Source organism: Triturus cristatus, chromosome 4_2 (assembly GCF_964204655.1).
Source record: "Triturus cristatus chromosome 4_2, aTriCri1.1, whole genome shotgun sequence".
NCBI lineage: Eukaryota > Metazoa > Chordata > Amphibia > Caudata > Salamandridae > Triturus > Triturus cristatus.
Genome location: NC_140586.1, coordinates 744,223,730 through 744,295,818, shown reverse-complemented (window position 1 = coordinate 744,295,818; position 72,089 = coordinate 744,223,730).

The following is a 72,089-nucleotide window of genomic DNA, read 5'->3' as shown; positions in this document are numbered from 1 at the left end:
GAGTCTTGACCTCCTCCTCATTTAGTTGCCTAGATATCTCTGCCTTGTGGTATCTGGCTGCGGTTAACACACACAGCTTGACCACAATATTACGCAATAGGCTGGGACACTGATCACTGCTATGTCACATGCCCCGGCTTGACACATACAAAGTGAGACCTGACTGAGGGATACCGCTACAGCTCTTCCCCATCTGTTTTTTGGGAAGCCAGTACACGCATATTTGGATACCCCAACGCATGTTCAGCACTACACATGCTACATATGGGGTCTGCAGGAAGGAAGGGTCCAGCAAAGCACTAATAAAACGAAGCAGACAGGAGGTGCGGTGCTGCCTCGAAAAACTGTAATGGAACTGCATCATCTGAAGTGGCTCAGCTGCGAGCACCCAGCTTGATGCACCATGGGACATCTATGCTCAACTAATCTAAACACTCCTACGAGTGGCATCATGACACCTAACACATCGGATGGAGATGTCTCGAGACCTGGGACTCTGGGCTTATCGGCGGCAATGGAAAGCAAGTTCAACGCTCTTCTGGCTGCTATAGAAAACTCCAGGACCTACTTAGATTCCAGGATTGATAGTGTTGCCACAAACCTGATGTTGCTTACAGCAGATCACCGCAAGCTTGCGGATAAGATGATGTGACGGAGTAGATAGTTAAAGATCTACAACCCACAGCCTGGAACATGGACTATTCACTGAAGTTGCGGTCAGATCGTTGGAGCAGAGAGCCAAGGATGCTGAGGGAAGATCCAGGAGCAATACTGTCCATGTAGTGGGGCTACCAGAGGAAACAGAAGGCCGAGACACCACTGCATACGTAGAGGGCTGGATACAAGACCTACTACCTCTGCAGACTCTCTCTCAGTACTTTACCATTGAGCATGCACACTGGGTTCAAACACCCCGACCCCACCTAGCTCTCATCCCAGACCCATGGTATTCAAGGTGCTGCGCTTCATTGACAGAGAAGCCATATTGCGCGAGGCCAATAAGCTACCAGAGGTGATGGTGAGGAATTTGCATGTTATGTTTTCAAATTGTATCTCCGCGGTCCAACGACAGCGCAGCACATTTGCCGATGTAAAAGCAGGCTCCAAGAATTAACCAGAAATATGCGCTACTATACCCAGCCAGGCTCCATGGTCGCAGATAGGGTCACACACTTCTTTGACTCTCCGGAAAAGGGAAGAGACATTGTGATGGTTGGAGACCTATGGCTCCATGCTATTCGCCAGTCACGGATAGACGCTGGTGCAGCTGCGGCAGCTGAACATAACCGATGCCACAGACGCTGTCCGAAAACATGACAGACCCCGGCACCTAAGGCTGCACCTGACTTGGAGCAGATGATCGTAGAGCGCTGCCCAGCACTGGAACATGCAGCTACACTTGCAAAGATTTACAGCACTTGAGTCCTGATATGGAGTCGCTTCACTCCTCCAGTGATAACTCTACTACTATATGGCCTCCCAAGCAGGACTCAGTGCCTCCTGCGGAGAGGACTTTGCCGACATTGACGACATCATTTGACACACCACCATTGCATTTGGTCTCTGGTCTCTCTGCCTATGAAGGACGCACTCCAGCCTCTGTGGTTGCCGTCCGAACTGTTAAGTTCATGGTAAATATGTTCCCCTTTTATTTTCTCAACATCAACTTTGCGGGCCTATATCCGCCTCTGAAGCACCATTTCAAACTGAATTTAAACAGATATGCTGGCAACAGTTGTTGATTATATACTTGAGGGGTTTCTATACATGTTGCTCCTCTCTGTTTTCTCCCCCCCTTGTACCAACACACTAGTTGGTGGACGCACGTCTTTTCAGCCCTGGTTTGGGCAGCCACCCGGTTGGTGTTCTGCTCTTTTGGTATTCAAGGTTTTCTTTTTCATTGACCTGTTCTGTCATTTAAGGTTACATACCAAATATGGCTCCACCTCAATCTCACAGGAGTGCAGTCCCTGTCAGATTCTCTCATGCATGTATACATGCTGGTCTCTGGTGATACCTCCAAAGTCCTTTTCCTCACAGGCAACTAAATGGCAAATTTTAAAATACTGACATGGAATTTGCAAGGCATCCACAACTCTACATGCCACATTGCTATCTACGCTTATCTAAATGGCCACCTGGTGCATATTGAATAATTGCGGTAGTCCCATTTGACATGCTGAGAAGACTAAACTCCAACATCGGTGGCGTGGGTAGATCCGCCACTGATTTCTCCTCTTATACACGTGGGGTGCTTGTGTGGGTCAGACTGGGAGTCTCGTTTACTGCAGAGGAGGTGGAAATAGATCCGAGGGTAAATATGCCCTTGGGTAGGGTAGGCTGGATGATAGGCGAGTATTGATTGGTAGCCTTTATGCTCCTAACACATTTCTAACAGCATACCTCAATACTCTCTCTGGGGTCCTCTCAAGATGGAGTGGGATACCGTGGTTACTGGGTGGTGATTTCAACAGTGTACTTGGCGTCAACTTAGACATTCGTTTCCCCCACTGCCCCACACCACTGCCTCTTAAAATGCTAGAACACTTACAGGCTGGCTAGGCAACTGGAGACTCATGGATATTTGGCATATGTGGAATGCTACAAATAAGGTATATTCCTTTTACTCTGCACCGCATGCTCTGTATGTTAGAATTGACAGGCTAGTGGGTACGCCCAATACTGCACAACACGTCACACGCATTGATTATATGGGCCACACTCCCTCAGACCATACCCGTCAATTAGCATGGACCGCAGTCAACCCCCGATCCCAACTTGGCGACTGGCATTGAAGGGCCCTCCTCTCCGCTCATCGGTGAGCACAGCCATTACAGGTTATTTTGACACTAACAATACAACTATGGGAACACGCTTCCTGGAGTGGGATGCATTTAAAGCTACGCTGTGGGGAATATGCCTAGGTTTGCACTGGAATATCCACAATTTGCTAGATGCCGACCGGACATGTATTGAGACGAAATTGCTGCGGTTGGAAACTGCGGCAACGGATAACCCTACTAGGAGCCAGAGGCACACGCAGAGCGCGCAGCACTCTTAGAGAGGCTGCGTTGTCACAATTAAGCAGTCCACTCAGCCAAAACTCATGCGGTGGCAGACAGAATGGGTTCTATTCTAACCTGGATGATCCATCACAATCGCCCTGTTGGACACATCAGAGGACTGCACTCACTAATGGTTCTCTTCTCTACTCACTGAGTGACATTCATGAAGAATTGACTCACCACTACTTATCTCTCTATTGCTTACTAATACTTGCGGCCCTGGAGGACATCACCTCCTTCATAACTGCTGTGACACTAACCAAGCACACACCAGAACAGGAGCAGGAGCTAGACGAGCCCAATTTACCATTTGGAATAAGTGAAGCGAAACACGCACTAGCCACAGGAAAAACTTAGGGCCCAAGCGACTTGCCTGCAGAGTTCTCTAAGGCCTATGCTCCGTTTTTGGTGCCCCGCCAACAAGCTATAAATGCTGAGGCATTAGAAACTTCCTGCTTCCTGGCTTCCTTGCGCGAAGCGCTCTTGATTTCACTGCCAAAGCCTGGTAGAGATCCGGAAGCTCTAAGCTCACATAGGCTGCTAGCCCTTCTTAACATGGATTATAAAATGTTGGCAAAAGGACTTGCAACAGGCTCTCCCTGCTGACACAAGCGTTAATACACCCAGACCAAAATGGGTTTGTTCCGACCCGCACCACCTCCCTTAATTTGAGATGTTTATTTCGTATACTGATATGCCTCAACTGCTTGGCCTTGCTCTGGGTGTTGGATCTGGAACAAGATTTTGACTCGCTACAGTGGCCTTACCTGCTGAGGGTGTTACCTCACTACGGCCTCGGAGACCAGTTTCTCAGATATGTCTGGCTTCCCTACACACTACCACTGGCTAGGGTGAAGAAGGATCCCTCATATCTGAACCCATTCACATAGGGCGCGGTACCAGGCAGGGATGTCCTCTTTCACTACTGTTTTTTTTCCTAGCCGTAGAAACCCTGGCAGCTCACCTTCGTGCTTGCGCGCTCGAATGGCCATCCCGTTAGCTGACGATACACATGCTGTCCTTTTATATGCAGACGATCTGCTCATATATTTAAGAGATGTCACCACTGTTCCTGCAGCTGTTGTGCACATACTTTGACAATGCGCCGTCTCACTGGATTGTGGGTCAATTGGAAAAAATCCTGCTCCTTCACATTCAATTCCTCTACAGCTGACCCATGCCTTACTATTGACAGAAGTTCACTTACCTCGCAGCCCAGCATGTTCCGTTAATTGGGGGTGTAAATACACCATACCCCACTGGACCTGTTTGATGGCAATTTGGGGCATGTGGTCACATCATTGCGGGCCCAGATGGTCTTATAGAGAATGTCCCTGTAACGGTGATGGGGCAAGTGGTATTACTCAAGATGGTGTCACTCCCCCGTCTCCTACATTATTTTGAGAACTTGCTCGAGTGATGTGGGAATTCATCTGGAAAAAATCTAGATGTCGTGTGGCACTAGCAAAGTTATTTCAGCTGATAGATTGTGGCGGACTTGCAGTGCCCAACTTTGAACACTACTATCTAGTGGTAGAACTGCAATGGGTGGCACGATGGCTTGCTGCTTCGCAACTGCCAGACATAGCTACGCTACTACCAGCCTGGAGCCAATCTGATTTATGACATCTTTTTCACTCTTTTGCCTGGTCTCCACTGCTACAACGTATACTAGTACAGGTTGCCTATTGTTGTTATAAGCGGAGCCTCTATATTATATGTCACACTTACCCCTATGCCCCCGCGCTAGCAATACTCGGCACGCCACGGAGTAACAGATTCACCACCAGAGCAGAACTAACAGACTGGGATGCCACTGGCATCCAGTCAGTGGGCGAGCTCTGAGATGGCACACTCTTACCATATGAGGATGGACTTCCTCCTGGACAGTTTTTGCTACATGCTTTCCTCATACGGGCACTGAGCCACAGCTGGGGAGAGATAACTAATGAATTGTTTATACACCTAACCATACAGTACCTATATATTTTAGGATGAGGTAAACACTTAATCCATTGGTTGGTGGAATTACTGTGCACCATTACAGCACTATCCCTCACGTAACTGCGTAGCAAATGAGAGGCAGACCTGGGCTGTCTCTATACTGATAAGGAATGGGATCCTATGTTGGAAGGCCCTGTCACTGTACCTCGGAATGCCAGGTTCCGTTTGATTCAACTGTATATCACACATAGGGCCTAACCGACTCCGAGAAAATCAATCAGTATTCCGGACGCGCTGATGCCGTTTGCCCCCGCTGTCATCAAACAAACGCTGATAACCTGCACATGCTATGGGCCTGTCCCCGGCTAAAACACTATTGGCAAGCTGTAACGGGTCATTTGTTATAATGCAGGGAAAGGGTTCTCGTGCTCACATGGGAGGTATTTATTTTAGAGAGATACCGCAGGGGTAAGAAACACAGAGATACAGCAGGGGTCAGAAACACAAAGTAACATCTCGATTAATTGACCTAGAGCTAATCTTGGCCAAACGCCTAATTACCCACAGATGGAAATCTCCTGATCCCTCCCATGCTGCGGCCTGGCTGCACTCATTTATAAATTGGGCACAAGCAAAGAGCACAGCTCTACATAGGGAGGACAATCTGGGTCTCAGAAAACACAATATTGCCACACATTGGGATGCTTTAATGGCCAACTCACATACTGAAATGCTCTCTGTCCCATTGGCTCACGACTGCAATAATGATGAAGATAACGTAGTAGGAGATAGGGACCGTGGTGAGCCTCCTGATATCGAGGACCTAATTTCACACATTATTCTTAGTTGTACTAAACCATCCATTGATGCTTAAGAACACTGGTAGTAGCCACCGCTATGGGAGCCTATACTGACCTATACGAGCACGCATAATGCACGTAGCATCAGAGAGTTATGACTGGCCACTTGGAACAAGATCTTTTCTGTGTATGTTGTACTATGTTGATTTGCAGTAAACATTGCTTAGATCTGTAATCAAAACTCATTGAAGCGTGAAACATTTGCCAATGTTCACTAATGGCAATTATTGCATACATACTAGCATTGTACTATTATACTCTGCCTCATGATAATGCGGGTAGCTTTATGTACATAGATATGATTTGCAATGTTGTATAATTGATGCTAACGCTGTATGTACCATAAATGTGCTTACTAGTATTTAAAAAACAATAAAACAGATTTAAACAAAAAGAAAATGAAGGCGTGGAACTGCTGCACCATTTATGGGTCCCAACCAGACTTGGTTATTGAATTAGATGCCAGTGGAGTGGGCAGCCGGCATGATGTGGTGAATTCTTCACAGGAGGAAAATGGTCAGAACAAGAGAGCTCTCTGCCCATCAGTTGTTTGGAGTTGATGGCTGGCTCAAAAATGTTGGACAAAGGAACTAATACAATTCAATGTCTTCCTTAAGATTGACAAATGTGGGGGGCGTGGCTTGCAGCCGTAGAAAATGGCCACAGCCTAGGGAGGCTCCGAGGAACCCTCCCAGTAAATCCGAATGTTAATCCAACGGCTCCCTCTCTGGAAAAGGGTGGCTTATGGTGGCGGAGAACCCTGGGCGCCCGTTGTTTCGGTCCCGCGGCTGAGCGGAGGGTCCTGGCTGTCTGACAACGCGGAGGCGATGAGGGGCCTATATTGAGGAAGTGAGCCGGGGAGTCTATTTCAGGCGGAGCTGACTGCGAGTGCGGGCGGCGCTGACTGGAGACGAGCGCGAGGGGAGACGGGTAGGAGACGGCCGGTGGAGGCCCCCCCTCCGCCGACGGCGAGCTACGGGAGGTGCCTTGGGTGTCCGGGAGCAGTCCGGAGAGAGGAGTCAGCCGGGAACAGAGAGGCGGGCTCCCTGCCGCTTTGAGATCTGGCGCCTTGGAGGAACTAACGGTTGACTGGCCGCCATAGCGCCGCTGCACTTTAAGGCTGGAGCGGCGGAGTGATTGCTTCGAGAGGCCGGTGCTCGGCCCTGCAGTGGCGGCTTCAGCTTCAGGCCCTCGTATGAATGAAAGGTGCAGCCACAGTCCGAGGGCCCAGAATCTTACACGCCCATCGTCAATGGGAGGTGAAACTGCATGAAGACGCAGCAAATTGGCACCTTATTGGCATTAACAGTGGCCAGCATATGAAACTCTCCTGCCCTGCACAGTGAGTAAGGGTCTGGTACCGGTGTGGTGAACGGAGCAGGGGAAAGCTTCTTACACGCAGTAAGGGTTCATAGTGCCACATGGCGGACTGACGGTGACATCTGGTTTTCAAGAGTGAGCCACAGCACGAAGCACTGACGCCATTTTGCCCCGAGGGGGGAGGCCGTCCCCAGAGGAGGTGGCCTGGTCCTGGGCGGCAAACCACAGATCGTTACATAAAGGAGTAGATAGAAGGAGTCCAGTGGGCGGGACTGGTCCTTGGACACCTTCAGCGGCGCGCTGTGGGAGGAACGGGGTGAGAAACCGACAGGCCGCTTGGGGCTACGTCGGCCCTTTGGCAGGCGGCGGGGATTACCACTCCTGATCTCTCCACTTGCGCGACTCTACCCCCGACGCGACAATGAGTGGCAGGAATACGAAAGGGTCTCATCAGGCGAAGCTAGAGAAGTATGCCTACACAAAAACGCAACCGGATGTGTCAGATCATGATGCAACGCCGGGGACAGGTGCGAGCAACGCAGGTGCCAAAGAGGTAACGCTTCAAGACATTATGGCTGCGCTGAATAAAGTGCACACGTCCTTGGATTCGCGCATTGGATCTCTCGCGACGGAACTCTCACTACTCCGAGCTGACTTCAATAAAATGTCCACCAGAGTGTCGGAGGTAGAAGTCACGGCAACCACCCTAACTACTGACACGGCCACGCTTAAGACACAAGTGCATCAACACATAGCGGATAGCAAGGTATTGGCGGCTAAACTGGAGGACCAGGAAGGGCGGTTGCGACGAAACAACATACGCCTCATAGGTTTGCCGGAGCGGAGCGGCGGTCAAGCCCTTGACTTATTTGTTGAGGATCTTATCACAAATCAGCTACACCCAAGGGGCCTCTCCAACTACTTCTCTGTTGAAAGGGCACACAGAGTTCCAGGAGGTCGGCCCAGACCAGGGGCCCCTCCACGCCCTATCCTGGCTCGTATTTTTAATTACCGGGACAGAGACGTAATACTGCAAGCCGCACGTGTTGCACCCCCGCTGAGACTAGACAATGCTACTATTTCCATTTTCCCGGACTACACGGCAGTAGTTACGAAGCAGCGTCGTGGATTTCTTGAAGTTAAAAAGGCACTCCGCGAATGTGGGATCAAATACTCGATGCTGTTCCCGGCGAAATTGAGAGTTGAAGCCGAAGGTAAAGCATGGTTCTTCATGTCGCCAGGGGACTAACAGGAGTGGCTGGAGGGTTGGCGCAGAGCCCCGCGTTCGGAACGACAGGATGGAAGACACGACCAACAAGGGGGAGAAGACGTGCGAGAGGGACCGGAGTAGGCGGCTGTAGGGAAGAGTGACATTGTTTGAAGCAGTAGGGAAAGAATGAGCTGCAATGATCGGGTGATCGAGGCCTGAACAGACTTGCCGGCAGGGGATTTGACTTTGCTCAATTTACTAGTCTATTGAGGAATCCATTGTACTTGCATCGGAGCTACCCCGGACGGGGGCTAGGGGAAATGGATACCGCGGCGGGAGCGGCCTGCTGTGGGGAAAATTATGCCGTCCAGTTACCAAATATCCACGACCTAAGAGAGAGGGAGCAGAGATTATTACTGTGAAAGAAGGAACAATGGGACTCCAAGGACAACGGACGATCGCTCTCAACCCCAAGTTATGGTATCAGGGAAGGGTATTAAGCGCTCTGCACTGTTGGGGTGGCGGGTAGTTTTGGGTCCGTCTTGCAGGGAGGCAAGGAGGGGGGAGGGAGGTAAGGGGTTGTTTTTACGGTATTGGAAGTTGTTGGTTATTGTTTTTTTAAGGGCATTGGCTAGATTGTGGTCTATCTGTGTTGGTTTCACAAAGTACAGGCGCGTTACAGCATTGATTACATGCTTCCAATATGATAGAACAAATGGCTCAGGATCACCCATGGGCTGAATCAATCACGTCCCCATTGTGCCCGGGGGCTCCTTTATCATTGGTCACCTGGAATGTTCGGGGGCTAGGGGACAAGATTAAAAGATGATTGGTTCTACAGTATTTGAAGCGGTGTGCACCAGAGATAGCCCTCTTACAGGAAACACACTTAACCGGGACGACCTGTAGAGCGCTGGACCGGTTTGGGTTTCAAATGGTTGTGCACTCTGAGTTCTCCTCCGGCTCGCGTGGAGTGGGAATTCTGGTAAGAAAGCAGTTCCCGCTGATTATTAACCAAAAATGGACAGATGACCAGGGCCGCTTTGCGGCAATAGCATGTCAATGGGAGGGCAAATCATTTAATGTGGTGTCAGTATATATCCCTCCGGCGCTCCACGCGGTGGCCCTTCCTGCGCTCATTAAATTCCTTCTCACTCTCCCAGAGGGAGAATTGATAATTGGGGGGGACCTAAACGCTGCAGTCAATGGGGCTCTTGACCGGCATCCTCCCAGGCCTCCCACTGATGGGATATCCCGCATAGAGAGCTTTATGGAAGCCCTGGGTCTGCTGGATGCTTGGAGATGCCGCCACCCCACGACACAACAGTTTACTTATCAGTCGGGAGCACACAATAGCCTATCCAGGATAGACTACTTCCTGACATCAGTGGACGGCTTACACAATGTATCAGACATAGAGATTAGGCCCAGAGGGATTTCAGATTACTCCCCAGTACTACTAACGTACACGTGCCGGCGTTGGGTCAGGCGACGTATTTACCCCATACACCCAGGGTATCTGAATAATCCCAAAATCCTTAAAGACCTCCGCACTACAACACAGAACTATTTCAAAGAAAATATAACGTCAGTCCCATCTTCGGTCACCCTATGGGAAGCATATAAGACTGTCATTCACGGGCAAGCCATTACCTCCATAATAGGTCATAAACGTGAGAAGCGACAGGAATTATGTGACATAGAACCGAGTTTGCATCAGGCTGAGGAACGCTACACACAGCAACCGACGCGGGAAACGTCCCAATCCCTACGTGTTCAACAGCGGGAGTACAGGGAGTATTTAAGGGAGATGGGGAGGTCCAAATTAAAGGCGACACAATATAAAATATACGAAATTGGGGATAAGGCAGGTAAGCTCTTGGCCTGGCTTGACAAAAAAGAAAACGCAAGGAGCTGGATAGCTCAGATAAAAAACTAGAGAAGGGGTAATGATCTCGGACCCACAAAAAATTGTAGCCGGACTGGCCAGTTATTTTGCCCAGGTTTACACATCGTCGTCAATTAACACGATTGAGGAGGCACAAGCCTATCTCAAAGACATTAAAATGCCCACATTAACACCAGAGGCGGTCAGCAAGCTCGAAGCTGACCTCACGACAGAAGAACTACAGTTAGCGATTGAGTCCTTGCAGACGGGGAAGGCGATAGGGCATAACGGCATACCTATCGAGCATTATAAGAGGCTGGCGGGAACACTCTCCCCCCACCTGTTAAAAATGTATACTGAAAGCTTAGATGTAGGAGAGCTCCCACGGGGCGAAAGAACGGCCACCATAGTGGTTATTCCTAAACCTGGGAAACCTCCTGAGGACTATGCCTCATATCGCCCAATCTCATTGCTCAATGCGGAAGCTAAAATACTCGCCAAACTTTTGGCGACTCGCCTGACCCCGCATATGACGGCCCTAATACACCCAGATCAATCGGGATTTATGCCAGGTCGTAATACAGCTCTTAACCTGAGGTGCCTTCATGGGGTGACAGCCCGTATACCCTACATCCAAGAAGCGGCTGTTATTTTATCATTGGATGCCTGTATGGCCTTTGATATGGTGGAATGGTCCTTTCTATTTGCGGTCCTTCGGCATCTGGGCTTCGGTCCTAAATTTTGTGCATGGGTGCACCTGTTATACTCGAAACCACTAGCACATGTTACCGCTAATGGTCACATGTCAGAGGACTTCCAGCTAGGACGCGGTACTCGCCAGGGATGCCCCTTGTCCCCCTTGCTGTTTGGCCTTGTGTTGGAGCCGCTGGCAGCACTGATCAGGTGGGAATCGACTATCAGGGGACTCAAGTGGGCGGTGGGATGGGAGGTCCGTATCTCCTTGTACCCAGACGACGTTTTGTTGTATCTGGCCTCTCCGAGGCGTTCCATTTTGGTGCTACTGAACGTCTGTGAAAATTATGGATGAGTGTCTGGCTATACTATTAATTGGTCTAAATCGGTTCTGTTTGTGCTGTCTGGGCCGCCACCGTGCCTTCCTAAAGAATGTGATCTCCTGGTCATGACGGAGGGCTTCAAATACTTGGGCATCTATGTGATGCCTAGGTCAGAAGAATAAAAAAAAAAAAATGTATTGCCCCCCCTAGACCGGCTAAAACGGGACACGAAGAACTGGCATACACTGCCGCTGACGCTGCTTGGGAAGGCAGCACTCTTTAAAATGATGGCGCTCCCACGACTTCTCTATGCCCTAGAAAACACTCCATTTCCGGTTCCGACAAGTTATTTTAAAATGATAGCTACTGAGGTGTCTAGTCTACTATGGGGAAACAAGCCAGTGCGTATTGCAATGAACAAACTGGTTCAGAGCTGGTATGATGGGGGTATAGCACTTCCCAACATACAACTATACTACTGGGCTGCACAGTTGAAAATCATCAATCAATGGATTCATGCCCCGCAGACCGACCCTGCGTTTCAAGGGCACAGATATGTGCTAGGAGACGGAGGTGTCATGGCGGCCTTATACAATCGAAAACGAGCTAACCCACTGATTGGCCCGACGGCACACACAGTGGACATATGGTACTCGGCACAGAAAAAATTGGGATGGCAGGGGGTGATCACACAGCTTACCCCACTCTGGGATACACGGCGGCTGGGAAGATTCAGAAAAAGCAAGGGATTCAATAACTGGGATGCAATAGGAATCTCAACGGTGGGTGACATGTGGGTTAAGGGCGGGGTGATTACGTTCGAGCGCCTGCAAGAACAATACGAACTCGCACCTGCTGAACGATTTAGGTATATGCAGATTAGACATGCGTTACACGCGGTTATACCGCCAAACACCAAATTACCAGAGGCATCCCCGTTAGAAGATAGGCTTCTAACTGACCACATGATGGAAAAGGCCACCTCTTTTACCTACCGTAAATTAGTTAATAACCTACCGGATCTAACACAGGCACTGAAGGATAAATGGACCGCGGAACTAGGGGAACTTGACAACTCGGACTGGCAGGCAGCACTCTCATCGCCGCGGGAGGTTGCGATACCCTCGAGATTAAGACTAATACAACTGAAGATATTGCACCGGGTATACTACACTAGAGTAACCTTGCATAAGATAGGGAAGGCCCTCCATCCATATTGCCTGAGGGAGTGCGGGGAGGAAGGTACGTTTTACCACACTCTATGGCAATGTCCGAGGATCATGACGTACTGGGTGGCAGTGATGTGGACCATTTCACAGACGGTAGAGGTGTCGGTGGCACCAGAACCTAAAAGGTGCTTGCTAAATATATGGGAACCTAACGATCTAACCCACCCAGCACAGGATTGGGCGACTTTGGGTATGATGGTTGCCAGGAGGAATATAGCTAGACTGTGGGGGTCCAGATGCTTACCAACGATTGGTGACTGGTGTGGGGACATGGACGAGGCCATGGTGGCGGAGAAGGCTGCATATGTTCACCGGGGGTGTCCCCAGCAGTGGGGGAGGGTGTGGGAAGCTTGGAATAAGTACAGGGGTTTAATCTGCGAACCACCGGAGGTACCATGTGAGGAGCATCTGAGCTGAAGGGGGAAGGAGAAGCGACCGCGTAGGAGGGATGTCAGGTGGGAGCCATCATGTTATAACTGTAACTGAGACATGTACAATGATAATAAGAAACTGTACCGACCAACTGGAATATGCATACACAGGTACAAATATGTTTGCCCTATCTTTACTAAATAAAAAGATGTTTAAAAAAAAAAAGATTGACAAATGTGACAGTGGTTATGTACATAAAACATCTTGTGTGGACATGCTCAAAACCTATATCGGATCTAGCCAGAAGCTTCTGGGAGTACTGCCTGGAGAACCAGATCTCAGTCACAGAACACCTTCTGGGCTCAGACAATCAAGTTGCAGACTGGCAGTTCAAATACCTGAGGGACCTTTGTTTCTAGAAACTAGATCCGTCTGTCTTTCGGTGTTGAATTCCCGATAGGGTCCCTTCTTGGAGGACCTCTTTGCATCCAGGCTAGAACATCACCTGGCCAAATACTTGTGCTGGAAGCCAGACCCCTCAGCTCAGGAGACATATGAATTCCAGCAACATTGGGAGATGGAATGGGGTTATGCGTGTTACCCCTTCTTGATGATAAACAGGCTGTCCACCCAGGTCTGGTGACAGCGGGCAGATATGGTTATGATCACTCCCCTTTGGAGGTTTCAAATGTGGTTTCAGGTTTTGATGGAACTTTCTTGGGATTCTACAATCTACCTACCCCTATTCACAGATCTCCTCCAGAATACCTCCAGGAATCCCCACCACCTAATTTTGGAGGGTTCGCTGTGGCTCATGGCATGAGGACTACTGGGGACGATGGCATGCTCCGAGACTTTCGCTACAAGCTGCAGACCTTCACTGCAAGACATGGACAGGTAACACAATTAAATACTATTGATTGGCTTAGTAACAATGGATGGGTTGGTATCATCAACGACACATGGATCCTGTGGGGACCACCATTTCCCATGTCTTGAACTTCCTAGCCTCCTTAGCTTCAGATGGCATGGCTCATAGGATGAACAATAACCTTTCGGTCAGCAATATCCGCTCCATAATGGCTTTACGGAAAGCTGGGAAGTTTGGCAGCAAACCTCTCAGCATATTATACCCGCACTGATGCCAGTGTGGACTTTAACGTAAAATGCACTCAGAGGGCATCTTAGAGATGCCCCCTGAAAAACGACCATTCCTGGTGTGGTTCCTGAAGGCTGTCCGCCATTTGCCACCACCAGACAGGTTTCTGGACCCCTGGGTAGAGGGCCTCCGCTCTCTGTGTCCAGAAACAAAGCCCATCCTGGGCAGAAGTGTCATGCCTCCTCCCCCAGGATGGGCTGGGTCCACAAAGTGGTAGCTTCAAAGGCCTACCGCCTTTGTAAGCTGTCCCTGCCTTTTACTGCCCCCAGCAACTGACTCCCACCGGTTCTGACCCACCACTTTGGGTGGGAGAATCAGTGAGAAAACCAAGTAAGGAGGAGAGGTGTGTCCACCTTTGCCAACCCCACTTCTCAGGTAGGGGAGGCGAGGTGAAGCCCACATCTCAGTCCCCTCCATCTTGAAGATGAGGTGACCCAGCCAATGGGGGAGAGGCCCATGCCCACTCCCACGCGAGGGTGGCATAATAGGGGGTGTACCCACCCCAAGGAATGGACCCATTGGTCCCGACCTGTACACCCCTGTAAATCCCCTAAATTTATCAGTTAGGGGCAACCCTGAACCTTGCCTCCTCAGATTCGAGGAAGAAAGAAATCAGATTCGAGGAAGAAAGAAGGACAGAAAAACCGTGCTGACCCAGGAAGAAGAGGACAACAACTGCTTTGGCCCCAGCCCTACGGGCCTGTCCCAAATTCGCCCTGCCTACAGAGGAAACCCTGCCATGTCCAGCAGTTACCAGTCCCCCAGAGCCTGGAAGACCTGCCTGCATTTATCTCAAAGACTCTGTCTCCCGTGAGCACAAGATTTTCTTACCAAAGACTTCAAACACTGAACACGGATCCAGGGGGCTCTGCGTCACTGCACCACTCTGCACCTGGCGCCCATGTCCAAATTAGAGTGGCCCAACAGCACAAGGAGGTCTCCCTACTGATTCTGACTGGGATCTGGTGATCCCACACCCATCTTGAGCTTCAGGCAGACACCTACTGCCTCAACCTGAAGGGTCCCCCCGACCGCAATCAGAGCTGGTAAGAAGACCCGACGGCAAAAGACATCCCTGCACCTGACGCTTCACGGCCTTGGGATCCCCCATGAACACAACTCTCCTCTCCCACTGGTGGTCGCCTCCAGGAAGCATCACTGCCCAGCCTTCAGCCTTCTCTTCAAACCGGAGATCTCCAATGCAAACCACAGGGCTCCTGACGTCCTCTTGGCACTCAGCATCCTGCCGCCTCCGTGCTGCTGGTGGTGCAGCTGCTGTGCTGATTGTTGGCTCCCGCAGTGCTGACCCTAACCCCAGGAGCTTTGCTCCCACAATTGAGTGGCCTGCTCGTAAGCAGCCCCTGATCAAAGGCCCCCTTAGCCCTATTGGCTAACATTGGGCCCCTAAACTCAGAACCCAGCCGCCCTAGTGCCGCGGGGGGTGTAATTTGAGTGCCTAACTGTGTTTTGTATGAAAGAAAAGTAACTGTGCTTTAAACCAAAACGTGTCGTACTTACCTTTGTACTGTAGAATCCACTGTGTGATCTCTAGGCATATCACCTAAAGTAGTCGATGTAATCCAAAAGTAATCTAAAAGTATTCCAAAGCAGTTTCTATGTATTTTAAACAGATTTAAAAGCAAATACAAACCTGTAATGGTTGCAATTTCAACCAAAACTGCATTTCCTTGTAAAGTTTTGCATTTGAAAATATATTTTACTCACCTGTGCCAAGTCCTGCTTGGTTCTAGAAATATAACGTAAGAATACCTTTTCTATACTTACCTAATTGGTCTGGATTCTGTCTCTGAGCATGTGTAAGAAGTCCTGGATTGAGCTAATACACACCCTCCTGATAAGCCTAACTGTTCAACCACAGTTGCACAAAGAGAGCTGTTAGTTATTATCTAACTTAGCTCTGCCATACTTTTGGGGAGCCACTGGACTCTGTGCACACTATACCTTACTTTGGTATAGTATAAACAGAGCCAGTTTCCTACACTTGGTCCTTTGGGAAAGTGATTGTACTTCTTCTTGGCCAGGTAATAAATATCTTTCTCAGAAACAGTTGTCAGCTAAGTTGGCATCTCTCCTGTGCCTGATCTCCCGTAGATGAGTATCTGATGTCAGGGCATTGGACTTCATGGGGCGAGTGTTTACTGCGGAGGGTGTTACCTTTCATATTTCAAGGAGGACAAAAACCAATTCCAAAGTGATCTCAGCTTTTCCAGATTCTCCAAAGCTATGTGTAGTGAGATGCCTTAAGTCTTATGAGTCCATGACAGAGGAACTCCATCCCCCAGGGGAACGACAACTTCTTTCTGCCCTTACAAAGCCACACAAAGTGGTTTCCTACCCTACCATCGCGAAATGGGTAAGGTGAGCCATGCAGGAATCAGGCATCACCACACAAGCTCTAGGGACCACTCCACCAGTGGTGCTAGGGCCTCTAATTTTTTTTTCTTGGGAGCTCGCTTGAAGGATATCATGAATCCAGCTGATTGGGTCATCAGACTCTGTTTTAAAGAGCTTTTACTTTAAGCTACTTCCTAACATGGCATCCTTAGTGGTGTATAAGCTTTGAACTAGTATAATCCTCACCTCTGGTCCTCACATAGAATATAAAATTTCTTGGCTTTCAAGTTTCAATTCTATTAAGGACACGGAGGTGATCAACTATGCACCCCGATGTGAGATGATGATTCATAAGGAATGTAAGTAATCTCTATACAATTACATGTGGTTTTGCAAATGGCAGTAGAATTCATCCCTTTTGCTAAATAGTACTTGTGATTCATAATGATCAGTTTCTGCTGTTATACATGAGCGTCAGAACATTCAGAATGCTTTCATAACGCTGTCCTGTTTTAACAGGAAATGATTCGGGCAAGCAGGATTAATGGTTAATGTTAGAAATGGGGGTCTCTAGTTGGCAATGATTTGCATCTTTGTCCAAGTAGGGATCCTTGCTTCTAGTCAGGGTAAGGGAGTTATGCCCTTAGGCAACCCCTGCTCAACCCCTTAGAAGCTTGGCACGAGCAGTTAGGCTCACCTCAGAGGCAATGTGTAAAGCATTTGTGCACACATACAGTAACACAGTGAAAACACTACAAATGAACACCACACCGGTTTAGTATAGGAAATCTAAACAAAACAAGACCAAAATGACAAAAATCCACCATACATATATCTTGATATCATCAAAATTAGGTTATTCACAAAAATAAGGCTTGTAGCAACAAATAGCTCCCCCTGGGGATATTACGACGTTGTGAAATATAAAAATCCCAAAGTACAGCGCCGACTGCGCAGTGCGCAGTCCAGGCACTGAGTCGCACAGACCCCCAAGAACAGTACCTTGTCAACTGTTGAAAACAAAGACAGTGCACAGCGTAGGGGAGGTGATGCATCATTGGCATCAGGCGTCGTCGGTTCCTTACGACCACAAGTGAGGCAAGGCGTCGGTTCCCTACAACCACAGGGGAGGTGAGGCCTCGGTCCCACAATGTTGCCAGGGACGTGACGTGGCAATGTCGGCGAGGCGTTGGTTCCTTACAACGGTGCTGGGTTGAATCAATTTGGGAGCTCACCCACGTCGGGTATCAATTCCACAATGCTGAGGCACCGAAGTTGGTGACGTCTGGGCTGCATTGCGAGTCGGGCGGTGCGTCATGAGTGTCATGAGCGGTGCCCTCGGCTCCGGTACAGGCAACAGCCTCAGTGACGGCATTAGAGGTGATACGGTGCGGCAGCAGCAGGTGTCGGGCTGCGTTACAAGTCGGGTGGTGCATCGTGCACTTAACAAGTGGTGTCCACAGAGGGGGCGTGGCTTGGTGCTCGGCAAGATGACCGTACTGTAGTGTTGCTCTGCTGGCCGCCGAACTATATCCTGCATTTACCCTTCCCCTACTGAGCCATCTGTTGTCAAACTTGATGGGACTGTCTTGCTGGCTTCGTGGCCTCTCTGGCGATGTAATTTGTGCTGCGGTGTGAATATTGTAGGAGGATCGGCGGTGGAGGAGGAGTGCCGGCGCTGCAGAAGTGGCGGCGTGGTGAGGATCGGGGATCCGCTCTTCGAATCCTGAAGCAGTACGGACCTCACCGTTGGATAATTTGAGCGGTCCAGAACGAGGTGTGGGCTGCGCTGTCTACCGCAACGCCGCCTCATCCGCTGGGTGGGAGTGCATGACCGTACCGGCGGCTATCGGAGGTGAGCGGGGGACCTGCGCACGGAGATCGGGGAGCTGGAGATACGCAAGCGGCCGACGCTGATTGTCGGAGTAGGACGCGAACAAGCTGGGAGACTGTGAGCGAGTCGGGCAGCGTTTCCTGCCGCAGTGCTGCTTCGCTGGGATTCCCCCCCCCCCTCCCCCCCCCCCCACTCCCTGCTGTCATCGCCTGGACTGCCCGGTGCGCGGATCGGCCACCGCTTCATTGCTCGCACGTGCCTCAGACACGCGGTGAAAGAGGCTACAGACCGTGAACAGATGAAGTGAGGTGGGGCAAAACTGCATACAGCTGGCTGGACTGGGCGCTGGGGATCCGAGGGTCTGAGCGTTACCGGAGTGCTGCCCATGCGAGGTGTCCCCTTCGCCTCCCTGCTGTGGGATTGAGCGTATGTGCCCCCCCTGCCCTATCCTGTACTGATGTGAACCGGGACAATATTGGATGGCCCACTGCACTGCCTGTCAGTGCTCAGCCGGAGTTTGATGTTACTGCCTGGAGCAACTTGCAGAACAGCACATTGATTGTGGCAAGATTTCTGGTGCCCCCCCCATGCTGCTCTTTTGAGGACGGGGCGTTTGAGAGACAGAGGGAGACTTTGCTGTGGGCCTCTCCCTGACCACGCCGCTAGCGTCCTGGTGGGCGCGTTGCTGGGGGGGCTCGTGGCTCAAGCAGTGTGGTGCTGCTGCCTCGTTTCTAGGTGGAGACCTGTGTCTGGCAGAGGGGGACAACATGGGCAAGCCAGACAAGAATCAACCGCGTCTCACATTTGATCTACGAAAGGGAGGCAAATCGGCGCAATATGTGGCCTATGATTCGGAGCTGGATTCCTCATCGCAGGCCCCCACGGCGCTGGAGAAATCGCTTGCAGCGATTCACGAAAGTCTTCACACAATAGATGGCAAGATTGAGGCCCTTAACGGCAGAATGAATCATTTCTCCTCAAAGTTAGATAAACAGGCGGCGAGGCTCGATGAGGCGGAACAGCGCATTTCCGATGCTGAGGACGGGTTGCAACAAGTTGCCGCGAAGACGTCGGACATCACAAAAATTCTAGCTGTTATTCAAGCAAAAAATGAGGACATTGAAGCGCGCTCAAGGTGCAACAACATTCGAGTTTTGGGCCTTCCTGAATCTACAAATGTGCGGCGATTGAAGGATTACATGGAGGAGCTGTTTCGCGAAGTTTTGTCGTACTTTGATATTTGGGACCGCGTAGGAGACAGGGCCCTACCCCTGTCTATCTCGGTAATAGTGAACCGCGAATGGTTAATGCGGTATGTACAAGTGCTTTGTGTAACGTTTTAGCTATGAATGCACTGTGTATACGCTATTATACATCACTACGCGGGTTCCATTTTGTATCAGTGGCCATCTTATGGTTGCCCTCACAAAGACTATACAGCACGAAGCGAATACGGGCCTTTTTGAGCACATGTGCCTTTCCTTGACTTTTCTGTGACCTGGGCAGCTCGGCTCTGCTGCCCCAGGTCAAACTGGTCTCACGAGTTCCCCGTCCTTCGGCCACCTGTGATTAGCATCAGGGCTTGACACACCATAAAACCTTTTTCATCCCACACAAGCCTCCGGCTAATCTCTTTCACACCTGACTGTTCCTGCTTTATGGCCTGTTTTTCTAAACAGGAGATGCCTGTGTTCAACTAGGGTCTGTTGATATCTGATGTGGGATCTGAGCCTTGCTGGGTAAATAATTGCGGGCTGGCTTAACTGGAATGTGGGATGGTCATCATGACTCTGCACTTTCGTTTGTAATATATACTTTTGAATGACCATACCATAAACTGAAGAATGTGTGCCTGAGGCACAAGAATCTGTATATAAGGGAAGACTGTTTTTTGTTCTGCAGACTGCCTCATTCAGTTGCTAAGGCTTCTGTGCGACGTAGTCTCACTCATTTGAGTTTAATAAAGATGTCTTTTCATATTTCAGCTTCTGTTGCCAAGTTCTTTGTTATATTATCAAGATATGCAGACTTTTATAATACCACATCAGGAAGTACTCGAAGTCATAGGGTGCTACCCCTAGCACCTCTGGGGTCTCAAAAATTGAAGTACTTCAGTTTGGCGCCCAACGTGGTGCCTCATCAGAGAAGTGACTTTCTGTGGGAGTGATCTTGTCAGGAGACTGAAATCTACTGGAAGGACAGAACGGGATTCTACCAAGAAGGTACTCTGTGCACAGGGATTCTGGAGATTCTTTGATTGTGTAGTCCGGTATATTTCTGCTCTTCCTGATTTTGATCCTCCACATGATGTCACTCAAAAGGTGAGAAAAAGAACCCTTTTGGCGTGAGTATTATAAAAGACGTTTGGGCATGTAGAACTTGACAATTAGAATTTGGATAACCTTTTGATTATTAAGAAAGGTGGGTCGCTCCCAGTCCTTTGGTTCTTTGGGTCTTAATTTGGTTTTCGCAATTACCAAAGCCGAGAGGTTGGTTTCTTGGTTTCTGATTTGGTCATTGCAATTACCAAAACCGAGGGTCTCGCATATTTGCGAATTTATTGGTAGAGATAAACCCTTGAAGTTTGAAGCTAGATTAGTGAGCTATAAGATGCCTGATCTTAGCAAATTTGGAAATGTAGCTTTTGGTTTGTATAGGTTTGGATATGCGAATTGCAATTTGTGTAGGCAGGTAATGAGGAGATATTTCTCCATTTGGTTTTGATTATAATACTTGCGTTTTCCGCAGTATTTTTGGCATGCCTGTTTGTAAGCTCACATGGAAAAATGTGTTGCTTTTTGTTTTAAAAGGTACCATAGTGTGGGAAATATCTAAATAGGTTAGATTTAAAAACATATTTCTTCCTTGGTGATTTTGTATCCCCAGGGAATTAAAATATGACATAATACAAAACAAGGATCCTTCGTTCTGCGCAGTTTCACGAATGAAGATATGCACAACGATTTTGTGTGGTGTTCTGCTAGGCAGAGCTAGTGAATTGAGCGCATTCACTACTTCTTGGACATGCATCTGTCTGTGGGGCTGTTCATGCAGCCTTTTGGAACACTATTGAAAAGCGTTGCTTGTAAATATGACCTACAACCAGTATTTGCAAATGGTTTGTTTCAAGTATAGTCTGTGAGCTGTTCTTTCTTTCTGTCATGCGTATTGATTTGTAAGTCAACTGTGTGTTTAAATGTCTGTGGTTTTTTATCATTAGTGCAACTTCTGTAAGTAAATTGCGACGGCGCTATTTATGAAAAATGGCTAAAGCGCGCTGTATTGTCTGTTTAACCCCTTTCTGTTTATGTCTGAAATGAGCTCAATATGTGTTTGTGGGTCTTCTGATGTTTCCAGTCTGTTAAGCAAATTGTTGGTTAATTAATATCAAGTACAAACTTAGAAAAGGAATCCAGAAATGAACCATGTGATGTGCTAAAATAGCTATATGGTGCTCTTTAATTTATAGAATGAGCAATTGTGCACATATACAAAACTGCCGTTAAATGCTTAAAGGATAAAATTAGAAACACATTCAATAGATATAAATCAGGCCCCAAAAACGAAATTATCTATTTTTGCAAAAGTAAATAAATTTACAGCATTTTCCTTAGATGCATTATATTAGATGTTCACAGGCAAACTTTTCAGCTGCAGTATATTTGATAGAAATGTTCATTCAGCCAGCACCTTCCCAGTTGAACACGGGTGGAATTTGGCAGGACCGTCCTTTTAAATGAAAGTGGGCTTATGCGCTTAGGTGTGTGAGTTAATGTGTCCAAAATGATAGGCAAGGGATGCAGCTTGTTTTTTATACATGGAATTATCACAAAAACGAATAATTGGGATTTTTTAAAAGAAAATTATTAATCATGGGAAAAATTATTTTAAAAAAAATAAGTGCTTTTCAAAATCGTTTTTTGATATTTATAAAGCTTAATACTCATACTATGACCTCCTAGCATTAAAATTTGATTTAAGTTGTGTTGCATCACTAAAATGACAAGCATTCGCGCGTACAATTTTCCCTTGGCGCAGGCGCAAACAAGCTCATTTTTATAAAGTATAAGTTATTATTTCCAATGCCTGACTCATGGGTTATGTAATAGACATTCTGGTAATGCATATTATGCAAGAAAATTGTAGGATATTCATTTTTTAATGCTTAAAATATCAAAGTCGAATTTGGGTAAAAAAAACTGTTTCAATTGCATTTTCTTTCATTCAGAGTACTGTTTAAAGTGTCTCAGGCTTCAGTAAATGCATACGTTTAGGTTTTGATATATATTTACAGGTTGTGCCTTCTTATGATTCAATGAGTCAATGTGCCAGTACAAAGGCTTGTTTTAATATCAGGGTTGAAGGTTCTAACTTTAGCTGTGTCTGTCACGATACTACTGAACACGCTATGAAAAACAAGACCTTTTTAAAAACTTGGGGAAATTAAATAAAATATGGTGTCGCAACCCGCAACTATTTGATGTTAATAAAAAACGGCCTTAATGAAGTTAGCACCCACACAGAGAAAGAGAAATGGAGAATTGTTTTTTGATGAAGGAAAAAGAGGATGTTTGTGAGCAGGTACGTGATGAAGTCAGTAAGGATAGAGGGGTGGAGAAACGTAGAATCACGGTTATAGGAACTAGGTAATGCGTAGGAAGGAGAGGAACAATTGGGAAAATAGAATGCCCTGGAGGGAAGAGAGATGATGAAGGGGAGTAATAAAGACATGAAGAGTAGCGTGAGGAAGGTTGTATTGACGAAGGGAATAAAGAGGAATGTGGTACCAGTTTGAGTAAGTAGGAGGGGAAAGATGAGATTGCAGGTCCTAGCAGTAGGGGTGAAAATATTGTAATTACCTGGCGGGAGGCACTGAGTTTCATATGCTAATATGAAAGCGACAAACAGAGCTTGAATAAAGGCAAATGACTAAATGATGAAGAAAATATCAAAACTCATTGCGAATACAATTCACAGTGCCAGTGGACTGGGGCAGAAAGCGGTCTCACTTGCTGGAGTTCAGTCTAACTTTAGCTGGGCCTACTGAGACGTTCATTCATTTAAGGTTGATGAAATGTATACCATTGCATAGGATTGCAACAAGCATTTATTCTAAAAACCGGTATGTGTGTTATTAAGTTCTGTGAATTTTTCACAGTACATGTAGTTTAACAATCTGGGAATAGGGATAATTTTTTTAGCGCCTAAAAAAGAGAAATTATTTTTCAAAATAGAGTAAATTATTGCGAATTAGGAGGAATTAGGAAGGCCTTCTGGCTTTGACGAATTCAGAGTGTCAGAAGCTGGGGGTTGGGAGAGATGCAGAGGCTGGCTCGGTCACGCTGCTGAGATGCTATCTTTCCCGTAAACAATGGAGTTGACATTTATGACCTTTTAAATTAGGGCCTTGCCTCTGTGGAATGCAGAATGCCCTTGCTACACGGGCCTCTAAAGGTGGGGTTTCTGGTTTCTCCATAGCATCACTAAAACTAAAGAACTTAATTCCAAAGGGAAAATATAGCAAAGGGGTTTTCTTTGAAAGTCCAAACATCATGTTAAATGCTTTGCTGATACATTGGTGCTCTAAAAAAGAAAATAGAATGATGCATGCTATAGTTGCTCTTCTTTAACAGAAAACGAAGTGTTGCATTAAGTCTTAGACAGACAAAAAGATTCTAAAATGTTTTTTTTAAGGCTACATGCCTAAATGTGAACGAATTGCTATCATGAATTGTTCTTGCTGGTCCTGTATGTTAGAAGAGAAACAGTAGAGTTATGTTTGACAGCAGATTTCCATTGCCTGGTGATCTACTGTCAAAAAGGAGGGTAGGTATTTTAAACCTGACAAATTAAACAGGCCCAAATATTGGGTTTTGGGCTGCAGTTTTACAGTGCATAAAGTACATGACATGGTGTTGTGTGTCACCGCTTTTTACATATGCTATTGTTTTGTCTATGCTTTTTGTGCTTGATATACAGCAAGTATATCTGATGGCTTGACGTTTTGTGCGTTTTTTATTATTTTTTGCATGTTTTCGTTGTTTTTGTTGCTGCTTTTGATACTATTACAAGTTTACCTGTGTGTGAGGGGATGGACATGACGATGCCCATCGCTACGCAACAGTTGGTTGAACTTGTCCTGGTTACTAAATTCCACATCTAATGATATTTCATGCTGTGAACATGAGAGGCAGCACTTTACCAGTGCATGTCTAAATTGGCTATAATGGTATTACAGAAAACTAAAAGAGATCAGTTAGTCACGTTACTGCCCTTTTCATTAAAGGAACAGGCAGCCTTACATTTATGTATCCTTGATTGGACCTAAGGATGAAATTATAGATCTGTGACTAAAGGTGGCCTAATTTCTATATTACATTAGTTAATGGTGTCCTGTTTCCTAAGTAGCATATGGCCTTTGCTCCTTAAAAGAAAACTAGGTTTTCATTTTTCCCTGCAGAAGGAACTGAAACATTAGCTAAGATTACCGTATATGGTGTAGTCGCCAGCGGTAGAGTTAAAATGTTTGTAACTTTGGCCTTTTGTGTATCACCCGTACTCTTGGTGTAGTTCCAATTCCCTTTCCCGTATTTCTTTCACCAGTCAGCCCATTTATTATTGTAGGTGTATTGTTCAGGTACACACTTCCAGACTGTAGTGATGCACCAGGGACCCCTCATATTATGTATAATTCCCTTTTGCATGACCAGACTGATCTTCAAGAATTTTCCTTAAGCATGCTTCAATGTTTTCCAGCCTGACTGTCAGAGTAGCGATAGACTGGTTAGCTGACTCAAGTATATTATATTATAGTAAGACAAGTTTTCCATATCAATAGGAGATATTTTACGTTTACCCTTTTGAACATGACGAATTTTCAATGTTTATTCTTAATGTGGTTTTTGCCCTTTTGCTCCTGCTGCTTTAATTTTTGGTAGGATCAGATGTGTTCTAATCATGCAAATATCAGGATTTTTGTCTTTTGTTTTCATATCTGACTATTAGCCTGTGTATTGCCTAGTGCACCTGATGTGAAAGGTTTCTACATGCCTATGATAATCTGTACCATGTGATTTCTCTATTGAAATGTCCTAGATAAGGAATTTAGAAACACTTATATGTAATCATTGAAAAAAAAAAAAAAATGTTTGCCCTATTAGACAATGCCACCATATGTGAAGACATCCATTTAGATAGAATTCTCGTGTAGTTATCTACCCTTAGATGATGGAGGCTCTCACACGGAAACCAAATTGAAAAGATTAGAGGCACTGTTTTGCCTACTGCCTTTTTATTTGTATTGCTTCCTGAGAAAGACAGTGTATTCTAGACGAAAATTGTCCCATGGTGTGTGGCCACTCATTTGAAAATCACAGGCCACCTGTTTACAGTCCCCTTGTTACACAACGAACTGGTTAAAGCATCACACTTGCTTCGTCAGAAGGCGTTCAACATCAGAAAAGATGGAGGAGCTGGTTTTGCCACAGAACCAGAATTTCAGTACACAAGAGCGCCTGTCATGTGCTGGTAACCTCTGACAGTGTGCAGTCCCTTGAGCCCCTTGGCCTGAGTTTTTGGCCACACATACCCCCTCTTTTCCCTTGCTCCAATGGAAGTGCAGTGCACCGGCGGATCCAAGATTGACAGAAGGCACTACATTCCAGTGCCCATGAAAGAGCAGCCTGAGCGTCCTCTGACACCGAATGATGAGTGTTGGATCCTGAGAATGGTCCCGGGTCTGCACAAGATGATCTGTGCCCATGACCAATGAAGAGCATATTATTTGTAGTGTCTGCAGCAGAGGAAAGACACAGGTGCACTGCCTTGAAACATTGAGACCCTCGAGTGAGCTGTGAGTGTTTGCCAGGAGGGCACTCCAACTGAGCAGTACTTTCTTTTCTCATGAAAGGCTTGAATGAAGAGGCCCATGCAAAAGAAAACAACAGAAGAAGATTTGATGGACAATAGAAGCCTGCCAGAGAGGCTTTTTGAACGGACTCTGGGCATAGGTGGTTTCACGAGAGGTTTCCGTGTGATTGTATAGACTAGGTGTTAGAAGACTGTTTGTTTTGCTGGCATTGTCTAGTATAAGCAGAATAAAATCCATTTTCTGTGGAAAGGTGCCCCCTTTTCACCTCAGAGCATTGATGAGGGTCACCACTGTTTCACCTGAACATAAAAATTATTGTTTCATTTGTAATAGTGGTTACTACTTTCTCCCGTTGTCTCTATGTTTTTAATAACGAGTTTTCTAGTGTTTTTTAAACATGACGTTGTCATTTATGGGTGGGATTGTTTTTCTCTACCCAATTGACTTCTGCACCCGCTTCTCAACCTATGTCTTTTCCCACTACTGTTTCTTTGCACTCTTTTCACCCTTTTCCTGAACATGAGCAGGTTAGAAGATCAGAATTTGCAAGCAATTCTTCTATACAGCTTCTGCATCGACACTAGTTAGTAGTAAACATCACTAATTGTTGGGGGTGTGATCTTATGCCACCTAGATAGAGGTATTCCTTATTTTGTCCTGCCATATGTGGCCTTTGTGCTACTACATGTGTCCCGTGAGAGTCGCTAAGTAATAGGATGATGCTACAGCAACATCTCCATGACTTCATGTCTGTAGACCTGGACTAAGATCAGTATGAGTATAGTGATTGCCTATGTAAGGGCAAAAGGAGGGTCTGTCGTACTTTGATATTTGGGACCGCGTAGGAGACAGGGCCCTACCCCTGTCTATCTCGGTAATAGTGAACCGCGAATGGTTAATGCGGTATGTACAAGTGCTTTGTGTAATGTTTTAGCTATGAATGCACTGTGTATACGCTATTATACATCACTACGCGGGTTCCATTTTGTATCAGTGGCCATCTTATGGTTGCCCTCACATAGACTATACAGCACGAAGCGAATACGGGCCTTTTTGAGCACATGTGCCTTTCCTTGACTTTTCTGTGACCTGGGCAGCTCGGCTCTGCTGCCCCAGGTTAAACTGGTCTCACGAGTTCCCCGTCCTTCGGCCACCTGTGATTAGCATCAGGGCTTGACACACCATAAAACCTTTTTCATCCCACACAAACCTCCGGCTAATCTCTTTCACACCTGACTGTTCCTGCTTTATGGCCTGTTTTTCTAAACAGGAGATGCCCGTGTTCAACTAGGGCCTGTTGATATCTGATGTGGGATCTGAGCCTTGCTGGGTAAATAATTGCGGGCTGGCTTAACTGGAATGTGGGATGGTCATCATGACTCTGCTCTTTCGTTTGTAATATATACTTTTGAATGACCATACCATAAACTGAAGAATGTGTGCCTGAGGCACAAGAATCTGTATATAAGGGAAGACTGTTTTTTGTTCTGCAGACTGCCTCATTCAGTTGCTAAGGCTTCTGTGCGACGTAGTCTCACTCATTTGAGTTTAATAAAGATGTCTTTTCATATTTCAGCTTCTGTTGCCAAGTTCTTTGTTATATTATCAAGATATGCAGACTTTTATAATACCACATCAGGAAGTACTCGAAGTCATAGGGTGCTACCCCTAGCACCACTGGGGTCTCAAAAATTGGAGTACTTCAGTTTGTGGAGTTGACAACTTATCTACCCTCTTTGCTGTTGGGCGCGCTCACAGGGCTTTGGCAGCGTGCCCTCCACCTGGTGCTTCCCCGAGGCCAATAATTGCCACACTATCCTGCGCACAACACGTCAAAAAGGCACAACGACCTACCAAAATAATGTTCTATCCTTTTACCCTGATTTTACAGCAAATGTGCAAGCAGCACAGAAGGAATTTCAAAATGTCAAGAAGGTGTTGATCAAAGAACGGATCCCTTATGCGATGCTTTATCCAGCCAGGCTGCGCATTGGGGAGGCAGCCAACGGCAGGATTTTCACAAATCCCAAACACGTGATGGAACGCGCCAGGTCTCTGAGACATCAGCAGAAATCACCGGACCATACGCCAGACATCGATGAATGAACAGTAAGAGGGGCTCTGCCCCACACATAGACTTGATCCGGCTCTCAGACTATATGGACTGAGTGGATTGTTTGAGTTACTTGATTGTTCTCTCACTGCTTTGATTTTATCCTTTACTTGCTCCTTTGTTTTGAACTCTGTTGTGAGTGTGTGATGCAGTCTGGCCTATGGAACTTTTTCTTGTTTTAGTGCACAAGAGTTCTCCTATGCATGTGGCGAGCCGAGAGGGTGACTGTGTGATCCTTTGCCCTGTGCCTTCCTCCGGGAGGTAGCGGGCGCTCAACTAATTGCTTTACATCATGTGACATCATGGTTTGTTGCTTTTGTTGGGGTGGGAGTTTTATAAGGGGCAGGTCTTTAGCAAATTGGGGTTGCTGAAGTGGGTGGGGGGAGGGGGGTAATATTCAAATTTTTCCAGTCAATGGTACAGAGATTGGAGATACACTGACATTTTAACTTTGTGTGGCTTTGTACATATGTGCGTTGGAATAGTGAACCGCATGTTCTGCCTTGCTTACTGCTACAGATGAAGGGTGAATTGTACAAGTGTACAACTTGGAATGTCCGAGGTTTGAATACACCTAAAAAGACCAGGCAAGTGTTGGCGCAGCTAGATAGGCATAGAGTGCCAATTGCTTTATTGCAAGAGACTCACCTACATAGGCACACTGAAAGTGCTGTGGCACGCAGATGGGCGGCCTACCGACTTGCTTCATCATATTCCACATATGCGAGGGGGGGTTCTTATTCTCATTAAGAAGGGGGTGCCGTTTACACCTGTGAAGAATTGTGTGGATAAGGAGGGCCGCTGGGCTATGGTGCAGGGCACGTTGGGGAAGGTATTGGTGACAATAGTGGATGGTGGATGATGCGACGCCTTTCTTGCAAATGATTAATGTATTGCGCACCTGGCCGTAGGCTGCACTTATCTGGGGGGGTGACCTCAATACACACCTTAACCCACGTGTGGATAAATCCAACCCAGTTGGGGCACGCATGGTTAAAGTGGCACCATGCATACGGGATGTCATGTTGGAAATGGGATTGGTAGATGCCTGGTGCCTGAGACATGAGGGCGTTTTGGAAGGTACGCACATAACCCCAGCAATTAACAGCTAGTCTAGGCTGGACTACTGGCTGCTCAATGTGGAAGCTAATGGCTGGGTGGAGGGGGTCCACACGCTCCCGTGGACTTTATCTGACCACAACCCTGTTGTGCTGGACATGGTTATACCGGCAAACCCGCACCGACCATTCACATGGCGCTTTAGAGCAGACGCACTGTTGGACCCGCTTTATGCCGATACTATTAAGGCTGCTATTAACAGTATTTTGAGCAGAATGAAGGCTCTGTCGACAGTCAGGCTCTCCTGTGGGATGCCTTCAAGGCGACGATCCGAGGGGTCTGTATAAGTACCTCAGCGGGAATCCTCAAAGATATCAGGGGAGGGTGGGCGGGTTCACATCGGAGCCTTTTTGCATAGAGCGTGGCACCAGGCAGGGCTGTCCCCTTTCCCCCCTACTTTTCGCTATAGTGTTGGAGCCGTTGGCGTGTAAAATCAGGCAATCCCACAGGGCTGCCGCTCTGAATTTTCAGAATAGACCGGTTGGAATTTCGCTATACGCGGACGACATGGTCCTTTATGTTCGCGAGCCACAGCGCTATCTATCTCAGGTTATTCGTGAATATATCAAATTCGGCCTCTTCTCAGGTCTTCAGATAAATTGGGAAAAATCTGTTATTATTCCCCTGACACTAGCCACAGCCTCGCCCTAGATAGAATTCCCACTAATGTGGTCTGAGGAACCGGTCAAGTACTTAGGGGTGTGGATCCATCGGGATCCTGAGGTAGTGATCAGGGAGAACTATGGCAGGGCATACTCGGCGTTAGTGCAGCAAATTGACCGCTGGTTCAGTTTGGCGTTGTCCTTGGCAGATCGTATAGCGCTGATAAAGATGGTCGTTCTTCCTAAGCTTTTGTATCTATTTTGTAATATTCCTATCCCATTGACAAAGCATTTTTTTTAAAACTGTTCAAACCCAGCTGTTGAAGCTGGTTCGGGGCAACAAACAACCGAGGATCTGCTGGCACACATGGACTTTGACATACGAAAAAGGGGGATTTAATGCTCCGGATTTTTATGTATATTATTTATGTGGGCAGGCTCAATATGCGTACTTCTGGTTTAAGCCTCATGCTTTCATTCCGCATGTGGCTGTAGAGGAGGGGGATGCACACCCGGTACCCTTGAGAAGCATCATTACTCACACCAATAGACAGACGCCTAAATCCGAGATAAACACAATAGATGTCACTATTGCAGCGTGGCAGGAGATTGGGAAGCGAACACACAAACTTCCACTTTATGCCCCAGCATTACCCATAGCAGGACATGCTGCCCTATCAGTAGCTCGTTGAGAGGCAGGCATCACACTCATGAGTGACTTATATCCAGGAGGAAGGTACATCACGGGTATTGACCTAGCCTACATACAAAATCCCACGCCTTTATTTCAGTACGCCTGTTATAGACTCCGGCGAGCAATGAAAGACCACTACACTAGATTTCCTGATGAACTGGAGACGTTGCAAGCGCTGCAACTGATACTACTAACCCCAAACTGAAAGAAGCTGGTAACTAAGCTGTATAAAGCAATTCAGGGGGAAACAATCTGTGGGCCGGACAAAAGTCTGGAGCGTTGGAATACGGTAATGGCCCCCCTGATCACTGACACAGAATGGAAACAGATTTGTATGTTAACAGGTAGACTGACATCAAACTGCAACTTGCGTATCATTCATCTAAAATTCATTAATCAAGTGTACCATACTCCCAGAAAGTTGCACAGGATGGGGCTAAGAGAGTCGACCTGTTGTAAGAGATGCAGGTGGGATGGGGCGGATTTTCTTCATCTGGCATGGCAATGTCCGCTGGTATTCCAATATTGGGAAACGGTTACTAGTCTTATAAACATCATGACTGCCCAGGTGATTCAGTGCACGCCACTAGTGTGTCTGCTCGGATATGTCCCCCAATTGAAAGCTGCGGTGAGCAGATTTGTCAGAGTAGCCCTGCTGGTAGCTAAACAGCAGGTTCTATTCACATGGCACAGCCAGCTGAGCCCGAAAGCTGATCTGTAGCTTAAGGACATGGTTTATTGCCGCGAACAGCTGGAACTGTATGCGAAAGAACTGCCAACGGACTCTCGACCTAAGGATATATGGGCTCCCCTGCGGGAATACCTCCTGGCTCAGAGCGAACCGAACTCGGTGTAACCATACACTGACTGGAGCCAACTCAGACAAACATTCGGACATTACAGCATTGCGGTAAGGTCAGAATGAGTTGAACACATGTATGTAACACAAAGAACCACTAGAAGAGAGCTCTCATTGACTGATTTTTTAAATTATGTGTGCATTGTTATGTTGTTTTTTATTGAAGTAGGGGGAGAGTCCTTACATTGTGTATTTGAGATATGTATACTTTGTATCACATTGCTTACACCCAATAAAAACCTATTATAACAAGTGGTGTCCACAGCTTCGTTGCAGGTCGCGGCATCACTCGCCTGGCGTCAGTGTTGCTTTTTTCATTTGTGGCAACAGCTGTTCCAGGTGCAGGAGGACAGGGGAAACAAAGTCTTTGTGTTCATGAGACTTCAGAACAGGAGGCAAGCTCTACACCAAGTCCTTAGAGATCTTCTTCAAGTAGGATACACATCACAGTTTACTCTTTGTCCTCTCCTTGGCTGAAACAGCCACTGTAGGTCAACCTAGCAAAGCATCCACACAGCAATGGGGTAGTAATCCTCCTTCAGCTTCTCAAGCTCTGCTCCTTGGCAGAGGTTCCTCTTGAGTCCAGAAGTATTCTAAAGTTCTGTGGTCTGGGCCCCAATATTTATACCACATTTCCCTTTATTCTCTTGTAGCAAAAGTCTCTCAGGTCAGTCCAAACCAGTTCTGTCCTCTCTGGTACAGCTTCTTGGCATTAGGTGGAGACAGCATTTTGCAGATAAGACAGGGCCTATTCAGGAGCAGGGAAAACTCCTCCCACTACTCTAAATGCAACCTAGGTCTATTCAGCCTAGCTCTGAGTCACCCAGGAAAGGCAGGATATACCTCAACCCCCCAGTGGCTGCTCACAATGAATGCACATTCCCAGCTCTTGTCACTCGAAAACCAGACAGTCAATACACAACTCAGCAGAGGCACATAGGATTGCTAAGCATGAAAGTGACTACTTTCTAAAAGTATCCGGTAATAATGCCTTCAAGGGATTTCATTTAAACATATTAAACTAGATTTGTTTAGAGCAAATTATGAGACCCAAAATTATTGGCATCAGATGTACCAATTGTTAAAATCAATTAAGGAAATCACAAAAGAGTATATCAAAAAGAAAAGCAAAAACGAACTGTGGGTGTGTACTTTTTGTATAAATTTATATACTTAAATAATTTAGAAAAACTGTACAAAACAAAATTCACATAAACAAAAAAATGAATGAGATCAATTATCTTAAAGGTAGTCTTGTCTCATATACATTTTTGTGAGTAACCCATTTCTTACACTTATTTACAAAATAGAAATTATCTTTGAACAAAAAGGGAATAATTCCTACATAACAATTTCTTGGAAAATGGGTTAGATCTGTAGACGTTTCGGTCTTGTGTCGTTAAACATCTAGAAGACGATCTTCAGGAACCAATATTTCATGTGTATTCTTGTTGGAATGGAAATCGTTTTTGGTCGACTTCCCTATGAATTGTACAATTTAATGTAGCCTTCGCGGCACCATTTTGTATTCAGCCTCCATATTTTACCTTGATAGAAACTAAGCTTCTGTCTCATTCTGTCTGCCTTAGCAGAAAGCAGCCTCGATGTTTTTTTCTATTTCTCAAAGGTCGAGCTTCACTGCACTAATGAATGCACTGTTCTGTCAATGCATACCTTTCCCAATAGATAGGCCTGCTCCCACTCTCAGAGTGACAGGCATGGGCAGAGTAACCTTGAATCTGAGATAGAGTGTATGTGGTCTCAGGAACGCAGCACATCCTTCTGTATCTTCTATGTTCACCAGCTACTAACAGGAAAATTCTAGTCTGGGCGTGTCTTTGGGGTACTGGAAATGTTTATCTGGTATTACCATGTTGGCGGAGGTCAGTCCTTCTGCAGCAATCCAAGGAGGCTGGTCAGACCAGACTCGGCTCGAGTGTAAGACTAATAAATAACTTTGGTTTGTATTCTCTACTGTCTAACCGACTCTTCATTTGTTTGGAAGGCTGGGAGGTGCTCCCGAGTGACCCAGGTGGACCTTATTGGGTCACTTCCTTCTGTTGGCGCCCAAACAGGGACCACATCGGGTGTGGCCCTTCCTCGCCCGCGGATGGGTGGGGAGGTCAGGCCACATCAGGTCAGACGGGATCCCTGCATGAGAGAGTCTGGTACTCACAGCTGCATCGTCTGTCTGACTGGGCGGTGCCTCGCCAAAGTGGTCATCCCAGCTGGGTATCTGAACAGCGAAACCCTTGGATCTGACCCTTTGGTCCAAAGAGTCGGCAGTGGAGAATACATTTTTTTGACCTATGTGCACCAGGTGAGTTTGCTTTGGTTCTTAGTGGCTCTGGTGCCATTTTGGTTTGTGTTTGGTACGGTCTGAGGATAATTTTTGGACAAGCGCTTAAATTTGTTTGACTTCTTTGTGAACATGGTACCACTTTGGTTTGTATTTGATGAGGTCTGAGGGCCAACTTTGGTAAGATTTTTGCAAATATCTGCTCTGCATAAATAGTGAACTAGTTTTCTCATGAAAAATGCCCTGTTTTAGCAAATAGTTTTGTGTGGGCTGTTGTTTTTCTTCTACTGATGCTTGTTTGGAAGAAAGTCAGCCTGTGCCTCCAGAAGGCACCCGAACTTTGACATGTGCGTGAAACATGGCCTTGGCCCTATTATGTTTAGTACGCTATGGCACAAATATACGAGGGACAATGCTGAGCTGCAGTGGCCGTTGACGGGCACTTTTGATGAACAAAAAATTAATTTTCTACAGGATAAATTGTTTGCGAAAAGAAGTAGGCAATCAATGTTTGATTCCCTCAGAACATGGCAAAATGAAGCTAAACAGAGATGACTGAAAGCAGAGGAGGCCTGAAAGAGAAAAATGCAGACAGAGACCCAGAAATCTGTAGCATATGATAGAGAGAAAACAGAGAAAGGGATAGAGTGTGCTGATAGGAAATTTAGTTTGCAATGTGAAAAGTCTTATGTTGCTTGAGACAAAATTGATACATTTGTGGAGGAATTGTTAGATACTCGACCTCCACCCCCGCAGAGCAATATATCCTGCCATCCCACAGCCTCAGTTGTCTGTCTCTTCTGCTCCTGCTGTCTCTGTTTCCTTCTGTTATTAATTCAGCTGCTTTGGCCACTGCGCATCCTGTCCTTTCTGTGGCTTTGCCTTTTGCGCCTGCGATGACTGCTAGAGTTCCTGCTAAGCCTATTGTGTCGATGACTCTCTCTCCAGCCCTTACACCTACAACACTAACGACATTGGTATTTAAAGGTGTGAAAAAGGTCCATGAAGATCGTTACAAAGGATTGACCCAGGACGACTACTCCGCTGTTATAGTAAGTGACATGTCCGTTAATGGACATTGCACTATTAAGAACAATACGTACTTGCCTCTATGAAGACACCTTTACTTTGACACTGTGTCCCCTTAACGCAGCAGCAAACATTTTAGTTTGGTCAACACGGAGCAACATTAGCCCACATTTAAAAAAAATGACACTGGCATGCACCACCCTTAGGAATGTTATAGCAGTTACTCTGAGTGACCGTTTTTGTACTATGCAATACGGCCTAAGGCTTATTGGAACTCGCAATCAGATTTCTCTACTCCCGCTGATCTGCATATTGGTTGTTTATGTATACAAGAAGACCTGCTGTATTTGCATGTCTTTTCTCAATCTGACACCAGTTCCCCCTTTGAGGTGAATATGAATCCCCTACATTGTAGATGTTTAATCGCCCGTATTGTAACAAAACGTAAAAAACATACAAAATGTAATCAAATAAAATAGAACAACTTAGCTCTCTATCAAAATGCAACTAGAGTCTGTGGAACTACATATTAGATCCCTTTAATGCCTGTGATGATGCTGAGGCACACAGCAATACACATATGTAGTTTGTCCTAACTACCGTGTTCTTGCCGCCTATACTTTTACTGAAATAAATAAACCTATGCGTCAAAAATTGGACCCTCACAATAGCTTTGCTCCACAGAAAATACCACCTTTTTAATGCATTGACAGTATACTATCCGAACAGAATGATCATTCCTTTTTCTAAATTACCTCTGGTTCTGCCTTCTGTCTTTTGTAATTAATGTTATATATGCAGAAATAAGTCTTTTATTCTTCTGTTCACAGTCCGTTGTTTCTGTTTTTCCCTCCCTCCTTATTTACAGAAATCAACGATTATTATATTCTGCTTTGAAGACCTATGTTCTGTACTATAAAAGAATTGTTCTCTGAATTTCAGAATAATTGCTCAGGTACAAAGGAAATGTATATTATGGCAATTACATATTGTGTTATCACCAGATCAAGCACTATCAATAATATTCAAATGCATGATCACCTCCAGTGGGCTACAAAGGACTATTATAATTCTTGTCTATATAATTGGACACAAACCACCCATGTCCTTGCATGACTCCTAGTACACGCATGCATTGTGCATTTAGATGTTGCAGATACAACAATTACCATCACCTCTAATCTCATATTGCTAGCACCTCACCAATTAACCATGTCTTATCTGTCCTAGTTCACTGCTGCATGTATCACCATTGTAATGAGCATACTATTAATTGCTGAACATATGATGGTCTTAGGACTCATTCACTTTTTTCATTCACTTTTCATTCACTTTAATATAGACACTTACTTCAAGATCACTCACCATGCACCTATTGGTGTTTTATGAATGGGGTCTTGAATTTTACTTTATTTATATTTTCACATTACATCTTTTACATCCTTGAGAAAGGCCTGGTCTCTTTGACCACTTAAGGCGAAACACGTGTCGGCTGTTGCACCTCCAGAGCACAGATATAAAAATCTCTTCTGGAATAACAAGGATGTAACCAATGAAGAATTCTTTGAAAGACAACACACAGCATTGGTTTCTCTAAAAAAACATCAGATTTAAAATAAAGCAAACCTTCTGGATGTTTGAAATTACCTTCATTATTTAAAGAGGAGCATGTGCTCAAACCCTCATTGCACACTAATGGCATTGGTGCTTGTCCCCTCTGTTGCTACTCCTTCCCTTTTCCTTCAATCCCCGACAGTACTGAGTAGCGGAATGTCTGTACGTGGCTCAAGGGACGGGGACTGGGCAACTGCTAGGGAGTGACTGTGGCGGATATTGATACGATCTGATGTGGGAGAGGAAGAGAAAAAGATGGTAGCTAATCAGGCTGCTCAGTGGGCTCATAACACCGTCTATAGTGCGGAAGATGTGTGGAGTGTGATGAGGGATTATGAGCAGTTTATGCAGCAGCATGCCCTTAAGCCCATGTCGACTACTTTGATCGGACTGTGGGAACTGTGTATCAATGATGTAGCACCCCAGATTATTTATGATATTAGGGACAATGTGTACACTGCTGGTATGGCACATGGTGAGGTTTTTGGTAATGTTGCAACGCTAGTCGTTTATCAAAGTTGGTTGCTTGAGAAGAGCCCGAAGACAGTATCCCAGTTTCTGGAGCTCTGTATTCAGCATAATGCTGTTGTTCGACCAAGGCTAGAAGCCCATTTCCAAGGACAGTGGGTTTATACGCCATGGAAGAGGGGTGAGGTTTTGTCCCTTAAGACTCAGTTACCTGACCCCAGGAAAAATCCTACTGCATATTATAAAGAGCTAACAGAGGCCGCTTCATCAACAGTGACGACGCTTGCGGATATTGAAATGTTCTTTGGTTTGCTGGTACCCATTGATACTTGGAGGCAGATACACACACAGGACCATGTTGCGGAATTAGGTGGTACCAGGGATCAGATTAAAGCATGGGACCAAGAGAGCAAGCCTGGTGAGAAGCCTAGGGCCGAGATACTAGCTTTGCCTGCCGAATTATCATGTATATGCACTCTATCATTCCACCAAGAAGGGTAAATTAACAGCATGTGGTCAGAAGAAAGATGAAAGTGTGTCAGATTTTTTCACTCGATTTGACGGTGTGTTTCTGGATTTTAGTGGTCAGGATTTGTCGGTGGAAGGGGGTGTCCGACTGTTTGTTAACAGATTTGTAACAAACCTGCTCCCAGAGATTGCGACTTGGTTGCAGGCTTTGGAGAGCACTTGGACAACCACCTACCCTTCTGTAATATTGACTATGGCACAGTATTATGAACACAGGGAATATGAGGAGAAGGAGAAGGTGGAGAAAAAGCACAAGGAATTGAAGACAGAAGTGTTGTTGCAGCAGGCTTCTCGGGGGAATGGTAGAGGATGTGGTGGTACCGCCCGCTGCCTCGGACCAGCGGGAATACTACGCCTGTAGGGCTGAAACAGTGTGCATATTGTAAGGTGGATGGACACGGGCGTAGCGAGTGTCCTGTGTTGTTACAGAAAGTCGCAGGCCCCAGAGGGCAAGGGTCTCGTGGACAGAGTCATGGAGCTGGTGGACAGGACAGAGCTCAGCATGCTGTCACCTCACAGGATCGCTCGAGTAGTAACTACTTTGATGACACCAGGGTTGGACAGTATTACCACGATGACTATGATCTGGGCGAGGTGACAGGGATGTTGCACAGCTAGGATAGCCAGGGATAGAGTGAGGGACCAGTCCAAATACGTGTGGATCAGCACGGTCATTACGTCATTGCAGATTTGCATGGCTCAGCTAAGGAATTCTTGGTGGATACAGGTGCAATGAATAGCTCTGTTTCTTGTTCACTGGTCCCTTGGGCAGCTCTATCTGGCCATAATAATGTTTCGGTAGGATTTTCTGGTGTACCGTTTGTGAGCCCCATTTCCAAACCTCTTACATTGACTATAGGTCTTTTTACTGTGGATTCGCCATTCTGGTTGACCTCTAATTGCGGAGAGAATTCGATGGGCTTGAATTTATTAAAGAAGTTGCATGGAATCATTTATTGCTCTCCGGAAGGTGTTTACATGACAATGGGTCCGAATGTGATCAGCTCTAAGCAGTGTCTGTCCAACGATGCGCCCCTTCCTGCTGAGTTTAAGGATGTGCCGCCCACGCTGTGGGCAGCAGGTGACATGGACGTAGGACTATTGTAGATTCCCACGGTTTCCATTACAGTTAAAGACAACGCTATGTTGCCTTGTATTCCCCAGTATAAGATACCGCAAGCTGGGGAGCGAGCTCTGTTGCAGAATATACAGGACTTAATTCAGTCTGGTGTGGTTGAAGAGACGACTGCAAATGTTGTAATAGCTCTATTATTCCCAATCTTAGAATCCATCTTTTTTATTGCGTGGTTGCAAGATCAATTGTACACAGCTTAGCTAACTACATCAGGTTGCCGGCAGAGCGAGAAGCAATGAAAATGACACAGCGAGTAGGTCTACATCCCGGAGGACGACCCCGCGTTCAGTTCAAGCAAAGGTAAAACGTGGAGGCATCTAGCGAAGAAACCACTTTTAGAAACACGTAAACAACAAAAAACCACCCCCTCTCCCCCCAACCCACCCTCCCTCCGCATCAGTTCGAGCATGACCACCTATTACACACCACAGCCTCCAAGCAATGGACCATCATCTAGCTACTCCAGCACTGGATACTCCAGGTGGCTCTAAGGGAATGAGCTGTAAGATTTGCAGATGTTTCTGGCATGTTACCTCCCTCATGTCTCTAGTGAGAATCTACAAGAACGGAGCCCACAGTTTAGCAAATTCCCTGCCTTTCCCATCTGCACTAAGCGACAGACGTTCCATAGCCAACTGCTGCCAAAGTCTGAGGATCCAATCACGGGGATCCGGGCATACCAGGGACCCCCCAGTGCGCTAAAAGTACCTGTCTTGCCGCCAACAATGCCATGGCTATCTGTTTACCCCGCAATGATTTCAGTGGGAAAAACTTAGGATGGGGAAGACCCAATAGCGTGTATTCAGGAGCGCGTGGCAATGTGATCTGAAAAGCCGCATCTACATCATCGAGGATTGCTGTCCAATAACGCACCAGCTTTGGGCAGTGCCATAGCAAATGAACCAGGGTACCGGGCAGACCACACCCCCGCCAGCAGAGGACCGATCTGGATCTATCCCAACTCTTAATGCGCACAGGGGTATGATACCAATATGTAACCACTTTGTAGGCAGATTCTGCCCCTGCGGTGTTGGATGTAGTGTGATGCGCCCGATAAAAAATGTTTTTCCCACTCTGTGTGCGTTAAGGGCCTCCCCAGCTCCGTTTCCCATCTGATTTGCGCTCTCGTGCGATGTGTCGGCGAGTGGAAGGTAATCATGGAATAAAGTTCAGATATGAGCTTACGGTCCCCTTTTTTACACACCAGCCACCTCTCAAAGGTCGTGAGGGGCCGAGACATAAGAGCAAAATTCTCCGCACGCGTAACCCAATGTGCAACCTGCGAGTAGTGGAAGGCATCCGAAGCTGGTAGGTCAAAATATTCGTGCAGCTGGGAAAAGGGAATTACACCCTCAAGATCAAAAAGAGAGCATACGCGTTTACAACCCTCCTCCCTATAACGCCCGGCCAGAAATCAGGATTATCCACGATGGGGGACATAGGGTAGGAAACGCAGTCCAACCTCTCGGACCCTCCAGTCGATCCCACACTCTGAGGGTCGGGGAAGTGATCGGCGAGGAATACAGCCCCCACGCTCCATGTCTGCGCAGAAGCCACAGTTCCCGCCATATATTTCGACGGGCCACTGTTTGATCCATAAAATTCCAGTGTTTGCTGGAAAGAGGTCGGTTCCATTCTACAATGTGGTGGAAGCACGCCAATGGAAAGCCCAACCCTCCCTGCACCTTTGGGGAGGATACAAGCGCCAGCGCGAGACGTGGCTTCCTATTATCCCACAAAAACCTATTTAGAAGTCCCTGTAGTTTTTGAAGCACCCCTGGCGGAGGACTCAAGGGGAGCATTTGGAAGATGTACAAGATGCGAGGAAGCACCGTCATCTTGACCGCCGCCATCCGTTCGTACCACAACAACTTGAGGCGAGACCAGGCTCCCAGCGCCTTGGCCGTCTGCTCCATTAACGAGGCATAATTAAGAGCGGCTGTTCTAGCTGTGGACGCCATCAGACGAATGCCCAGGTACATGATATTCGAGTGCATCCACTGGAAAGCAAAGTCCTGCTGTAGATCCGAAACCTCAGCTGCCGGCACGGAAATATTCAGGATTTGTGACTTTGTAAAGTTGACTTTGAACCCCGCCACCTTCCCAAAGGCAGTTAACTCCTTGGTCAGATTCCGGAGCGTTGACCGGGGCTGTGTAAGCGAAAGAATGACATCATCGGCATACATGGCGATTTTGTGCATATCAGCCCCGGATTTAAGGCCAACAATGTCAGGGTTTGACCGAAAATGCTGGGCAAAAGGCTCCATATAGAGCGCAAACAGGAGTGGGGATAGGGGAGGGCCTTGCCTCGTGCCCCGGGCAATGGGGAAAAGCGCCGACTTACAGCCATTCACCCTCACTGCCGCTGTGTGGGAGGCATATAAGCAACTGACCCATCGAATAAAGTTAACTCCAAACCCGAAGACGCGCAATACCGCAAATAAGTACTCCCAATCAACGCGGTCAAATGCCTTCTCCGCGTCAATCGAGAGCAGGAAGGCCTGCGTGCGCGATCGGTGGACAAGATCAAGGAGGTGCAGAATGCGCTTCGTGTTATCCCCCCCTGCCGCGTCGGAATAAAACCGGACTGATCCGGATCCATAATATCATCCATAAGGGGGCTAAGTCGAGTGGCCAAAACTCCTGCGAAAAGCTTCGCATCAATATTAAAGAGCGAAATTGGCCTGTACGACCCACACTCCGCAGGATCCTTTCCAGCTTTGAGAATTACAGAGACTGCCGCCTCAGACATGGAGGGCGTCACCACCCCGGAGTTTAGGAAGGAGTTAAAAAGCCTCGTTAAAAGGGGAGCCAGCTCCATACAAAACGTTTTATAAAACAAAGCCGTGAAGTCATCCAGGCCCGGGGACTTAGCAGTTTTTAAGCGCGAGATCGCCAAGACTACCTCTTCGAAGTGGATGGCAGAGTCAAGTTTGGCTGCCGACGATGCAATTAAAGGAGTGATATCGCAAGCCCGCAAGTAGTCCTTTGTGTCCTGCATGGGAGCATCATCTTTCGCATAAAGGCGCTGTTAAAACCGTCGAAAAGTCTCGACAATAAGGGCATCTGCGGTATGCTCAACCGCATTCTGGTCACGTATGGAGTGGATTGCAGACATCTGTGTTTGCGCCTGCAGCCTATGAGCAAGCATCCTCCCACACCTATCCCTGCTGAGGTAGAAATTCTGACACAGACGCAGGAGAGCATGCTCAGCCCTATCCAGATCCAAATGATTTAGCATGCGCCGCCGCTTCTCTAACTCTTTCCACACCCTCGGCGCACCGGTCTGCTTATGGACTGCCTCCAATTCTCCCACTTCCCACTCTAACTCCGCGCGTTTCTCTTTGCGCAGATTCGCATAAGACGCAGCAATCGCAATGAATTCACCCCACGCTACTAGTTTCAAAGCTTCCCACACCAATGCTAAGGGCGTAACCTCCTGATCATTCTCAGAGAGGTAGTGCACAATAGTATCCCGGACGCGCTTAGTGACATCCTCAGTGAAGAAGGGAATCGCGAAGACGCCAGCCTGGCGGTGTTGACCGCACGCATCGCGCAAGGAGGAGGACCGAAATAAGAGCATGATCCGAAAGGGAGCGGGGAGTAATATCCACCGCGTGCAAAAGAGGGAGAAGAGACGAAGAGGCTAAAAAGTGGTCAAGGCGCGCATATGTTTTGTGTGCCGCTGAGAAGTAAGTGTAATCACACGCATTAGGATGCTGAACTCGCCACACATCACACAGCCCGCAACCAGACAACCACTGCTTCCCAGACTGCGACAGAGCTCCAGCCTGAGTAGACCTCTGTTCTGACCTATCTAATATAGGGTCCATTACCACATTGAGACCCCCTCGAATCAAGAGTGCCGAATCGGGGGAGGCAAGCACCTCGGACAAGGCCAGGCGCAAAAATGGCTCCTGACGCTCATTCGGGGCATATAACGACCCAACTGTCAAACAAGCATCCCCCCATTGTATCCTGACAGCCAACAGCCGCCCCCTTATGTCTGCCACCGTGGAAACAACTTTATATTGCGATTTTGCACTAAAAAGAATCGCCACCCCGCTTTTCTTAGACCGTCCCGAGGACCAAAACTGTTGTGGGAACCGTCTATCCCTCATGCATTTAGTATCCATAGCAAGCAGGTGGGTTTTCTGGAGTAAACAGACATCGCCCCCAGCATTCTCTAAGAGGGAGAGGATGCGGCTCGCTTTACAGGATTATTCTGCCCCCGTACATTTAAACTAACAATTTTCAGGTCCTTACCCATCACAGTTACAGGGAAGCGCAGGGCTAGTTATCCGCTCTAGACCGCCCACCCCAGAGGTGGCGAGGACCAGCTGACTCAAACCAGTGATCTGCCGTGGTAACCCGTGAACTGATGTGGAGCGCCAAATTAAAACCCAAGAATACCCTGTGCAACACCCAAATAAAACCCCTGCAAAAACACAAAACAGTGAGCAAGCCAAAAAACATGACAAAAGTTCGTCACAAAGTTCAGTGTCCGGGGAAACGGGGCCAGGCCCAGACCGCAACAGGTCGTCCGCAGTTGTCAACTCGATGACCATGTCGCGGGGGAAACCACCCACAGACAAAACATCTCCTCCCTCCGGCGCCAGATAAAGCACCCAAGTGGTCGCCATAGTGAATGTCTCAAGGTGTCGCCGGGTTATCCGTGGCTTGCGATACGGAGGAGAGCACTGCCTCCCGCTCCAGCCTGCTAGCAGCCATGTCAGGGGCGGGGCTCATTCATGCCGCCCCCACTCGCAGCCACCCCGAGGAGCGACGGCGCCTGCGAGGGGGTGACCCCTTAGCTCCCGTCCCATCGGCAGGCTTCTCAATGTGCAATAAGTCGTACGCATCCTCCAAAGAACGGAGCTGGTGCAATGTGCCTTTGTACTTGAAGATAAGATGAAACGGGTGGCCCCAGGAGTAAGGGATTTGTTGATCGCGAAGGTGGTTAGTAATGAGCTTAAAGTCTCTGCGCTTGCTCAGAGTGGAGGTGGCCAAATCCTGGAAAAGCATGGGTTGGTGACCACGGAACTGCACCGGATTCAAATCCCGCGCTCTACGCAGGATACGCTCCTTTAATTGAAAGTCATGAACGCAAACAAGGATATCAGGAGGGGGAGCTTTGGCACCCCGCGGCAGGCCCACCCGATGAACCTGGTCCATCTGAATCTCCGTTAACTCCTCATCCCCGAGAATCTGTAGAAAGAAAGCACTGATGTAGGCCCGCAGGTCGTCGCCCTCACCCTTCCAAGGAACCGCACGAATCCGAATGTTGTTACGTCTGGAGCGGTTCTCCAAATCTTCCACGTGCGCCTGGAGCTCAATGTTCTGGTCCCGCAGATGCAACATTTCCTGCTGAAGCTGATGGAGATCGTCCTCCCTGCTGAGATCATGCTCCTCCAGCATCGCTACCCGCTCCCCAATGCCAACGACGTCACGCCGCACCTCGCGCAAGAAAGCAGAGAGTTGCGACCGAAGGTCCTAGATGTCCTCCTTGATAGCAGAGAAGAGTTCGAGCATAAAGGCCTTAGTCGCTGGCGTGTCCTCCTCATCCACCGACGGAGCCCCGACTGCAGGCTGCAAGGCTGACGAACCCGCCGTCTTCTGCATAAGGTCTTTCAGAGACTTCTCTCTCCGCCCTCTGCACGTCGACATCTTAGCTCCGGCGTGCTTCTCGACCCCCACAGTTGTTACCAAACCGGTGCAAAGTGCCTGACCTCCCAACGGCACCTGGACCGGACAGCCAGGACAGAGCGCGCAGGCTAATACTCCGCTGGGACAATGATAGAACCGCACCAGCTGCTCCTGCCGTCGCGCCCCTGCAACCTTATATCCGCCTACGAATCAAGTGAGGCTCATCGCCAACTCCATCCGCAACCAGCAGGGCAGCCAAGTCCAGGGCACCAAAAGATTAATAGGCCCGGGAAGAGCCAGGCACGGCCACCTCCCTCCAGCTCACAGACGAGACCAGCACCGGTAGGACACCAGGACACAGCAGACCCAACAACACTCCTCCGTAGCCTGCCTCACATCCACTTGTTTGGAGCAGAGACTCTGCCTGCAGACTCCACCAGACGTCGACACGCAATCTGTCAGGGCATCACCAGCCACGCAGGTATCCACAGACACCCCAGCTACTGCACGATGGATGAAGCAGACAAGCCTCAGCAAGCAAGGCCTTGCAGCCACTGCCAGGTAGGCACAACCTCCAGACCACAGCAAGGGCCTCCACTTGCCTCTCCTCCCTCACTGGACCCAGCGCTGAGCCACTCCACTGCTGCCACTCGCCCGACTTGCCCCACCAGCACCCACAGCGGGGCCGCGTGTTGCTCCACACAACCACAGTCTTCCCCACTGAGCGCAGCTCCGTCCGCCGATCCACAGACCGACGCCCTCCAGTGCTGGCAGCGTGCCCCGCACCCGGCTGATCCTCCTCACCTCGTGCTCCTTGGGGCAACTGCCGTCACCCGCAGACCCCACTCCAGCTTCAGGGCCCAAGCAGGGTGCACAGCCTCGGCACTCCCTATGCTCCGTCAGAAGTCTGGAGCATCGGCCACCATCTTCCACAGCCCCTACCATGCCGTCACTGCCGCACTCGAAATGGCGCCCGCCACGAAGCACCCTCGGGCGCCGCCGCGCCAAGCTCACTCCGAGTCCGCTGCCACACTAGGAAGGCTCCAAACAGCGGTATGGGTGCTCCGCCGCCACGCACCTCAGACGTCAGGCTCACCGCTCATCTCCCACTGGGCCGCAGCAATGCCGGGGCCGGGAGGGATGCACCACACCGGAGCAGTCACTGGCACCGAGGATCGGAACGGGAGCCACCACCAGCTCCGAAACAGCTACAGTCCAGCAAGGCACCCTCCGGTGAGCATGGATGGGCGCCAGAAGGGGAGATACTGCAATGTTGAGAAACGGCGGCACCAGAGGGATAGAGGCTCAAGTTCTATCTCGCCGCCATCTTGGCCACGCCCCCTATTATTTCCAATCTTAAAAGGGCATCTTCAGACTCCCCCGATGATCATCCAGATGTTTATCATTTTGTGATTGCCGTGCGCGAAGTTAATAAAATAGTAGTTTCTCAGTTCCCTGTGGTCCCTAACATTACTGCCCTTCTGACGATGATCCTTTCTCTGCCAAATTATTTTCTGTCATTGATCTGAAGAATGCATTCTTTAGTATCCTGATCGATCCAGACAGCAGGTATTTATTTGGTTTGACAGTAGCTGGCAGAAGCTTTAGATTCTGTCGAGTTCCTCAGGGCTATACTGAGAGCCCTAGTAATGTATTGATCCATTGTGTAGACAACCTTCTCATTGCTTCTGACACTGAGAAGGGTTGCAAAGACAGCACGGTTAAAGTGTTGCTACATCTGGCACACCATGGACATAAAGTGTCCCTTTCCACATTTCAATATTGTCGACAGGAGGTCACCTATTTAGGTCACCTACTGTCGAAGAAGGGTAGGAGGTTGACCCCTGAGCGCATTAGTACCATTGTTAAAATGCCTATCCCTAAAACCCAGAGGGTTGTGCGCACTTTTATTGGCATTACCTTCTACTGTCGTCAGTGGATTCTTAGTTACTCCTTACTAATAAAGTCTCTGCAGGCATTAACCACTAAAGATGTGCATGAACCCTTGCCTTGGACGCCTGAATGTCAGCAATCCTTTGAGCAATTAAAAGTTGCGCTTTGCTCAGCGCCTGTGCTCGGTACGCCTGATTATGCAAAGCCGTTCGTGCTGTACGTACACAAGTTGGCCGGTTGTGCGCTTTCAGTGTTAACACAGGCCTTTGGAGGCAAGCAACGGCTATGTGCTTACTTTTCTGCTTTTCTTGACCCTGTCACAAGAGCCCTTCCGAGTTGTCTAAGAGCGGTGGCTGCAGTGGCCATCTCTATAAGGCAATCAGCTGGGCTCGTACTTAATACTGACCTCACAGTCATGGTGCCCCATGCTGGGTATACCTTTTTGAATAAAACCAAGACACAGCACCTCACCAGTGCACGTCTGACTAGCTATGAATTGACTCCCTTTACACCACATGTCACGATTAAAAGATGTGCCAATATTTTAAATGTGCTTGGAAAAGTTACCTCGTCACAAACTTCACGTTCATGTTTCTAGCAGCTTAATCCGTCAGCTGTTCCAAGCGCATTTAAAAGAATGGTGATAGTCAAACATGAGGTATTCATATTCACGGATTCGTAATTTCATTTCACAGCGCTTTTGTTTTTCTCTTGTTTCTGGAATTTGCAAGCAAGGCTTGCCTGTTGTCACAGCTCTTCAGTGAGTATAATATTGAGCTGTCATTGGTTGGTTATCTATATCATAGGGTATTGCGGTTGACTCACAAATTACGCGTTGTTTTGTACATGTAAACTTGCATGAGGGTGTTGAGGTTTACACACAGAAAGAGCATGTACACAGTTTATCTTATTTTTCACAACTTCATAAGTGGTTTTCACAATCCTTTGCACTCTAAACTTTCGGCATTGCCTTAGGTAACTTGTATAGAGGGATTCTGTTACCACCTCTGCACATTGATTGACAATGTATCAGGAAATGTTTAATGTCAGTGGACAAATTATACAATGGATTTTTTATGTTTTTTTTATTTTTTCAGTGGCCCCTGAAGAAGGGATTATGTCAATCCCGAAATGCATTGGGCATGGCTGGGCAACCTTGGAGCATTTCTAATTGTTGAAAAGATATTTATGTTTATTATCATGCATTAGAATTTGTGTTATCTACAACTGAAGCAATGACTTGCATTCAGACAGTTGTTGTTTAGAACAATGTAAAATATCTGATTCTTGATTAGTACATTACAGATAAAAATAATGTTTAAACACAATGAATAAATTGTAATCTTTTTCTGTAGTACAAGGTGTAATTTATATACAGTATTCTCAGCAGTGCATCCACCACTCTGAACCCAGCCACATTGCTACCCCTCCCTTCTGAGAGTGAGGAAATCGATATACATGATTGTATTTTTCGGACGGAGGAAGAGACTAAGGGACGGGTAGACCTGACTGATGATCCCTTATCTGACCCGCAAGGGGAACTATATGTCGATGGCTCTTGTTTTAAGTTACCAGATGGCACTGCAACAGCTGCATATGCAATCACAACACTACACACAGTAGTTGAGACGTCACAAGTTCCCTCCCAGTCGGCCCAAGCTGCAGAGTTAGTTGCCCTTATTCAAGCTAGCGAGTTGAGTGAGGAACTGGCTGTCAATATCTACACTGACAGCCAGTACGCATTTGGAGTGGCCCATAATTCTGTGCGACTCTGGGCAGAGAGGGGGTTTCTCACTTCCCATGGGATGAAAATACAGAATGGCCCTCTCATACATAGGCTTTTGTCGGCCTTAACACTCCCTAAGAATTTAGCAATAATAAAATGTAGCGCTCACAAGGCCATAACTGATGATGTGGGTAGAGGGAATGCATTTGCAGACCAGACAGCAAAGGAGACAGCCCGAACAAAGATGAAAAAGATGTTTGTAGCAGGTCCAGCTAGGTGGGTGCCCGAGGTTACTATTACCTTATTTTCCTCCGAAGGAGCTGTGAGGAAGGAGTACGGACTCCTGTCGTCATTAGAACCAATCACCGTGCCCTTATCAAAGAGGCATTTGCTTTGTCCACGGACCTGTCATACGATATGGGAATATTATTTTAGCCATACTGGCTGTTCTTGAGAAGACTACTTCTTCTTTCCATTACAGAGAATTGTCCCATTGTGGAATTATTACTCATCGTAGTGCATGCCCTGACGAAGTTCACTTTTTGAACGAAACAAGCTGGCTGAGACTGTACTCATATTACTGTTGGATTATTACAATAAATATCCATTGAAGAAAACTGACCACTTGGTGTGATTTAGAAACGGAACAATATGGTAGTGCGCTGCTCCATTTTTTCTTAAATTCTGGTTTGTCTGCTTGGCAGTTTGTGTCCCTTAACGGCGGACACAGGAGCATTCTGTGCACACCAACTGTAATCATATTACCAATTATATCCAACGGGAACATAGTTAAGAGGTGCGGCCTTTGAGGTCCGCCGTTAGTGCTTGTTGTCTATACTATGTTTGAGGATATGTTGGAAAATGTCAAAGAGATTCAAAGTGAGGCAATGGTTGAGGAGTTAGCAGTATGGCAGGAAAGCACAGCACATTTGGATGAGGACGGGTGTTGGACAGATAAGTCAGGGAAACAGAGATGGATGTTACCAGATGCATATGTTCTCCCCGTAGTCACTATGGCACATGGGCCAGCCCATATCAGTGCAAAAGATATTTGTAAATTGTTAGATCCTGTATGGCACAATGACAATATCCCAAAGACGGACGCCCATTTGGTCAAATACTGTATGGTGTGCATGATGCATAATCCTGGGAAAGGTGCCCCTACACCACCTGGTAAATTTGCAACTCCCACTTTCCCTCTTGAGGTGCTCCAGATGGACTACATCGAGATGGACAGAGTCAACAATTTGAAATATGTGTTAGTGGTAGTTTGTGCATTCAGTAAATGGATTGAGGCTTACTCCACCAAGGGAAACCCAGGCATAGCGACTGCAAAGGTGCTCCTCAAGGAGTTCTTTGCTCACTTCGGTTTGGCCCGTGTGATTTGAAGTGACAATGGAAGTCACTTCAATGCAAAGGTTATTCAACTAGTATGTGAGGGACTGCATATCCAACAGAAATATCATGCCGCGTATCACCCCTAGTCAGCAGGCTTAGTTGAGAAGTACAACGGTACTCTCAAACTGAAACTGGCAAAGATTTAGGAGAGCACAGGGTTGCAGTGGCCAAATGCTTTACCATTAGCCCTTTTGTCTAGAGAGAGTCACGGCTCATTCCAGGATAGGACTTTCACCCTACGAAGTCATGTTTGGGCGCCAGGGCAAATGTTTGGGGCGTCCCGCGAGCTCGTAGATTCTCAGACATTGAATATCCTTTGTTAGTGGACTATTTCTATGAGTTAACTAAAAGTCTGCATTCTATTCACCAACAGATCCAAGACGCACTTCCACCCGAACCCGAGGGACCAGGGCATGATATTCAGCCCAGCGATTTCATCATCATGCTCCATTTTCAGAGAAAAGGAAGTTTGGAAACGCAGTGGAAGGGGCCAGTCCAGGTGTTCCTTGCCACCCGCTCCACGGTCAAGGTTGACTGCCAAAAAAATGTAATTCACTGCGAGCACTGTCGGAAAGTACCTCTTCCTCTGCCTTACGACCAGTGGGTCCTTGATGGCATCGGGGATAAGGAGTGGGAACAGGTGTCTCGCTTTGTCCCCTTTTCAGATGCCCAGCTAACGTGGACCCAAACGGAGGATAAGAATGATGCAGGGTTGAATGCAGCAGTGCCCCCTGAGGTCCTGGCCATTCAGGAGCCCCGTTCTACCGCCCCATCTGTGCTTGAGTCCCAGCCCATTGGTCCCTCTGTATCTGATCCCCCCGAGTTTCTTTTCCCTGACCCCTCTGTGCCTGGAGCAGTTAGATACAATTTGCGCCCCCAATAGAGGAACAGTGCACCAAAGGAAAAGTCAGATTAGCAGGGATGGACTCGATAGGTCAGGCAACAGTAGCATAGGGAGAGACGAGATTGGTGCATTGTTCGGACATTGGACAGGATTCATCGACTGTGCTCCCCTGGGAAAGGGGGATGCCTTATCCTGAGCGACGTGGGATTTTTCAAGAGCTGGTCCGACAGCTCCACAGCTGGTGCTCAACAGCACCAACGTTGATGAACAATAGGAGTCTACCAGCGAGGCTCAAACAGACGCAGGGAACATTTACTCCTTTTTGCCTTCTTGTCATCAGCCCCATTGCATTTCCTTTTCTCTGATTAAAATGTACCCATTTGGTCGACCCATTACTGAGGAGGAACAGCCATTTGCGGCACCGTGTTTAGAGCGGTATGGATCTAGTTGGTCTAGTTTGTCCACAAAGAGTAAAACTGTTTTTGTAGTGATTGTTGTGATTTTCCTAATAGCAGTGCTTGGTATAGTATGGTTCCTAGAGGAGAAATATCCAATACATTCCCTGGTCCGTACAACGCCTGTCGCCCTTGAACATGTGTTTGTTATTCTGGCCCCCCATAAAGGGGAACGTCGGAAATCATATGTGAACAATGTATTTCTGCAAATGCTGCACAAGGCCCATGACACATCTAATGCTACTAATTGTTGGATCTGTGGCTTTCTCCCTTCAGTTACACATAAGAGTGATGTCCTGTTATCGATGCCATTATCCTATCCTAGAAGCTGTGAGTGGTAGTTTGAATTGTTTACTATGATGCATCATCACTTTCATTCTTCTGCTATGAATATGACATCTGCTGACTCTCGCACAGTTATGGAATATATACATATTCACCAGGGGTTTACTTCCACAAGGTCAGGGGAGCAAGGGACCCTGAGTACATTGTCCCAAACAGCTTTTATGAATATATATGAGAAGGTAAAGAATGAGACATGGCTTTGAAATTAAATGTTGGATTTTCAAGGATTTAATGCCACTGAATATTTTCGATCTTTTCAGATACACAATATTACTAAGGATGAGGCGATGCTGGTGTCAGCAGATAACACAACAGCTGGGTTTTGTGTCCAGGGAATAGGAAAGGTAAAAGTGGGAGAGAGTAAATGCAATTACACATGTACGCTGAGTACGACTAGTAGTCTACCTTTGCTCCCACCACAGAATGTCTACTTTGTGTGTGGGTCCCAAGCATATGTTTGGCTTCCTAGGGGGTGGTAAGGTACTCTTTCCTTCTTCCCCCGGTGTATATAACACCATCCAATTACCATAAGGACCATCGATTGCAGCGTAGGAGTACACACTTGCCCCGGATTAGAAGGGTTATAAACCCAGAAGATATAGATCAGACAGACACTACTTTTCAACAGTTCACAGATGCCATGAAGGGTATCATATCCTTTTAGGGCCCTATGTCCAATAGCCTTAACATTAGAAGGCTCACAAGAGTTGTAGAAGGGGTCATTACCACAGGAGGAATTTTGACCAACATTACAGCTGAGCATCAGGCTACAAGGCTCATTGCTTTACAAAACGATTGGTGTTAGACGTCATCCTTGCTGATCGGGGAGGGGCCTGTCGCGTCATTGGCAGCAGCTGTTGTGTATATATCCCATACCATGCCCCTAGTGTATATGCTGCTATCCAGAAGTTGCATAGGCTCGCATCTGACATCCACCAAGAGAATGGTACTTGGACTCTTTCTGGTTGGATCTGGGGTCTGTTCGTATCCTGGGTTTGGAAGATCCTTATCTTCCTAGTTGCAATTGCTGGTATCAGTTTCACCTTTTGCTTGTGTATACATTGTCACTCTGCTTGCTGTACTCACTGTGTGAAAACACACACCCAAACCAAAGCTTCCAGAACATGGAACATGACACTAAGACAACAGCTATGATGATGCATGCTGTCCAAGACCTAATGTCAACAGATGAAGGTATCTTTGACTATTGATAATGCGTGTATTACCATGTAGCAGTAGTTTTCATGATATGCAAGGAGTTATTTGCTTTTAGACAATAACAAAAGGTATTAGCGAATGCTAAAAGGAGGGTCTGTTGGAATGCAAATAGTTTTTGGTCAACTTCCCTATGCATTGTACGATTTAATTTAGTAATTGTGGCACCATTTTGTATTCAGTCGCCATTTTGTACCATGATCGAAACTAAGCTTCTGTCTCATTCTGTCTGCCTCAGCAGAAAGCAGCCTTGGTGTTTTTTCTATTTCTCCAAGGTTGAGCTTCGCTGCACTAATAAATGGACTGTTCTGTCAATGCATACCATTCCCATTAGATAGGCATGCTCCCACTTTCAGAGACGGGCAGAGTAACGCTGAATCTGAGATAGCATGTACCCGGTCTCAGGACCGCAGCTCATCCTTCTGTATCTTCTTTGTTTACCAGCTACTAACTGGAAAATTCCAGTCTGGGCGTGTCTTTGGGGGTACTGGAAATGTATATCTGGTATTACCATGTTGGCGGGGGTCAGTCCCTCTGTAGCAATCCAAGGAGGCTGGTCAGACTGGACTCCGCTCGAGTGCAAGACTAATACATTACTTTAGTTAGTATTCTCTCCTGTCTGACTGACTCTTCATTTGTTTGGAAAGCTGAGAGGTGGTGGCGAGTGACCGGGTGGCCCTAAACGGGTCACTTCCTTCATTCTGAAGACCCTTAAAATGAAATCGGCTTCGGACCTTAAACAATTAGTCCTGATGAATATCAAATGCCTCAGAGCAATCTTACTTCTACCAGCGGTAAACTAAACTCTCCATCTAAGGTACTTGCAATGATATCGCCGTTAGGATATGTCCAGCTGTCTAACTTCAGCCCGGACGCTGATCATCAATGGCATTTTCCATTCCCAACAACGCAAGTGTCAAGACGCCGAATACAATAGAGCATCAATTCTATCAAGATCTCTAAATATAATCTACATATATCACTGGCAACATGTATTGAAGTAAAAGTTCAAAGTGAACATATACTTACAGCGATATCATTACAAGTACTTTAGATGGAGAGTTTAGTTTACCGCTGGTAGAAATAAGATTGCTCTGAGACATTTAATATTCATCAGGACTAATTGTTTAAAAGTCCATAGCCGATTTCATTTTAAGGGTCTTCAGTATACACACAAAATTTGGGGTCCTGAAGATGGTCTTCTAGATGTTTCAGGACACAAGACCAAAACGTCGACAGATCTAACCCATTTTCCAAATAATTGTTATATAGGAATTATTCACTGTATGTTTAATGATAATTTCTATTTTGTAAATAAGTGTAAGAAATGGGTTACTCACAAAAATGTATATGAGACAAGACTACTTTTAAGATAATCGATCTCATTTGTTTTTTGTTTATGAGAATGTTGTTTTGTATCCTTTATATATTCTTTTGTGATTACCTTAATGGATTTCAACAATTCGTACATCTGAGGTCACTAATTTTGGGTATCAGAATTTGCTCTAAACAAATCTAGTTTCATATGCTTAAATGAAATCCCTTGAAGGCATTATTACCTGATACTTATTTCTTGTTGCCCAAGCCTCCAAGGGTTTATTGGGTAACCCAATTTATTGAATAATACTTTCTAAAAGGGGCATTTTCAAACCCACAATTTAATAAATATCTTTACTAAAAGATGTGCTATTAAATTCTGAGTTCAGAGAGCCTAAACTCCATTTTCTACCTTATCCCCATAGGAAGTTATACTTGGAGTATGTTACAAAGTATCTCACATGCTATCCAATGGGACAGATAGCCTTTCAATAGTGAAAAATTAAATACACTGTATTTCACTCTCAGGACATGTCACACACCCAGTACATGTCTTACCTTTCACATACATTGCACCCTGCCCATGGGGGTACCTGGGGCCTACCTTAGGGGTGACTCATGTAAGAAAAGGGAAGGTTAGGGCCTGGAAAGTGGGTGCACTTGCCAGGTCGACATGACAGTTTAAACTGCATGCAGGCACTGCAGTGGCAGGTCTGAGAACCCTTTGAAAGGCTGCTGGTGTGGGTGGCATAATCAGAGCTGCAGGCCCACTAGCAGCATTTGATTTACGGGCCCTGGGCACACACTGTGCACTAAACTAGGGTCTTAGCAGTAAATCAAATAGGCCAATCATGGAAACACTAATCTATTAACACAATGTATACAGGGAGCTCTTGCACTTTGGCATTGATTAGCAGTGGCAAAGTGCCCACAGCATCTACACCAGCACAAACGAAATCCAGCACACAGCAAAAATCATAGGAGGAGAGGCAAAAAGACAGGGGAAGTCAGGCCAAAGATGCCAGGCCTAACAGTTAACTTCCAGCTAATTGTCACAGGTAGAAAGAGGAGACTATATTGAAATGGGACTTTAATGGGGTAAGGAGCACCCTGATTGGTTGGACTGTGATGAACTTTATCCCAAGTATACATTGGATTTGCAGCTTTTCTTACTGTTTTACATGGCTGCTGTTATAATGAAGTGAAGAAAAGATATCATAATCCTCACCTCCGTATCCTTTATAGAATTTAAAGTTTCCGTTACAAAAGCTAGGAAAATGTATATTATTGGGATATTGAAAGATATTAAAAATATCACCAACATGATTTCATTTTAACATAAATTTAGATTTCATAAACATGGCCCTTTGGCAATTGAATATAAACTCCCAACCATGCAGATTCAACTGAGACATGGCCCTCCACGGTTTATTGCTAACCGTAGGCATCAAATCGAATATGTGTGAATGGAAAAGCTGTAAAACATTATCCTACCACACATGGTGGGACTGGTTTTTTTTTTATATGAAGTGTAAACAACATAATCTTTAATAAACATTTTGGAATCAATTTCCCAAAACAGCTCTAGATGAAACAGAATCTCTTCATTCCAAAAAGCAAAGCCCTTTGAATCCGAAGAAGAGACATTTCTAACCTAACCAAGCTAAATCAAATTTTCTGTTAATGCTTTCCCCAAGCTAGAATCACCACAATTCCTCCTCAATACTAACTACTGATATTGTGTAGGAAAGTGCCCCTTTTTGCATGGGTAACCCCTAACTTTTTGCCAGATACCTGATACCAACTTGACTTAGTGTGTGCTGGGATTCTGCTAACCAGGCTTCAGCACCCGTGTTCCTTTCCCAAAACTATACCTCTGTACCCACAATTGACACATCTCTGGCCACAGGTAAAGCCCCGTGTAAGAGGTAACATGGGTACTAAGGGCACTGTGACTAGGAAACAACTCTTAGGGCTGCAGCACCTATTGTGCCACCCTTAGAGACCCTGTACCTTAAAAACACCACACTGCCATTGTAGGCTGCGTGTTTTGGTGCAGAAGAAAGTAAAGAATCAACATGGCACACATTCCTGTGTAAAACCAAAGGGAATGATGGACGGAGTGTTGAACATTGCAAGCACTCACCCCCAGTCAACTGATCTGGGTTTAATCCATCACTGTTCTTTAGCCCACTCTGCCACCCCAGTTCAGACATGGCCATATGCAAATCAGTCTGACCCTGTGCCTCATGGGAACAGTCCAGCCCGAACTGCCATACCATGTCTTCCCTGGACCGGAAACAAGCTTCCCAGGACCGGTTTCTGGCATTTCAGCCGTCTTCAGCCAGGCTTGCTTGAATCCAGTGGCAAAGTGAGCAAGGAACTCACGTCTGAGCATACCCTGCCAACTTATGGCGAACAAAGCAAAACCAAAGGGAATGATGGACGGAGTGTTGAACATTGCAAGCACTCACCCCCAGTCAACTGATCTGGGTTTAATCCATCACTGTTCTTTAGCCCACTCTGCCACCCCAGTTCAGACATGGCCATATGCAAATCAGTCTGACCCTGTGCCTCATGGGAACAGTCCAGCCCGAACTGCCATACCATGTCTTCCCTGGACCGGAAACAAGCTTCCCAGGACCGGTTTCTGGCATTTCAGCCGTCTTCAGCCAGGCTTGCTTGAATCCAGTGGCAAAGTGAGCAAGGGACTCACGTCTGAGCATACCCTGTCAACTTATGGCGAACAAAGCAAAACCAAAGGGAATGATGGACGGAGTGTTCAACATTGCAAGCACTCACCCCCAGTCAACTGATCTGGGTTTAATCCATCACTGTTCTTTAGCCCACTCTGCCACCCCAGTTCAGACATGGCCATATGCAAATCAGTCTGACCCTGTGCCTCATGGGAACAGTCCAGCCCGAACTGCCATACCATGTCTTCCCTGGACCGGAAACAAGCTTCCCAGGACCGGTTTCTGGCATTTCAGCCGTCTTCAGCCAGGCTTGCTTGAATCCAGTGGCAAAGTGAGCAAGGGACTCACGTCTGAGCATACCCTGCCAACTTATGGCGAACAAAGCAAAACCAAAGGGAATGATGGACGGAGTGTTGAACATTGCAAGCACTCACCCCCAGTCAACTGATCTGGGTTTAATCCATCACTGTTCTTTAGCCCACTCTGCCACCCCAGTTCAGAAATGGCCATATGCAAAACATTCCTGTGTGCCATGACTGCAACCCACTGCCTGTGGCCTAGGTAAGTCTCCCCTCTACCAGGGGCCACTAGACCGCAGGCGAGGGTACAGTGGCGAGAGCACTGAGCTCCTCCAATGTCTAAGTCCATTTTTAGACCTTGTAAGTACAGTTAAGCCATAAAGAGCATATGGTCTAGGACTTGGTCAGTACGAACTCCACAGCTCCATAGTGGCTTTACTGAAGGCTGAGAAGTTTGGTAGCAAATCTCACAGCACATTAAACCCACACTGCTGCCTGTGTGGGATTTAATGTAAAATGTACTCAGAGGGCATCTTAGAGATTCCTCCTGAAAAACGACCAGTCTTGGTATGGTTCCTGAATGGCTACCTGCCATTTGCCACCACCAGACAGGTTTCTGGAACCCCTGGGTAGAGGGCCTCCGCTCTCTGGGTCCAGAAACAAAACCCATCCTGGGCAGAGGTGTAATGCCCCCTCCCCCTAGGGTGTGCTGAGTCAACAAAGGGGAAGCTTCAAAGGCCTGTCGGCTTTGTTAAGCTGACCCTGCCTTTTGCTGCTCCCAGCAACTGCCTCCCACCAGTTCTGACCCTCACTTTAGGCAGGAGAATCGACGGGAAAACTGAGTTTGGAAGAGAGGTGTGCCCACCTTTGCCAACCCCACCTCTCAGGAGCGGGAGATAAGGTGAAGCACACATCTAAGCCCTCCCCCAATCTTGAAGATGAGGAGACCCAGCCACCCAGAGAGAGGCTCATCCCCCTTCCCACTGGAGGGTGGCATAATAGGGGATGTACTCACCTCAAGGAAGGGACCTATTGGTCCCAATATGCACACCCCTGTAACACCCCTAAATGTAATATTTAGGGGCAACCCTGAACCTTACCTCCTCAGATTCAAGAAGAAGATAGAAGAAGGACTGAAGAGCCATGCTGAACGAGGAAGAGGAGGACAACAACTGCTTTGGCCCCAGTCTTACCGGCCTGCCCAGACTTTATCCGGCACCCAGCGAAGCGCCGGCATGTCTAGCAGCCATCAGCCATCCAAAACCGGGAGGACCTGCACTGCCTTCACTAAAAAGACTCTGTCTCCTGTGAGTGTAGGATTTGCTCAACCCAAGACTCCAACATAGACCCCGAGTCCAGCCGGCTCTGCACCACTCTGCACCTGACACCCACGATCCAAGTTCGAGTGGCCCAACACTAAGAGGAGGTCGCCCCGGGGATCCTCGATCTGCCTCGACCTTCTACCCAATGCCTGAAGCTTCAACCTTAGGGGTCCGTCCTGACTGCAACCCAAAGACACCCCTGCACCAAAGCCCCCTGGCCTTGGGTGGCCCAACTGATGGTGTCCAGGTATCGCTCAACAATCCAACTTACCTCTGTAGCCAGTGGTCGCCCTCAGGAAGCCTTCTTGACTGAGCCTGCAGCACTTTTACTAAACCAGGCAGCTCCATTGGAAACCACGGGGCACCCGATGTCTCCTTGGCACTCTGCCTCTCACCGCCTCCGTGCCACTAGTGGTGCAATCCCTGTGCTGATTGTTGGTCCCTGCAGTGCTGATCTTAACCTCAGGAGCTTTGCTCCCACAACCCAGTAGCCTGCTTGTGAGCAGCCCCTGATCGGCCATTGGCTAACATTGGGCCTCTGCACTCTGCATCCAGCCCTAGTGCCGCTGGTGGTGCAACTCGAGTGCCTCCTTGAACATAGGTTCTAACCCCAGACACACAGCATTGTAAGGTATTTCTTTACCTGTAAACCAATAACATTCTTGTTCTCCATAGGAACCCATGTTGTGGTTTTCCTCTGAAATGTTCTGTGTCAACCTACTTTTTGTATGGAACAAAAGTAACTGTGCTTTAAAAAGTTAATTGTCTTACTTACCTTTGTATTGTAGGACACACAGTGTGATATCTAGGCATATCACCACGAGTAGTTGATGTAACTAAAAAGTATTGCAAACGTAATTCCAATGTATTTTGAATTGTTTTGAAAGCAAATACAAACCTGTAACGATTCCAATTTCAACTACAACTGCATTGCTATGTGTTGTAATCTCCTCTTCATGGTACATTCCGGATCCCCCTCTCCTCCCTGTTCCCGTTGGTACTGTGCTGTCCTCTGTGTGCCAGCATTCCACAGCGCATTCCAGCTGACTGGAACGTGTGGTGGTGTGAAGACTAATAAAGAAGCGTTCGATGCTTACCTGCGCTTTGTCTTCATTTTAACACTGGCGACGATTCACTGGGTGGGGATGGTTCACCACCACCCGCAACGCTTACTCCAGGTCAGCTGTTCAGTTTCTATTATATACAAGTGAGTAATCTCCCTCACTTCTACAGCCTGTTCCTCCAGCCTCTCTTCTTCATCCGGCATTGCTGTGCCTTTGTGTGTGCTTTTGAGGACGTCCTGCATCCGCCTCTGCCTAGTCGAGGTTCTCTCACATGGCCCCAGCTGCCGTAGCTGTTGTGTTCCTTGACATTGATTGTTCGGCAGCGCCAGCTCCGGGGGAGCATTGTATAATTAATTACAAGCGTGAGGCGTCTGACTTAAAATCTGGCGTCTGAACGGATTTTTTGACATTGGTTTGGCTTGTTTGGAGGAACGTGACTGTGCTTCATAGCGAGTGAGGCGTCTGACTGTAATTCTGCCGTCAGCGCACACGTTTGGCACCGGAGTATTTTCGATGAGGTTGTGCTACCTCATAAATTTTTCCTCTTTGTGCCGGCTCGTATTTCTTTACAATGGCATTCTGACCGAGTGCTACAGCCTGATTTGGGAGCTCTGACTCATTCATTCAGCTTATTACCGGCGCAGCTGACTAGCTCTTCAGGTGAGGAGAATTTTGGTGCATTTACACTCTCTCTCTCCCCACTAGGTGGCAGCATGACTCTGCTGGTTCTTCTCTGCCTTCTAGTTTGCTACCAGAACTGAGAGAGCGGTGTTTAACTCTTATCTCCGCTCATCTTTGTTCAGCTGTCATATTTGTTTTTAACTTATTCCCAGCTGTTGCTGAGCTATTTGGTATGTTGATTTTTTTTCTCCCTTAAAGCGTGAGAAGTGTGTTAGCACCGTTCCGTCCTCAGTGAAGTCAAGCACATTGATCTATGGCACACAACTCTACGAGTATACTTTTCATTGTGAGACCTTCAGTTGGGAAATTTTTCTTAAAAGAGAAGCTACTTCCTTCCCTGCCTGCCAACCTTCATTAACGCTGACAGGCACAGCTTTCCATGGTACAACAAGCACTCCATATGATTCTTCCTCCATGGTTTCCTTCAATGCTAATCAACCCAGCCTGCCAGCTTTACTCACCTCGTTGCCAACTGATTCCCTTCAATTCTAATCTATTCAGCCTGCCAGTTTTATTGCCTCAACCCTCCTCAGGCTTCTCGCCTCACGCTGACGAGCACAGCTGTTCGTGAGTGCTTTTCACTCAAAGGGAGTCTCACTATTTCCTTCCATCTTTGTTGTTTCGCTGATGGGCAAAGCTGGTGGCACTACAGTCCTGCCTGTCATTTCACGCTGACGGGCACAGCCTTACATTAGTAATGTCACACTGAGGGGCACAGTTGTTTTCACCGTAGTTCCTGCCTGTCTTTTCACGCTGACAGGCTCAGCTCTACACAATTTCTCTGACTTCACCGTACTGTTCATCTACAATTGCAGTGTGCACGGTGTTGTTTTTGTGCTGGGTGGGTTTGTCATGTAATTTGGTTTTTATTGTATACAGTCTTGCACTAATTCAAAGTGTCAATTACTCTAGACCTGTGTTACATTTCCCTGTATGCTGCATACCATACTACTGTACGTTTGAACCTCTCTACATAAAAAATTGTCCCCCGTTGCTAGCATGGCAGCTGCCAACATTTCGCAACCCCCACCCTTCCTTAACGAGAGAAGAGAACCTTTACTGCCGTGGAAGCAATGGTTTGGATTATTAGAGTCTTACCTAATTGCTATCGGTGGGGAGAAATGTTCTCATTTACGTAAATTACACACCCTATTGCACAACTTGGGCATTGAGGGTCGTAAACTTTATGATGATATTTCAGTCAATGCAGATGGAGGAAGTGACAGTGATGAGGATGAAAATGTGTACTTGGTGGCTGTTAATAAATTAGAAAAACACTTCAGCAAGAAAATAAATGTGATGTTAGAGAGGCATACGTTCTTTTCAAGGACACAAGGGAAAAGTGAGAAAGTTAAACCATGTATTGCTGCATTAAAGGGCCTAGCAAACACATGTGAGTTTGAGTCTCTTCAAGAGTCCCTAGTTAGGGACCAGTTGGTTAGATGCACGAACAATCCCAAGATACAGGAGAGGCTTCTGGTGGCCAACCCTGACCTCAAAGAAGCCTGAGGTCAGGAGACTGTACTCATATTACTGTTGGATTATCACAATAAATATCCATTGAAGAAAACTGACCACTTGGTGTGATTTAGAAACGGAACAATATGGTAGTGCGCTGCTCCATTTTTTCTTAAATTCTGGTTTGTCTGCTTGGCAGTTTGTGTCCCTTAACGGCGGACACAGGAGCATTCTGTGCACACCAACTGTAATCATATTACCAATTATATCCAACGGGAACATAGTTAAGAGGTGCGGCCTTTGAGGTCCGCCGTTAGTGCTTGTTGTCTATACTATGTTTGAGGATATGTTGGAAAATGTCAAAGAGATTCAAAGTGAGGCAATGGTTGAGGAGTTAGCAGTATGGCAGGAAAGCACAGCACATATGGATGAGGACGGGTGTTGGACAGATAAGTCAGGGAAACAGAGATGGATGTTACCAGATGCATATGTTCTCCCCGTAGTCACTATGGCACATGGGCCAGCCCATATCAGTGCAAAAGATATTTGTAAATTGTTAGATCCTGTATGGCACAATGACAATATCCCAAAGACGGACGCCCATTTGGTCAAATACTGTATGGTGTGCATGATGCATAATCCTGGGAAAGGTGCCCCTACACCACCTGGTAAATTTGCAACTCCCACTTTCCCTCTTGAGGTGCTCCAGATGGACTACATCGAGATGGACAGAGTCAACAATTTGAAATATGTGTTAGTGGTAGTTTGTGCATTCAGTAAATGGATTGAGGCTTACTCCACCAAGGGAAACCCAGGCATAGCGACTGCAAAGGTGCTCCTCAAGGAGTTCTTTGCTCAGTTTGGTTTGGCCCGTGTGATTTGAAGTGACAATGGAAGTCACTTCAATGCAAAGGTTATTCAACTAGTATGTGAGGGACTGCATATCCAACAGAAATATCATGCCGCGTATCACCCCTAGTCAGCAGGCTTAGTTGAGAAGTACAACGGTACTCTCAAACTGAAACTGGCAAAGATTTAGGAGAGCACAGGGTTGCAGTGGCCAAATGCTTTACCATTAGCCCTTTTGTCTAGAGAGAGTCACGGCTCATTCCAGGATAGGACTTTCACCCTACGAAGTCATGTTTGGGCGCCAGGGCAAATGTTTGGGGCGTCCCGCGAGCTCGTAGATTCTCAGACATTGAATATCCTTTGTTAGTGGACTATTTCTATGAGTTAACTAAACGTCTGCATTCTATTCACCAACAGATCCAAGACGCACTTCCACCCGAACCCGAGGGACCAGGGCATGATATTCAGCCCAGCGATTTCATCATCATGCTCCATTTTCAGAGAAAAGGAAGTTTGGAAACGCAGTGGAAGGGGCCAGTCCAGGTGTTCCTTGCCACCCGCTCCACGGTCAAGGTTGACTGCCAAAAAAATGTAATTCACTGCGAGCACTGTCGGAAAGTACCTCTTCCTCTGCCTTACGACCAGTGGGTCCTTGATGGCATCGGGGATAAGGAGTGGGAACAGGTGTCTCGCTTTGTCCCCTTTTCAGATGCCCAGCTAACGTGGACCCAAACGGAGGATAAGAATGATGCAGGGTTGAATGCAGCAGTGCCCCCTGAGGTCCTGGCCATTCAGGAGCCCCGTTCTACCGCCCCATCTGTGCTTGAGTCCCAGCCCATTGGTCCCTCTGTATCTGATCCCCCCGAGTTTCTTTTCCCTGACCCCTCTGTGCCTGGAGCAGTTAGATACAATTTGCGCCCCCAATAGAGGAACAGTGCACCAAAGGAAAAGTCAGATTAGCAGGGATGGACTCGATAGGTCAGGCAACAGTAGCATAGGGAGAGACGAGATCGGTGCATTGTTCGGACATTGGACAGGATTCATCGACTGTGCTCCCCTGGGAAAGGGGGATGCCTTATCCTGAGCGACGTGGGATTTTTCAAGAGCTGGTCCGACAGCTCCACAGCTGGTGCTCAACAGCACCAACGTTAATGAACAATAGGAGTCTACCAGCGAGGCTCAAACAGACGCAGGGAACATTTACTCCTTTTTGCCATCTTGTCATCAGCCCCATTGCATTTCCTTTTCTCTGATTAAAATGTACCCATTTGGTCGACCCATTACTGAGGAGGAACAGCCATTTGCGGCACCGTGTTTAGAGCGGTATGGATCTAGTTGGTCTAGTTTGTCCACAAAGAGTAAAACTGTTTTTGTAGTGATTGTTGTGATTTTCCTAATAGCAGTGCTTGGTATAGTATGGTTCCTAGAGGAGAAATATCCAATACATTCCCTGGTCCGTACAACGCCTGTCGCCCTTGAACATGTGTTTGTTATTCTGGCCCCCCATAAAGGGGAACGTCGGAAATCATATGTGAACAATGTATTTCTGCAAATGCTGCACAAGGCCCATGACACATCTAATGCTACTAATTGTTGGATCTGTGGCTTTCTCCCTTCAGTTACACATAAGAGTGATGTCCTGTTATCGATGCCATTATCCTATCCTAGAAGCTGTGAGTGGTAGTTTGAATTGTTTACTATGATGCATCATCACTTTCATTCTTCTGCTATGAATATGACATCTGCTGACTCTCGCACAGTTATGGAATATATACATATTCACCAGGGGTTTACTTCCACAAGGTCAGGGGAGCAAGGGACCCTGAGTACATTGTCCCAAACAGCTTGTATGAATATATATGAGAAGGTAAAGAATGAGACATGGCTTTGAAATTAAATGTTGGATTTTCAAGGATTTAATGCCACTGAATATTTTCGATCTTTTCAGATACACAATATTACTAAGGATGAGGCGATGCTGGTGTCAGCAGATAACACAACAGCTGGGTTTTGTGTCCAGGGAATAGGAAAGGTAAAAGTGGGAGAGAGTAAATGCAATTACACATGTACGCTGAGTACGACTAGTAGTCTACCTTTGCTCCCACCACAGAATGTCTACTTTGTGTGTGGGTCCCAAGCATATGTTTGGCTTCCTAGGGGGTGGTAAGGTACTCTTTCCTTCTTCCCCCGGTGTATATAACACCATCCAATTACCATAAGGACCATCGATTGCAGCGTAGGAGTACACACTTGCCCCGGATTAGAAGGGTTATAAACCCAGAAGATATAGATCAGACAGACACTACTTTTCAACAGTTCACAGATGCCATGAAGGGTATCATACCCTTTTAGGGCCCTATGTCCAATAGCCTTAACATTAGAAGGCTCACAAGAGTTGTAGAAGGGGTCATTACCACAGGAGTAATTTTGACCAACATTACAGCTGAGCATCAGGCTACAAGGCTCATTGCTTTACAAAACGATTGGTGTTAGACGTCATCCTTGCTGATCGGGGAGGGGCCTGTCGCGTCATTGGCAGCAGCTGTTGTGTATATATCCCATACCATGCCCCTAGTGTATATGCTGCTATCCAGAAGTTGCATAGGCTCGCATCTGACATCCACCAAGATGGTTGGATCTGGGGTCTGTTCGTATCCTGGGTTTGGAAGATCCTTATCTTCCTAGTTGCAATTGCTGGTATCAGTTTCACCTTTTGCTTGTGTATACATTGTCACCCTGCTTGCTGTACTCACTGTGAAAACACACACCCAAACCAAAGCTTCCAGAACATGGAACATGACACTAAGACAACAGCTATGATGATGCATGCTGTCCAAGACCTAATGTCAACAGATGAAGGTATCTTTGACTATTGATAATGCGTGTATTAACATGTGGCAGTAGTTTTCATGATATGCAAGGAGTTATTTGCTTTTAGACAATAACAAAAGGTGTTAGCGAATGCTAAAAGGAGGGTCTGTTGGAATGCAAATTGTTTTTGGTCAACTTCCCTATGCATTGTATGATTTAATTTAGTAATTGTGGCACCATTTTGTATTCAGCCGCCATTTTGTACCATGATCGAAACTAAGCTTCTGTCTCATTCTGTCTGCCTCAGCAGAAAGCAGCCTTGGTGTTTTTTCTATTTCTCCAAGGTTGAGCTTCGCTGCACTAATAAATGGACTGTTCTGTCAATGCATACCATTCCCATTAGATAGGCATGCTCCCACTTTCAGAGACGGGCAGAGTAACGCTGAATCTGAGATAGCATGTACCCGGTCTCAGGACCGCAGCTCATCCTTCTGTATCTTCTTTGTTTACCAGCTACTAACTGGAAAATTCCAGTCTGGGCGTGTCTTTGGGGGTACTGGAAATGTATATCTGGTATTACCATGTTGGCGGGGGTCAGTCCCTCTGTAGCAATCCAAGGAGGCTGGTCAGACTGGACTCCGCTCGAGTGCAAGACTAATACATTACTTTAGTTAGTATTCTCTCCTGTCTGACTGACTCTTCATTTGTTTGGAAAGCTGAGAGGTGGTGGCGAGTGACCGGGTGGCCCTAAACGGGTCACTTCCTTCATTCTGAAGACCCTTAAAATGAAATCGGCTTCGGACCTTAAACAATTAGTCCTGATGAATATCAAATGCCTCAGAGCAATCTTACTTCTACCAGCGGTAAACTAAACTCTCCATCTAAGGTACTTGCAATGATATCGCCGTTAGGATATGTCCAGCTGTCTAACTTCAGCCCGGACGCTGATCATCAATGGCATTTTCCATTCCCAACAACGCAAGTGTCAATACGCCGAATACAATAGAGCATCAATTCTATCAAGATCTCTAAATATAATCTACATATATCACTGGCAACATGTATTGAAGTAAAAGTTCAAAGTGAACATATACTTACAGCGATATCATTACAAGTACTTTAGATGGAGAGTTTAGTTTACCGCTGGTAGAAATACGATTGCTCTGAGACATTTAATATTCATCAGGACTAATTGTTTAAAAGTCCATAGCCGATTTCATTTTAAGGGTCTTCAGTATACACACAATATTTGGGGTCCTGAAGATGGTCTTCTAGATGTTTCAGGACACAAGACCAAAACGTCAACAGATCTAACCCATTTTCCAAATAATTGTTATATAGGAATTATTCACTGTATGTTTAATGATAATTTCTATTTTGTAAATAAGTGTAAGAAATGGGTTACTCACAAAAATGTATATGAGACAAGACTACTTTTAAGATAATCGATCTCATTTGTTTTTTGTTTATGAGAATGTTGTTTTGTATCCTTTATATATTCTTTTGTGATTACCTTAATGGATTTCAACAATTCGTACATCTGAGGTCACTAATTTTGGGTATCAGAATTTGCTCTAAACAAATCTAGTTTCATATGCTTAAATGAAATCCCTTGAAGGCATTATTACCTGATACTTATTTCTTGTTGCCCAAGCCTCCAAGGGTTTATTGGGTAACCCAATTTATTGAATAATACTTTCTAAAAGGGGCATTTTCAAACCCACAATTTAATAAATATCTTTACTAAAAGATGTGCTATTAAATTCTGAGTTCAGAGAGCCTAAACTCCATTTTCTACCTTATCCCCATAGGAAGTTATACTTGGAGTATGTTACAAAGTATCTCACATGCTATCCAATGGGACAGATAGCCTTTCAATAGTGAAAAATTAAATACACGGTATTTCACTCTCAGGACATGTCACACACCCAGTACATGTCTTACCTTTCACATACATTGCACCCTGCCCATGGGGGTACCTGGGGCCTACCTTAGGGGTGACTCATGTAAGAAAAGGGAAGGTTAGGGCCTGGAAAGTGGGTGCACTTGCCAGGTCGACATGACAGTTTGAACTGCATGCAGGCACTGCAGTGGCAGGTCTGAGAACCCTTTGAAAGGCTGCTGGTGTGGGTGGCATAATCAGAGCTGCAGGCCCACTAGCAGCATTTGATTTACGGGCCCTGGGCACACACTGTGCACTAAACTAGGGTCTTAGCAGTAAATCAAATAGGCCAATCATGGAAACACTAATCTATTAACATAATGTATACAGGGAGCTCTTGCACTTTGGCATTGATTAGCAGTGGCAAAGTGCCCACAGCATCTACACCAGCACAAACGAAATCCAGCACACAGCAAAAATCATAGGAGGAGAGGCAAAAAGACAGGGGAAGTCAGGCCAAAGATGCCAGGCCTAACAGTTAACTTCCAGCTAATTGTCACAGGTAGAAAGAGGAGACTATATTGAAATGGGACTTTAATGGGGTAAGGAGCACCCTGATTGGTTGGACTGTGATGAACTTTATCCCAAGTATACATTGGATTTGCAGCTTTTCTTACTGTTTTACATGGCTGCTGTTATAATGAAGTGAAGAAAAGATATCATAATCCTCACCTCCGTATCCTTTATAGAATTTAAAGTTTCCGTTACAAAAGCTAGGAAAATGTATATTATTGGGATATTGAAAGATATTAAAAATATCACCAACATGATTTCATTTTAACATAAATTTAGATTTCATAAACATGGCCCTTTGGCAATTGAATATAAACTCCCCACCATGCAGATTCAACTGAGACATGGCCCTCCACGGTTTATTGCTAACCGTAGGCATCAAATCGAATATGTGTGAATGGAAAAGCTGTAAAACATTATCCTACCACACATAGTGGGACTGGTTTTTTTTTATATGAAGTGTAACCAACATAATCTTTAATAAACATTTTGGAATCAATTTCCCAAAACAGCTCTAGATGAAACAGAATCTCTTCATTCCAAAAAGCAAAGCCCTTTGAATCCGAAGAAGAGACATTACTAACCTAACCAAGCTAAATCAAATTTTCTGTTAATGCTTTCCCCAAGCTAGAATCACCACAATTCCTCCTCAATACTAACTACTGATATTGTGTAGGAAAGTGCCCCTTTTTGCATGGTTAACCCCTAACTTTTTGCCAGATACCTGACACCAACTTGACTTAGTGTGTACTGGGATTCTGCTAACCAGGCTTCAGCACCCGTGTTCCTTTCCCAAAACTATACCTCTGTACCCACAATTGACACATCTCTGGCCACAGGTAAAGCCCCGTGTAAGAGGTAACATGGGTACTAAGGGCACTGTGACTAGGAAACAACTCTTAGGGCTGCAGCACCTATTGTGCCACCCTTAGAGACCCTGTACCTTAAAAACACCACACTGCCATTGTAGGCTGCGTGTTTTGGTGCAGAAGAAAGTAAAGAATCAACATGGCACACATTCCTGTGTAAAACCAAAGGGAATGATGGACGGAGTGTTGAACATTGCAAGCACTCACCCCCAGTCAACTGATCTGGGTTTAATCCATCACTGTTCTTTAGCCCACTCTGCCACCCCAGTTCAGACATGGCCATATGCAAATCAGTCTGACCCTGTGCCTCATGGGAACAGTCCAGCCCGAACTGCCATACCATGTCTTCCCTGGACCGGAAACAAGCTTCCCAGGACCGGTTTCTGGCATTTCAGCCGTCTTCAGCCAGGCTTGCTTGAATCCAGTGGCAAAGTGAGCAAGGAACTCACGTCTGAGCATACCCTGCCAACTTATGGCGAACAAAGCAAAACCAAAGGGAATGATGGACGGAGTGTTGAACATTGCAAGCACTCACCCCCAGTCAACTGATCTGGGTTTAATCCATCACTGTTCTTTAGCCCACTCTGCCACCCCAGTTCAGACATGGCCATATGCAAATCAGTCTGACCCTGTGCCTCATGGGAACAGTCCAGCCCGAACTGCCATACCATGTCTTCCCTGGACCAGAAACAAGCTTCCCAGGACCGGTTTCTGGCATTTCAGCCGTCTTCAGCCAGGCTTGCTTGAATCCAGTGGCAAAGTGAGCAAGGGACTCACGTCTGAGCATACCCTGTCAACTTATGGCGAACAAAGCAAAACCAAAGGGAATGATGGACGGAGTGTTGAACATTGCAAGCACTCACCCCCAGTCAACTGATCTGGGTTTAATCCATCACTGTTCTTTAGCCCACTCTGCCACCCCAGTTCAGACATGGCCATATGCAAATCAGTCTGACCCTGTGCCTCATGGGAACAGTCCAGCCCGAACTGCCATACCATGTCTTCCCTGGACCGGAAACAAGCTTCCCAGGACCGGTTTCTGGCATTTCAGCCGTCTTCAGCCAGGCTTGCTTGAATCCAGTGGCAAAGTGAGCAAGGGACTCACGTCTGAGCATACCCTGTCAACTTATGGTGAACAAAGCAAAACCAAAGGGAATGATGGACGGAGTGTTGACCATTGCAAGCACTCACCCCCAGTCAACTGATCTGGGTTTAATCCATCACTGTTCTTTAGCCCACTCTGCCACCCCAGTTCAGAAATGGCCATATGCAAAACATTCCTGTGTGCCATGACTGAAACCCACTGCCTGTGGCCTAGGTAAGTCTCCCCTCTACCAGGGGCCACTAGACCGCAGGCGAGGGTACAGTGGCGAGAGCACTGAGCTCCTCCAATGTCTAAGTCCATTTTTAGACCTTGTAAGTACAGTTAAGCCATAAAGAGCATATGGTCTGGGACTTGGTCAGTACGAACTCCACAGCTCCATAGTGGCTTTACTGAAGGCTGAGAAGTTTGGTAGCAAATCTCACAGCACATTAAACCCACACTGCTGCCTGTGTGGGATTTAATGTAAAATGTACTCAGAGGGCATCTTAGAGATTCCTCCTGAAAAACGACCAGTCTTGGTATGGTTCCTGAATGGCTACCTGCCATTTGCCACCACCAGACAGGTTTCTGGAACCCCTGGGTAGAGGGCCTCCGCTCTCTGGGTCCAGAAACAAAACCCATCCTGGGCAGAGGTGTAATGCCCCCTCCCCCTAGGGTGTGCTGAGTCAACAAAGGGGAAGCTTCAAAGGCCTGTCGGCTTTGTTAAGCTGACCCTGCCTTTTGCTGCTCCCAGCAACTGCCTCCCACCAGTTCTGACCCTCACTTTAGGCAGGAGAATCGACGGGAAAACTGAGTTTGGAAGAGAGGTGTGCCCACCTTTGCCAACCCCACCTCTCAGGAGCGGGAGATAAGGTGAAGCACACATCTAAGCCCTCCCCCAATCTTGAAGATGAGGAGACCCAGCCACCCAGAGAGAGGCTCATCCCCCATCCCACTGGAGGGTGGCATAATAGGGGATGTACTCACCTCAAGGAAGGGACCTATTGGTCCCAATATGCACACCCCTGTAACACCCCTAAATGTAATATTTAGGGGCAACCCTGAACCTTACCTCCTCAGATTCAAGAAGAAGATAGAAGAAGGACTGAAGAGCCATGCTGAACGAGGAAGAGGAGGACAACAACTGCTTTGGCCCCAGTCTTACCGGCCTGCCCAGACTTTATCCGGCACCCAGCGAAGCGCCGGCATGTCTAGCAGCCATCAGCCATCCAAAACCGGGAGGACCTGCACTGCCTTCACTAAAAAGACTCTGTCTCCTGTGAGTGTAGGATTTGCTCAACCCAAGACTCCAACATAGACCCCGAGTCCAGCCGGCTCTGCACCACTCTGCACCTGACACCCACGATCCAAGTTCGAGTGGCCCAACACTAAGAGGAGGTCGCCCCGGGGATCCTCGATCTGCCTCGACCTTCTACCCAATGCCTGAAGCTTCAACCTTAGGGGTCCGTCCTGACTGCAACCCAAAGACACCCCTGCACCGAAGCCCCCTGGCCTTGGGTGGCCCAACTGATGGTGTCCAGGTATCGCTCAACAATCCAACTTACCTCTGTAGCCAGTGGTCGCCCTCAGGAAGCCTTCTTGACTGAGCCTGCAGCACTTTTACTAAACCAGGCAGCTCCATTGGAAACCACGGGGCACCCGATGTCTCCTTGGCACTCTGCATCTCACCGCCTCCGTGCCACTAGTGGTGCAATCCCTGTGCTGATTGTTGGTCCCTGCAGTGCTGATCTTAACCTCAGGAGCTTTGCTCCCACAACCCAGTAGCCTGCTTGTGAGCGGGGAACTACCTTTACAACGCAACTTTTACAACGCTATGCTATTACAACGCATTTTTTACAACGCAAAAGCTTTTACAACGCATGCTTTTACAACGCATGCTATTATATGGTAAGTACTTTTACAACGCATATACCATTACAACGCATTCTTTGAAAATGCCTTTACAACGCATGCATTTACAACGCATGCATTTACAACGCATGATGTTATATGGTAAGTACTTTTACAACGCATATACTATTACAACGCATTTTTTAATTTTGGGATTTTAACTTAAATAAATATATATCGTATAATTTAATGTTTTTTTAAAAAAAAAAAAATTTAACAAAGTTAGTAGTTTTACAAAATATTAATACTTGAGTATTTTTCTAATATAAAAGAGTATTTTTTAAGTTAAATTAATACTTGAGTATTTTTCTAAGTAGAAAGAGTATATTTCAATTTAAATTTAAAAATATAAGTGTGAGTAGTTTAACTTAATATTAATACTTGAGTATTTTTCTAATATAAAAGAGTATTTTTTAAGTTAAATTAATACTTGAGTATTTTTAAAAAAACAAAGAGTATATTTTATTTTAAATATAAAAATATAAGTGTGAGTAGTTTAACAAAATATTAATACTTGAGTATTTTTCAAATATAAAAGAGTATTAATATTAATAATAAAAGATTTGTATTATGAGGAATTAATAATTGAGTAATTTTAATTTAAATTAAAAAATATGTAAATAAAATTGAAATAAGGATTATTATTAAATATTAATACAAGACCAATTATTTAAAATTAATAACAGTTAATTAAAGAAAAAAATAGTATTAAGAAAGATTAATACTAGAGTATTTTTAAGTTTCTTATATAAAGTTTAATGTTTGTCAAAAAAAAAGGAAGAGTACTTTTGGAGTTTTATAATAAAAAATTAGAGAAATGTTAAAAAAAATATATATTTTTAATATTAAAAGAGTAATAAGAAATGCATTTCAGAAATAATAATACCTTAAGAAAAAATAGCAGGAAAAAAAGAACTTACTTTAAAAAAAAATTCCCACGCTTTTGCATTGAAGTCTATGAGCTTATTTGTCCTTCATTTATTTTGGCAGCTTCAGAATATACAACCCGCGGAACAAGAAAAGAAGGATCAGAAAGAGAAGAAAGAGCAAGTTTTGAAGGAAAAAGACAATAGAGTCGAGGTAAGGAACACATTTAGTAAATTTACATTAAAAAAGTTACATTTTTAATGAATAAATTACAATTTAAAAAATAATAACAGTAAACAAAT